This window comes from Scyliorhinus torazame, chromosome 5 (assembly GCF_047496885.1).
Source record: "Scyliorhinus torazame isolate Kashiwa2021f chromosome 5, sScyTor2.1, whole genome shotgun sequence".
NCBI classification, from domain to species: domain Eukaryota; kingdom Metazoa; phylum Chordata; class Chondrichthyes; order Carcharhiniformes; family Scyliorhinidae; genus Scyliorhinus; species Scyliorhinus torazame.
The window spans coordinates 118,909,557-118,981,645 of NC_092711.1; the positions used below are offsets into that span (position 1 = coordinate 118,909,557).

A 72,089-nucleotide genomic window follows, 5' to 3' on the forward strand; every position below is an offset into this window, starting at 1 on the left:
TTATTTATTGTTGGTGAGTGTAAATTTGGGAGAAAATGTGAAAAAGGAGAATAAAAATATTTATTAAAAAAACACCAGCCATTGATAATTAACTGTTATACTTCGGTTCGAGGCATTTGTGTGAAGAAAACTGAGAGGTTTCAATCCTTCAACCTTGTGTCTGAAATTAGTTTAACCGTTAACTTGTAGTTTCTGGAAAGAAGCAGTCACTTTCTGTCACTGTTTAGAGTTTAAGTTCTCCAATCAGTTTTCATAGTTCTTTAGTTATTTTAACTCATATTACTTACCAACATATATTCATTGAATATATCATGCTGTATTTTGCTCTCTCAGCAGTTAAACCCTGCTCACATTTAAGCACTGATTTTATGCACACTTGGTATAAATTTTATATCTGAAATGACTTTGAAGAGAGATGGGAAAGACCAAAGTGCCATTTGTCCCTCTCAGTGTGACCCTGAAGGACTGTGTCCAGGCTGAAGTTCTGTTCCTGCCGTGTGATCCTCCCCCAGATTGTCCTTTCTGAGCTCCAGACAGGTGAAGTTAAACACTCAGGTAGGAAGGACTAAATACACAACAGGTTTAAACAAAGCCGATTTATTTGACAATAATCCAGAATATTAAACTTCATTCCAGTTACTGGAATTATTAACATCAGCAAAAACAAACTCCAACTGTCAGAATGAACATGGTCAGTCCTGGATGTGATTAACAGCAGCAATAACAGCTGAACCCAACCCCTGTAATCACCGTGAATTCACTGGTGTCTCAGTGGGTGAGATGACCAAGTGAATCTCTTGCCACACACACAGCGGGTGAAAAGCCTCTTACTCGTGTGAATGTGTTTGTCTGTCAGCAGATCCGATTTGCTTTTAAATCTCTGCCCACACTCAGAACTTTGAAAAGTGTGGACAAGTGAATGTGTGTTGAGGTGGGATGACTGAGCGAATCTCTTCCCACACATGGAACAGATGTACAGTCTCTGCCCAGTGTGAGTGCGCTGGCGGACACTGAGTCCACATGTTCACTTGAATCAGTCCCACTGTGAGAGATTCTGAACAGTCTCTTGTCAGTGTATTTTATAATACTTTCCACAATCCAGTACAAAGTCTTACAACACCAGGTTAAAGTCCAACAGGTTTGTTTCGATGTCACTAGCTTTCGGAGCACTGCTCCTTCCTCAGGTGAATGAAGAGGTCTGTTCCAGAAACACAAATCTAGACAAATTCAAAGATGCCAAACAATGCTTGGAATGCGACCATTAGCAGGTGATTAAATCTTTACAGATCCAGAGATGGGGTAACCCCAGGTTAAAGAGGTGTGAATTGTACCAAGCCAGGACAGTTGGTAGGATTTCGCAGGCCAGATGGTGGGGGATGAATGTAATGCGACATGAATCCCAGGTCCCGGTTGAGGCCGCACTCATGTATGCGGAACTTGGCTATAAGTTTCTGCTCGGCGATTCTGCGTTGTCGCGGGTCCTGAAGGCCGCCTTGGAGAACGCTTACCCGGAGATCAGAGGCTGAATGCCCTTGACTGCTAAAGTGTTCCCCAACTGGAAGGGAACATTCCTGCCTGGTGATTGTTGCGCGATGTCCGTTCATTCGTTGTCGCAGCGTCTGCATGGTCTCGCCAATGTACCACGCTTCGGGACATCCTTTCCTGCAGCGTATGAGGTAGACAACGTTGGCCGAGTCGCACGAGTATGTACCACGTACCTGGTGGGTGGTGTTCTCACGTGTAATAGTGGTATCCATGTCGATGATCTGGCACGTCTTGCAGAGATTGCCATGACAGGGTTGTGTGGTGTCGTGGTCACTGTTCTGAAGACTGGGTAGTTTGCTGCAAACAATGGTTCGTTTGAGGTTGCGCGGTTGTTTGAAGGCAAGTAGTGGGGGTGTGGGGATGACCTTGGCAAGATGTTCATCGTCATCAATGACGTGTTGAAGGCTGTGAAGAAGATGACGTAGTTTCTCCGCTCCGGGGAAGTACTGGACGACGAAGGGTATTCTGTCGGTTGTGTCCCATGTTTGTCTTCTGAGGAGGTCGGTCCGGTTTTTCGCTGTGGCGCGTTGGAACTGTCGATCGATGAGTCGAGTGCCATATCCCGTTAACCTGGTGTTGTAAGACTTCGTACTGTGCTCACCCCAGTCCAACGCCGGCATCTCCACATCATGGGTTCCACAATCCAGACATTTAGAATATCTTCCGTCAGTGTGAACTCACTGGTGTGTTAACAGGTTGAATGAAGCAGTGAATCCCTCCCCACACATGGAGCAGGTGAATGACCTCTCCCTGATGTGAACTCACTGGTGTTGCTGCAGGATGGACAATCGACTGAACCTCTTCCTGCACTGAGAGCAGGTGAATGGAGTGGAACCGGAGTGACTGCACTGGTGAACCATCAGTGAATGTGGGTTTTTACAGCTCCTGTCACAGTCTCAGCATTTAAACCCTCTTTCTGCAGTATGAACTCACTGTGTGTGGGGAGGCTGGCGGGAGGAGTTGGACACGGAGAGATATTTGTCCGGGTGGATTGGCAGAAGTGAGGAAACTAGCAGAGGCAGCTGATTGGATTGTCTCGCACTTATTGGAGGGGAGGATGGAGGAGACAGGGAAGAGGGAGAACATATCAAAAGGAACTAATTTGTCTTCGAGATATTAAAAAGATTCAACACAATGCGTGTGAAATAGAAAGTTTACTTATTTCACTTTGATTCACAATATTAACTACTATAACTGGGCTGGGGTTTATTCACAGCAGAAACAGGCCCCAATGAACATGGTTCAGTCCTGGATGTGTTTAACAGAAAAATCCAATCACTGTCGTTACTCGTGAAGTCGCTGGTGACTCAGCAGGGCGGATGAGTGAGTGAATCTCTTCTTACACACAAAGCAGGTGAATGGCCTCTCTCCCGTGTGAACCCGCAGATGTATCCGCAGATTGGATAAGGTAGTGACTCTCTTCCCACACTTGGAGCAGGTGAATGGGCCCGACGCAGTGTGAGTGCGCTGGTGTATCAGCAGGGCGAATGACTGAATGAATCCTTTCCCACACATGGTACAGGTGAATGGTTTCTCCCCAGTGTGAACTCTCTGGTGTATAACCAGGTGGGTTGACCGAGTGAATCCCTTCCCACACTTTGAGCAGGTGAATGGCCTCTCCCCAGTGTGGGTGCGCTGATGCACAGTGAGTTGAGAGGACCATCTGAACCCAGTCCCACAGTGAGAGCACCTGTACGGTGTCTCGTCAGTGTGAACACGTCGATGTCGCATAAGTTCCCCGGAACTTTTAAAGCACTTCTCACAGTCTGAGCATTTAAAAGGTCTCTCCCCAGTGTGAGCGCGTTGGTGTACAGTGAGTTGAGATGACCATTTGAACCCAGTCCCACAGTGAGAGCACCTAAACGGTCTCTCGTCAGTGTGAACGCGTTGGTGAGACATCAGTTCGCTGGAACCTTTAAAGCACTTCCCGCAGTCTCCACACTTAAAAGGTTTCTCTTCAGTGTGAACTTGCTGGTGTTTTACCAGAATCTTTGACTTCATGAATTCCTTCCCACACACAGTGCAGGTGAACGGCCTCTCTCCAGTGTGACTGCGTCGATGGGTTTCCAACTCAGACGGGTATCTGAATCCTTTCCCACAATCCCCACATTTCCACGGTTTCTGCCTGGTCTGACTGCATTTATGTTTTGACAGCCCAGGTGATCGACTGAATCCTCGTCCACACACACAACACCTGTACGGTTTCTCCCCACTGTAAACGATGCTTTTTCCTTCCATGTTCGAAATTCGATGATATAAAGTCACAATAAATTGGGTGACTGTCAGATCCTGATGCGATGTTCGATTTGAGTTTCCCAACAAATCTCCTTCTCATACCCTGTGAAATTGATTTAAAACAGAAAATAGGGAGTGAGAGAGAACCCACAAAAACAGGTTGTGAAATTGAGCTGAATGAATCTGGTCATTTGTGGGGCCGGCACTGGGAAAAAGTGACCATGAAAACTGCTGGATTGTCAGAAAAACCCAGCTAGTTCACTGATGTCCTTCAGGGAAGAGAACCTACCACCTGGTCTGGATCTACAGAAGACTCGGTCCTTTATGTCTTCAACTCAAACAGAACTTAGAATCTCCAAACTCTGAAGTTCTACCACCAGCAAGAAAGAGCTGAGTGCTCAGCCATTCAGAGGCATTTAAGACTCAACCTCATTGCTGTGGGTGCTTCCACACGGAGGCCAGACTGGGTAAGGATGACAGATTTCCTTCAAGGACATTTACCAGCTGGGTTTTTACAACAATCAACAATAGTTTCATGGTCGTCATTAGACTTTTAAAATTCCATATTTTTATTCAATTCAAATTCCACCATCTGCCCTGGTGGGATTCAAACCCATTTCCCCAGAGCATTACCCTGGGTCTCTGGATTACAAGTGCAGTGACAATACCACAACTCCAATGTGTCCCCCTTTGTGATGTATGTTAACACCATCACCTTCAAGTTCCCCTCAAAATCACACAGCAGCCTGACTAGTCTGACCCAGCACAAGAGGAACTGGAATTTCCTCCATTTAAATACTGGGAAAATAAAGTCATTGTCTTCAGTCCCCACTACAAACTCCACTCCCTGAACACCAACTCCAACCCTCTCCCTGGCAACTGAGTGAGGTTGACGCAAACTCTTCACAACTTCAGAATAGTATTTGACCCCAAGATGAGTGGACAAGCACAAATCCCCATCATCATCAAGACCATCATTTCCACATCAGGAACTTCACCCAACTGCACCCTAAACCCAGTTCATCTATTGCTGAAACTCCCATCCATTCCTGTTACCTCTAAACTTATTATCCTACACACTCCCGGCCAGCCTCCCAGATTCAATCTCCCTGTAATCCTGGGGTCACTCAAAACTCTGCTGCCTGTGTGCTTACTCACACCAAGTCCTGTTCACCCATCACCCCTATGCTCACTGACCGACCACTGTAATCTCCTCCAGCCTCACAACCCTCTGGGCTACCTGCACTTCCTCTAATTCCTGGACATTCTGATATTAACTGTGCCACGCTGCACCTTCATTTTCCCAAGGCCATAAATTGTGGAATTTCCTCCCTAAACCTTTCCGCCTCTCAATCCTACTTTCCTCCTTTAGGATATTCCTTCAAACCTACCTCTTTGATCAAACTTTTGGCCATCAGCCCTAATAACTCCTTACGTGGCTCGGTGTCAATGTCGTTTGATAACATTTCTGTGAAATATCGAGGAATGTTTCATTACCTTAAAGGCTCAATATAAATAGAGTAGCGCATAATGATTTGGACATATATCACCACTGTTCCTTCATCATCACTGGGTGAATAACCTGTAACTCCTAATCTAACATAATTGGTGGAGCACCTTCACCACACAGACTGCAGCGGTTCAAGAAGCTCAAACGTTATAATCTCACCAACTGGGGTTTGGCAATATTTGCTGTTGGTCTTGTTAGTGACACCATTGAGGAGACACCCGGGAAGTGGGGGTGATGTCACTGTGCAATTGTGGGTGTGTGATGACATCACAGACAGGAAGACAGAACATCTGGGTCGGTGCAAACCAGTGATCACCACACAGTATGGAGGATGTGAGGGTCTTTGAGAGGGTGCAAAGGAGATTTACCAGAATGGTTCCAGGGATGAGGGATTATAGTTGCAATGTTCGGTTGGATTTGGATTTTGTTTATTGTCACATGTACCGAGATACAGTGAAAAGTATTTTTCTGCGAGCAGCTCCACAGATCATTAAGTCCATGAAAATAAAATAAAATAAATACATAATAGGGCAACACAAGGTACACAATGTAACTACATAAACTCTGCCATCGGGTGAAGCATACAGGGGTGTAGTGTCAATCAGGTCAGTCCATAAGAGTCCATGGAGCAAATGGCAGAGGGGAGATTTGATAGAGGTGTACCAGTTTATGATAGGTTTGGATAGTTTATATGTTTAGATAAGGTAGATAAAGAAACATCCCCATTATCCGATCATACAATGATTTCAGGGCAGATTTACGACCTGGGGGTAAGATGTAAGGGTGGTGGTGGGGATGTGATGAATAAATTATACCCAGTGAGTGGTAATGACCTGGAACTCAATGCTAAAATTCAAAGGTCAATAATATCCAGATCCTGATGAATCCATCCCTATCAGTCCAGGAGAGAAATTCACAACATTCTCTCCACTTGCTGAAGGACAGGGTTCGGCGCGCATGCGTCCTGCTGCTCCTTTAACATTAACCCGGGCCTGGCCCCTGCCGGAAATGCTGCGGCCCGGGGAAGCGCGCCGCAGGGTTGAGAGTGTCTTATTCGCGGTTTGAGGTCTTACACTGAGTGTTTATCAAGTCTTTCCGCCCACCCACAGCGCCCATTGCTCTCTCGGGCACACTGTTACCTTACCCGCTGTGGAGACCAGAAACAAGCTGCTCCCCATCACCATCACTGCGCATGTTCCTTACACTGGGCTGTTCCGCGCCTGCGCAATGGTCTCTTGTGCGTATCGAGACAGTCTCTGCCGCGATGTATGCTGGGCAGAATGCCCGCCATTGAAGATAATGGCTCAGAGATTTATTTGTTGTTGTTGGATGTCGACTGGGACTGAAGGACCATACAGAAACGCACAAGCACGACCCATTCTCAAAGTCCAGAGAAGGGAAATTGGAGTTGGTCTGAAATTGTGAGACACAGTAGAACTAAATAGACAAAACCCAAAGTCTTTTATTCGTATATAGGGAGCAAGAGGGTAACTAGAGAAAGGATTGGCCCACTCAAAGACAAAAATGGGAATTTATGCGTGGAGTCAGAAGAAATGGGTGAGATTCTTAATGAGTACTTTGCACGGTATTCACCAAGGAGAGGGACATGACGGATGTTGAGGCTAAGGATGGATGTTTAAATACTCTAGGTCAAATAAGACAATATTTATGTCTATATATATGTTTCTGGAACATACCTCTTCATTCACCTAAGGAGCAGCGCTCCGAAAGCTAGTGACATCGAAACAAACCTGTTGGACTTTAACCTGGTGTTGTAAGACTTCGTACTATACAGTCAATGGAAGAGTCCTGGGGAAAATTGATGTACAGAGAGATCTGGGAGTTCAGGTCCATTGTACCTTGAAGGTGGCAACGCAGGTCGATAGAGTGGTCAAGTAGGCATACAGCATGCTTGCCTTCATCGGACGGGGAATTGAGTACAAGAGTCGGCAGGTCATGTTACAGTTGTATAGGACTTTGGCTAGGCCACATTTGGAATACTGTGTGTTCTAGTCACCACATTACCGGAAGGATGTGGATGCTTTAGAGAGGGTGCAGAGGAGGTTCACCAGTATGTTGCCTGGTATGTAGGGTGCTAGCTATGAAGAAAGGTTGAGTAGATTAGGATTGTTTTCATTGGAAAGACAGAGGTTGAGGGGGGACCTGATTGAGGTCTACAAAATTATGAGAGGTATGGACAGGGTGGATATCAACAAGCTTTTTCCGAGTGTGGGGGTGTAAATTACAAGGGGTCACGATTTCAAGGTGAGAGGGGGAAGGTTTAAGGGAGATGTGCATGGAAAGTTTTTTTACACAGACGGTGGTGGGTGCCTGGAACGCTTTGCCAGCGGAGGTGGTAGAGGCGGGCACAATAGCATCATTTAAGATGCATCTAGACAGATATATGAATGGGCGGGGAACAGAGGGAAGTAGATCCTTGGAAAATAGGTGAGTTTTAGATAAAGGATCTGGATCGGCGCAGGCTGGGAGGGCCGAAGGGCCTGTTCCTATGCTGTAATTTTCTTTGTTCTAAAACCATCCCTATAGGCACAAATGAATAATAATAATCTTTATTATTGCCACAAGTAGGCTTAGATTAACACTGCAATGAAGTTACTGTGAAAATGCCCGGGGTTTATTTGGGTACACTAAAGTAGAATTCAGAATGTCCAAATTACCTAACACCATGTCTTTCGGGACTTGTGGGAGGAAACCGTAGCACTCGGAGGAAACCCACACAGACACGGGGAGAACGTGCAGACTCCGCCAGACAGTGACCTAAGTGGGATTCGAATCTGGGACCCTGGCGCTGTTAAGCAACAGTGCTAACCACTGTGCTACCGCGCTTCCAGCGGTATCTCAGCAAGTACGATCAACAAGTGAATCTCTTCCCAACACAGAGGACATTTAAACAGTCTCTCTCCAGTAAGATTGTGCTGATCATGCATGAAACCTTTGAATCTTTAAGCTAGGGGCATGTTCCGCTGGAAAATAACAAGATGTCCTGGCTCACTTAAAGTATTTAAATGGTCTCTCTCTAATGTGACTGTGCTGTCAGTAAATGGTATGACCAAGAGCAGCTCTTCCCACATTCAGCTGCTAAGTGGTCAATCTGCAGTGTCATGACACCCTGGGCCAGTGCGTGGTCAATTCCAGCCCCACTTGACATAGAGTCCCAAAACATTGAAATTAACTTTTATCTTAAAATACCCCAGGTCTTCAGCTGGCCAATAACTACAGTCACCTGGCCTTGTAAATTTAAACACTATTAACCTTATATTATTAACAGTAACTATAATTAAATAGGCAACACATGCAACTGGTTAATTCTACTATCTAATCACTGGGACTATGGCGCTGAAGACCCGGGTTTGAATCCCGGCCTTGGGTCACTGTTCAGGTGGAGTTTGTACATTCTCCCCGTGTCTGCGTGGGTTTCACCCCCACAACCCAAAGATGTGCAGGCTAGGTGTATTGGCCACGCTAAATTGCCCCTTAATTGGAAAAAAAATAATTGGGTGCTCTTAAATTTATTTTTAGAGAAAAAAAATTCTACAATCTAATATCGAACTCTCAACCACCTCCCCTTAACTCACCCCACTCTCTACACATAGACAAACAAACATAGAGGTGAAAGAGGGTGTGAACGTAATGGTGACAATAAAAGGTTAAGAGTCCTTGTTTCAGATGGACGTCTTGCAGTTTGTTTCCTCACTCGCGGCTTTCAGATGGATGTTGCCTTTACATTCAGCTTGCAATGGTTTTCACAGTAGACTCACAGAACTAGCAGGCAGCCAGCATTTGAGAGAGAAAGTTTCTTCTTCCAGGATCGAGAAGCTTCATGCCTTCAGACAGTAGGCAGCAGAGCAGAGTGAGAAAGTTGCTTCCACCTTGAGGGTCCAGTGGCTTCTCCTGGGTTTTCTCTGAAAAACCACACCTGATAAGAACAAATCGCTGGCGGTTGCCGGGTGGAATACTGTCCCTGGCCAATCCATTGACCACCAGTCAACCAATTAGAACAAACCCCATATATCTCTTGGGTGCCATAAAGTCTGGATTTGTCTGTCCAAAATAGAAAACTTGATAACACAGTGTACGATTTTGACACTTTGTGTTGCTTACTTCCTCTGCTCGAGTTAAATGTATGTCTCAATAGACCAAAACAATGAAGACAAAATAAAAGAATAAGAATTAAGGTAATCAACGGGAATACCCGTTGAAATGACTGTATCATGGGTTCCCAGCTCAGAGAGGAAGTCAGTTCATTCCCACAATCAATGACTTGCATTTTCTAGCACCTTAACAATAATGACAACATCCCATAAACCTTAACAGGAGTATTAACTGTCCCAATATTTAAATAGCTTTTTGCTGACATCTTTTTGCTTGTCTTTCCAATTTAGTCCCAAAACACTGCTGTAATTCCCATACAGTGAAAACAGGAATACACTGCTTATCTCAACATGAATCCATGGCACTGCAAAATAACATCCCATAACACACTGACATGTGTGAAACCACTGATCCTCTGGCTCACTCTGATTCATGGTTTAGTTGACCTGCCAGAATGCAACATAAACGTGAATTGTTTGTGTATTTAATGTTTATTACATCACACACGTATTTTAGTAAAATGTCTTTCAACTGATTGATCCCAGACAGATTTATTCCACCAATATTAATAATGAATGTTTCATGTCTCCCAGTTTCGTTTTACTGCTCCTGTATTCAGCCAATCTCAGTTTTTTCTCTGTGCATTTCTTGCTGGTAATTTCCCTCTTATTTTCTTCTCTGCACTGTTTAAACTGTTTCCCATCTGTGTTGTGTCTCTCCACCCAGATTATTCAGATATTGTTCCCAAGTTGATAAACATTTAAGCATTATGGTTTGTACATTTGATCTGCTATGTGTCTGCCATTCTCCCGAGTCTCTCTCTTTGTCCTCCTAAAGTTTGTTGTGATCAGTCTCACTGTTTCCTATATTTCCATTTCCCCAGTCTCTCTCTGTTCTCCTGGAATTTGTTACAATCCTCCCCATTATTCCTATATTTCTATTTTCCCCAGTTTTTCCCTGTCCTCCTGAGGTTTGTTGTTCTCTTCACTGTTTCGTATATTTCAATTTTCACCAGTCTCTCTCTGCCTCCCTTAAGTTTGCCTGATAGGACAGGACATGTCCCATATGTGTTTGCTTGGGTGTTGTTGCATCCATGAATGCCTGGTATGTGTGTTTGTAGAATATATTGGTGTGTATGTGTCTGTCTGTATATTTTCTATGAAATCGATACATAGTTAATATAGAAAAGGTACAGGTGAAATGGCTGCACGAAGCCCCATGTTAGAGGTATAAAAGGGCTTCCTTGACCTTGTTACTAATGACAGTGAATACACTATGAAAATAACAATTTCAAAACTATTTGAAAAAAAATTTAGAGTACCCAATTATTATTTTTTCAAATGAAGGGGCAATTTAGTGTGGTCAATCCACCTAACATGCACATCTTTGGGTTGTGGGGGTGAAACCCACGCAGACACGGGAAGAATATGCAAACACGGACAGTGACCCAGGGCCAGGATTCAAACACGGGTCCTCAGTGCTGTAGGCAGCAGTGCTAAGCACTGCACCACCGTGCCGCCCACAATTTTTAAAACTAAATGTGATTACACATGCGTACTTACAGCTTCCTACATTACAACAGTGAATATGTTTCAAAAGTACTCCATTGGCTTTAAAACACTTTAGGAGGTCCAATGGTCATGAGAGGTTTTATAGAAATGTACATTTGTTCTCACGGTCGCTAAACCCGGACATATTACACTCGGTGTCCTCACCAAAATAATTGATAAAGATGGAGACTTAATTTTGTGTAATAATCACGTCGACACCATTTTGAATACTCTGTGAAAATCCAGACACACCACATGCACAATTATTTGTTGTAAAACACAGCGAGTTGTTGTGATTTGGAATGCACTGTCTATAAATGGTGCTGGAATCTCATTGCACTGTAACTTCCAAAAGGGAAGTTGATGCATTCTGTAAAAGAAAACAAAAGTCAAACTATGGGATTAAATGGGTCGCTGTACAAAGAGCTGGCATGGGACAAATGGGCCAAATAGACTCCTCTGTGCTCTAGGAGCCTTGTGTACATGTAAAGGGAGTGGTAACAACCTGGAACCTACTGCCTATGAGGGTAGGAGACGCAGAAATGATGGAAGGATTTCAATAGGAAATTGGATGGGCACGGAGAGAAATAAGCCAACAGGGATTTGGGGACAGAATGGGGCAATGGACAGACTGGCTTCCTCCACAGGGAGCCGACACGATCCCAAAGGGCTGAATGGCCCCATTCCCCACCCTCCAGATGCTGTGATCTCAGGAGAGAAATTCAGCTGCTCTAGTCACTCCAACTAACTGGCGTCCCTCATCTCTGGTGCCATTCTCGTAAATGTTCTCTGCACTCTCTCCAAGAACTTCACATCTTTCCTAAAGTGTGGGGCCCATATATAGGTTTCCATTCTAAAGGGTAGAATTGATAAGTCCAGGGTTAGACTACACTGGGAGCACTTTCAACATTGGTGATCTCTATTAAGAAAAAGGAAATAGAGGCACTGGATAAGGTGCAACAAAGATTCATAATATACAGAACTGACAGCATTTAACACTCAGGAAAGGCTGGGGCTGCTTTTTTCTGGAAAAGAGAAGACTGATGGGTGACCGGATGGAATCTTTAAGATTATGAAGGGATTCAATAATCCAATAGGAATTTCAATAGAAACCTCTTTACCCGCGAGTGGTGAGAATGTGGAACTCACTCCCACAGCAAGTGGTTGAGGTGAACAGCATGAATACACTGAACGTAAAGCTAGATGCATACATGAGAGAGAAAGAATAGGAGATGCTGATGGGGGGGGGGGGGGGGGGAAGAGAGAGAGAGAGAGAGAGAGAGAGAGAGAGAGAGAGAGAGAGAGAGAGAGATGTAGAGGGGTAGGTGGAGGATCATGTGGAACACAAATACTGACACAGACCTTGGCTAACCTCAGCCGGTATGGGAATTTAACCTGTGCTGTTGGCGTCACTCAGCACAAAGCAGCCATCCAGCCAACTGAGCTAACCGATCCCCATGTAAAGCTGTAATAATTCCTTAAATATTAGTGATTGCCTGTCTTCCACCACACTATTTAATGTCATTTCCCAGTGCACCTCAACTTGTCCCTCATACCCTGATAGTTTTCATCTGTGAGAAGCACCGAGATAAATTAAACAAAAGAACCATATGACCACCATAGCCCATCTTCATGGCAATGTGGCATGATTTTTGGGGTTTCCAAACAGAAATGGTAATGAAACATCTTCTAACCTCACTATTTGATCCTTGTGAAATATGAAACCAGATATTCGCAAGAAGGCACAGAGAGAATCATACCACTGGAGACGAAGTCATGAGACCGGCCAGTCTAGCAGAAAGAAAGCCTCTGACCATCCCCATTGACCAACAGAATGAACAAAATGCAGTCCTGGATGTCATTGAGAACAGAAACAAGAACAGCAGAGTCCAATCCCTGTAATCAGTTGTGAACCTATTGGTGTCTCAGAAAGTGCGATAAATTACTAAATCTCTTCGCACATTACGGGCAGGTGAACGGCCTCTCCCCCGTATGAACTCCCTGGTGTGACTGCAGACGGCATAACCAAGTGAATTTTGCAAATAGACGTAAATGGGTGTGAGATAATGGGGATTATGGAGACATGGCTGCAGGATGACCAGGGATGGGAATTGAATATATTCAGTATTTAGGAAGGACAGACAAAAAGGAAAAGGCAGTAGAGAGGCACTGCTGGTTAAAGTGGAAATTAATGCAATAGTGAGAAGGATATTAGCTCTGACAATGTGGAATGTATGGGTAGAACTGAGAAACACCAAGGGACAAAATAATTATTGGGCATCGTATATAGACCCCCAAACTGCAGTGATGTTGGGAATGGCATAAAACAGGAAACTAGGCTGATTATAAAAGTTTCTATAGGTACGTGAAGAGAAAAAGATTGGTGAAGACAAATGTAGGTTCCTTACAGTCAGAAACAGGAGAATGTATAATAGGGAACAAAGAACTGGCTGAGCAAATAAATACATACTTTGGTTCTGTCTTCACAAATGAGGGCACAAATCAGACACCAGAAATGTTGGGGAACGCAGGATTTAGTGAGAGGGAGGAACTGAAGATCAATATTAGTAGTGAAATGGAGTTGGGGAAATTGATGGGATTGAAGGCTGATAAATCCCCAGGGCCTGATAATCTGCATCCCAAAATACTTAAAGTGGCTCTAGAAATAGTGGATGTATTGGTGGTCATCTTCCAGGATTCTATAGACTCTGGAACAATTCCTGCAGATTGGAGGGTGGATTATGTAATTCCACTGTTTACAAAGGGATACAGAGAGAAAACAGGGAATTATAGACCAGTAAGCCTGACATCGGCAGTGGGGAAAAGTCTAGAATCCATTGTCAAAGATTTTGTAGCAAAGCACTTATAATAATCTTTCTTGCCACAAGTAGGCTTACATTAACACTGCAATGAAGTTCCTGTGAAAAGCCCCGAGTCGTTACACTCCGACGCCTGTACGGGTACAGAGGGAAAATTCAGAATGTCCAAATTATCTAACTGTACGTCTTTTGAGACTTGTGGGAGGAAACCGGAGTGCCCGGAGGAAACCCACAGACACGGGGAGAATATGCAGACTCCGCACAGACAGTGACCCAAACCAAGAATCGAACCTTGGACCCTGACACTGTAAAGCAACAGTGCTACCGTGCAGCCCCAGAAAACTTAGAAAACAATGGCAGGATCGGACAGAGTCAGCATGGATTTATGAAGGGGAAATCATGCTTGACAAATCTACTGGAAATCTTCGAGGGTGTAACTGGTAGAGTTGATGAGGGGGAGCCAGTGGATGTGGTATATTTGGACTTTCAGATGGCTTCTGACCAAAGTCCCGCAAAGAGATTAGTGCGTAAAATTAAATCACATGAGATCAGGGGTAGTGTATTGCGATGGATAGAATATTGGTTGGCAGACAGGAAACAAAGTGTAGGTATTAATGATCTTTTTCAAATTGGCAGGCAGTGACTAGTGGGGTACCACAGGGATCGGTGCTCGGGCCCCAGATATACAAATGATTTTTTTTTTTTTAAATTTAAAGTACCAAATTCCTTTTTTTCTAATTAAGGGGCAATTTAGTGTGGCCAATTCACCTACCCTGCACATCTTTGGGTTATGGGGTTGAGACCCACGGAGACACAAGAACTTGTCTCCACACAGACAGTGACCTGGGGCAGAATTGAACCCTGGTCCTCAGCGCAGTGAGGCAGCAGTGCTAACCACTGTGCCACCCCATATATTAACTATTTAGATGAGGGAAGAAAACAAGAAGGCAGACTATTATCTGAATGGCCATAAATTAGGAGAGGGGAATGTGCAACGAGACCTGGGTATCCTCGTATACCAGTCACTGAAGGTAAGCAAGCAGCTACAGCAGGCAGTAAAGAAGGCAAATGGTATGCTCGCCTTCATTGCGAGCAGATTAGAGTACATGAGCAGGAATATCTTGCTGCAATTATACAGGGCCTTGGCGAGGCTGTACCTGGAATAGTGTGTGCAGTTTTGGTCTCCTTATCTGAGGAAGGATGTTCTTGCTCTAGAGGGAGTGCAGCGAAGGTTTACCAGACTGATTCCTGGGATGGTGGGACTGACGTATGAGAGATTGAATCAGTTAGAATTGTATTCGCTGGAGTTCAGAAGAATGGGGGATCACATAGAAACCTATAATATTCTAACAGGACTTGACAGGGTAGATGCAGGAAAGATTTTCCCGATGGTTGGAGTGTACAGAACCAGAGACCGCAGTCTGAGGATACGAGGTAGACCATTTCGGACAGAGATGAGGAGACATTTCTTCAACCAGAGAGTGGTGAGCCTGTGGAATTTGTTACCACAAGAAATAGTTGAGGCCAATACATTGTATGTTTTCAAGAAGCAGTTAGATATGGCACTGAGGGCGAAGGGAATCAAAGGATATGGAGGGGAAAGCGGGATTAAGCTATTGAGTTGGATGATAAGCCATGATCATAATGAATGGCAGAGCAGGCGCAAAGGGCCAAATGATCTCTTCCTGCTCCTATTTTCAATGTATTCCCTTCCCACACTAAGAGCAGGTGAATGGCCCCTCCCCAGTGTGAACTCGCTGGTGTGACAGCAGGGTGGATAACCAAGGGAATTCCTTCCCACATTGAGAGCAGATGAATGGTCACTCCCCAGTGTGAACTCGCTGGTGTGTCCGCAGGCTGGATGACTGAGTGAATCCCTTCCCACACTGAGAGCAGGTGAACGGTCTCTCCCCAGTGTGAACTCGCTGGTGTGTCTGAAGGTTGGTTAACTGAGTGAATCCTTTCCCACACTGAGAGCAGGTGAATGGCCTCTCCCCAGTGTGAATTTGTTGGTGTGTCTGAAGACCGAATAACTGAGTGAATCCCTTCCCACACTGAGAGCAGGTGAATGGTCTCTCCCCAGTGTGAACTCGCTGATGTCTCAGCAAGGTGGATGAATGACTGAATCCCTTCCCACACTGAGAGCAGGTGAACGGTCTCTCCCCAGTGTGAACTCGCTGATGTCTCAGCAAGGTGGATGAATCACTGAATCCCTTCCCACACTGAGAGCAGGTGAACGGCCTCTCCCCAGTGTGAACTCGCTGGTGTCTCAGCAGGGTGGATAACTGAATGAATCCCTTCCCACACTGAGAGCAGATGAACGGTCGCTCCCCAGTGTGAACCCGCTGGTGTGTCCGCAGGGTGGATAACTGAATGAATCCCTTCCCACACTGAGAGCAGGTGAACGGCTTCTCCCCAGTGTGGACTCGCTGGTGTGACTGCAGGCAAGATAACTGAATGAATCCCTTCCCACACTGAGAGCAGGTGAATGGCCTCTCCCCAGTGTGAACTCGCTGATGTTTCCGCAGGGTGGATAAATCAATGAATCCGTTCCCACACTGAGAGCAGGTGAATGGCCTCTCCCCAGTGTGACTGCGGCGATGAATCTCCAGCACAGATGGGGCTCCGAATCCTTTCCCACAGTCCCCACATTTCCACGGTCTCTCCATGTTTTGGGTCTCGTGTCTCTCCAGGTTGGACAATCAGCAGATTCCTTGTCAACACACAGAACGTGTGCACTGTCTCTCCTCACTGTGAATGGTGTGATGTTTTTTCAGGCTGTGTCACTGGTTTAAGCTCTTTTCACAGTCAGTTAGGGGCTGGTTTAGCTCAGGGTTAAATCGCTGGTTTTGAAAGCAGACTGAGGCAGGTCAGCAGCACGGTTCAATTCCCTTACCAGCCTCCCCAAACAGGCGCTGGAATGTGACGACTAGGGGCTTGTCACAGTAACTTCATTTGAAGCCTACTTGTGACAATAAGCGATTTTCATTTCACTGGAAACTCGCACTCGGGTGTGTGTTGTGTGGGTCTCGGTCCTTTTCCAGTCACACTCACGTTTAAAATCTTTTGAAGCCGACAGATCGGACAAACATTTCTCCTTCTCGCCAATGATATTCAGAGCCCGATGATATTCAGATCAGAAGGAATCGAGTGAGTTTGTCACATCGAGACGTGATGTTTGAGATTTCTGTCTGTAATTCCTCCTCTTCCAATATCCTTTAAAAACAATTTACAAAAGTCATTGTTAGTACAGGAACAAAATTCCAAACAGGCAATTCTATTCCAATGGGACATTATTTACTCTCGTTCTCGAAAAGCTGTAAATCTCCATCCCACACAATCTCCCTCCATTCTCACTCTGCTGTATCTAATATTCACCCTCCCAATTCTCCTGAAGGTGCTGATTCATGTTGATTGACAGATCCAAGCTCAGCTCACTGCTTCCTGACCAGGACACAGAGATTAGAATAGGAGCAACAGTAGGCCATTCGGCCCACCGACTCTGCTCAACCATTCAATGAGATCCTTGGCCGATCTACCTCAGCACCATTTTCCCCACACAGTCTCCATATCCCTCAATGTCTTCAATTTCCAGAAACCTATCAATATTTGTCTTGAACATGCCTGATGATTGAGGCTCCATATTCCTCTGGGGTAGAGAATTCCAAAGCTTCACCACATCCTCGAGTGAAGAAATCCCTCCTCATCTCAGGTTTCTCTCTATTTTCCTACCTGTTCCCCATAACCCTTAACTCCATTGTCAATAGAATATCTGTCCAACTTGTGCTTCAATATATTCAATGACCCCCAGATACAACTGGTCCCTGTGGAAGAGAAATCCAAAGACTAACAACCCTCTGAGGGAAGAGATGACTGGAAATCTATAACGTAGCTACAGTCTTATATTACAATACAAGAAATAATAATACATTTATTTATTACAAAATAATATATCTAATCTGGACCATGCAACAACACTCGACATATCTCTGTCCATTGTTAATTTAATTGCCCTGAAATGTCAGCCATCTCCTGGGGAACCCACCCCTTTAATTGCGAACATTAGGAAAGAGACAATGCTTTTTTGAAATAAACTGGAGTAATCAATTATTTTTTTTTGCAATTAAGGTGCAATTTAGCGTGGCCAATCCACCGACCCTGCACATCTTTGGGTTGTGGAGCTGAGACCCATGCAGGCACAGGGAGAATGTGCAAACTCCACACGGACAGTGACCCAGGGCCGGGATCGAACTCGGGTCCTTGGCGCCGTGAGGCAGCAGCGCTAAGCACCATGCTTTTAGTCAGTCAAATAAATGCGTCAATCTGTTAAGGCAACGTTTTTCAAACTTTTTTTTCCGGGGACCCATTTTGTAATCAACCGGCCAACCTTCGGGACTCAACCCGCCGACCTTTGCGACCCACGCCGGCCGACCGTCGCGACCCACCATTTTCCCTGACCTTGTCTGCTGCTGACAAAAGGGAGGAATCGCAATCGCATCCAAAGCCCGTGATGTCAATGTTCAGGGGGTGTGACCTACTCTCTGCCTCCCTTCAGACATGAAGAATACATAGAATTTTTTTTTTTAAAATCTTCTGCGTCTCTGATTGCACAAATTTGCAGGCAACGGTTGGCTTTTTTTTTTACAAGTTCGGGGGGGGGGGGGTTTATTTGATAAAATTTAACAGGAAAAAAACTGCAGAAATTGAAAATGTTTTCATCGTCCAGAAATTGGAGGTTCACCAGATTTCACCTAAACATTACAATTAAAAATGTTAAAAAATAAAAGACACTTAAAAAATCAATTAATTGATAAAGCTTCCAGATTGACATTCCTGGTTGAAGTTACAGCTGCGGTGAAACCATCGTTGGATCACTCGCCATTCTTGAGTAAGAGACTTCCACTTCATAAGCATCAAAGTTCAGAAAGCAACCAATCACATCATTCTCCCCAAACTTTTTCAGCCAGCTTTTAACAATGCCGGCTGCGAACAGCCTTCAAAAAGGCTGCGACTAGATTTTAGAAAATGCGGCCGCACTGCGCCTGCGTGCCCCGCTCATCGGTGCGCATGCGCAAAACTCTGAGCAGGCGCAAAACTCTGAGCTTGCGCACCGGTGAGCGGGCATGCATGCGCAGTGCGGCCGCATGGTTTTATATGTTTGTGGGCATTTTGAAGGGCGCTTGCAGCCGGCATTAGTAACAGTCGGCTGCTACAGCTGCTCCACATGCATTTGCGTGTTTGGGAGCGCCGCGACGGACGGCTCCGCGACCCTCCCAACACCTGCCCACAACCCACCTGCGGGTCACGCCCCCGACTTTGACAATGCCGGTGTTAAGGAGATGGGTGGGAGGAGTTGGAAACACTTTGTGGAGCCGTGAACATTCACGTATTTTTTTTCTCCCAATTAAGGGGCAATTTAGCATGGTTCCAGCTTGGGCTCAAATCATCAATGAGGACACTGATCTCTGGGAAGGAAGGAAACCCTGGCAGGTGGGCGGGGAGGATTCACAAACACCCGCTGGAGGCCCCAAACCCCCAATAAGACCCATTGGTTTTATTGTCAGTCTGCAGACAGGAGCTGGAGAACTGAACCCAGGCAGAGGAGAGGGAGGGAGAAAACTGGGAGTGGAGGAAAGAAATGGGTTTGGATTTCAGCCCAGGGAGGAGGGAGAGTGTGTGGGACGGGGAAAAATGTTCCAGAGAAACTAGAATTGTTTGTTCAGAATTTCTATCCTGGACTGACAGTGGTAACTTTATTTTTTTTTTTTTTAAATTACAAAAAAAAAAAATTTAGAATACCCAATTGTTTATTTTACCCCAATTAAAGAGTAATTTTTGCGTGGCCAATTCACCTACCCTGCACATCTTTTTGGATTGTGGGGTGAGACCCACGCAGACACAGGGAGAATGTACAAACTCCATACGGACAGTGACCTAGGACCGGGATCTAACCCGGGTTCTTGGCTAACCACTGAGCCACTGTACCTGCCCCTAGTGATGACTTTAATAAACTCCTTTTACAGGATATTACAAGGGGAGGATTTACAGATGGAAACTCAAATCAAACTTCACATCAAGATTTAACAGAGTCACTCCATTCATCAGGACCTGAATATCATTGGCCTGTGAATGTGAAAGAAGAAATGTTTGTCTGTTCTGATTGTAAGAAAAGGTTTTCAAGATCAGTGAGACTGAAAAAAAAAAAACGATACACACACGACTCGTGTGAGAGTTCCAGTGAACTGACTGTGAAAGAGTTTTAACCAGTTACACAGTCTGAAAAAACATTACACCATTCGGAGCGGGGGAAAACCGTACACATGCTCTCTGTGGGGACAAGACATAAACTGATCGTCGACGTGGAGAGGGACAAGGATACCAGCAGCATCCTGAAACCATGGAATTGTGGGGACTGTGGGAAGGGATTCAGATCTCCCTCTGAGCTGGAGATTCATCACCGTAGTCACACCGGCGACAGACCATTCAGCTGTTCTGAGTGTGGGAAGGGATTCACTCAAGTTATCCTAGTGAGGATTTTCCAGGATGTGGGAGTCGAGCTGGTGAGGAAGCGAGCCCCCTTTAATAACATTCAGGCTGCGCTCTGTAAGAAAGGAGTTTGATTCGGGGTGGTATACACCGCAAAGCTGCATCTCACATAGGAGTCCAAAGACTTCCATTTCGGGACACTGGAGGAGTGCCTTCATTGTAAAACATGGACTGGGGTCCAGTTATCTGTATTGGACAAGATCTATGTTTCCTGTGGGGTGGAATGGGTGTTGTGATTTCCTCTATCTCGTTTTTGATATTTTCTGATAAAATCTGTTTTTCTGTTCGGGGATGAAGGGAGATTTTCTTTATGAAGCACAATGTAGATATATAGGGGGTGGGGAGGGATATGGGTTAGCTACCTGATGACTAAAGAACTGTTTTTGTTTTACTCTGTGTATGGGTGTGCATATGGCAGCCATCTTGGGTGGACTCTTGGCCAGTACATTTTGAAGGTTTACTGGCTAGTCCCTCATGGCTGATTCCATGATTCCATGATTGGGGGGGGGATGGGGGGGGGGGGACCCCTGATTCAGCTGGTCACCTGGAACATAAGGGGATTGGTTGAACAGTGAAGAGGTGGCGGGTTTTCGCTCACCTAAAGAATCTAAATGCTGGTGTGGTGTTCTTGCAGGAGACTCACTTGTGGGTTAGAGATCAGACCAGACTGTGGAGGGGTGAGCCAAGTGTTTCACTCGGGCTTTGACGAAGGGCTCAAGGTGCTGCAATTCTTTTGTTTTATAAATTTAGAGTACCCAATTCATTTTTTCAAATTAAGAGGCAATTTAGCATGGCCAATTCACATACCCTGCACATCTTTGGGTTGTGAGGGTGAAACCCACACAAACACGGGTAGAATGTGCAAACTCCACACAGGCAGTGACCCAGGGCCGGGATCGAACCTGGGACTTCGGTGCTGTGAAGCAGCAGTGCTAACCACTGCACCACCGTGCTTCCCCTGAGGTGCTGCAATGCTAATCGGTAAACAGATCCCTCTTTCGGTTACTAAGATCATTGCGGACACTAATGGGAGATACATGGTGGTCAGTGGGTCGTTGCCGCTAACTGGGACGATGTGTCATTTATAAAAAAATTGTTGGGATCCATCCCAGACCTGGATATACATCAATTGATTATTGGAGCAAACTTCAATTGCGTACTGGAACCTATGGACTGGTCCAAGCCCATTCAACCGCTACAAAAACAGGAAAAGGGAATGAAACCAGACGGACCACCCGGCAGCGACCCAGGCACCAGAAATGACAACAGCAAACCTGGCAAAAGATAAAGAAAAGCTGTTCAATAGCAGATTATAAAAGGATTATGGGACACAATTTTTGATCTACAAGGGAGATTTTACACAGTGAGTGGTAATGATCTGAACTCAATGCTTACACACGAAGGTCGATAATCTCCAGGTCCTGATAACCCAAATGGTGCTGTCAGAATTTGATGTGAGGATTGGTTGTGAGTTTCCGGTCTACGAATCCCTTTCTAAGCCCCTGTGAAAGAAGTTTACAAAGGCATCACTGTCAGTCCAGAAATAAAATTCAGGAAAGATAAACATTTCTCCTGGTTTGAGTTTGCTGTAAATCCTCCCCTACTAATCCCCTGTAAAAGGTTTTTCTAAAATTAATCACAGTCAGTCCAGGATAGAAATGCATCAACATTCTCTACTCCTGCTCCAGGATGACCGCTCATGCCCCCCGCTGCACGCTAACCCTCGTTGTCATCAGCAGTCTCTCGATTTGAGGGTGTTGTCTACTCAGGGTTGAGTTTCTGCCCTGGGTCTTCATGTGACTGAACCGAGCCGCAGAGCTTTGGACACATGGGACAGGATGTCCAATGAATCGTAGAATTTACAGTGCAGAAGGAGGCCATTCGGCCCATCGAGTCTGCACCCACCCTTGGAAAGAGCACCCCATTTAAAGCCGCACTTCCAACCTATCCCCTCAACCCAGTACTACACCCAAACCCTTTCGACACTAAGGGCAATTTATTATGGTCACTCCACCTAACCTGCACATCTTTGGACTGTGGGAGGAAAGCGGAGCACCCGGAGGAAACCCACAGGGACAGTGAAATCTGGAGAGCAGGATTGGCTTCCTTTTCTTTCCATCTCTGCCACCGCTTTGCATCAATAAGACATTGGGACTCAAAGACTAATGCAGTTTGATGGACAAGTTGTCTCCATTCTGAACAATGGGGAACAAGCTCCTCCCACTCATAGAAACATCGCCCCGACAAAGATGACAAACGCGCATGCGCCGTGATGCACATCCAATAAAGATGGCGGCCGTTAACCCGAGCCGAATATTTGGAGCTGCAGGCCCGCTCGGTACAAACTGGGTCCCGTAAACTTTTCCGCGGTTTGAAGCTCACAACAGCTTCACACAATGTTTCCGCCCACCGCCGCGGTCTCTCGCTCCCTCCATATTGTTAAACGTCTTACCAATTTCGAATCTAAAGAAGACGCCCTTCTGCTTCGCCATTACCCACACTGCGCATGCTTAAATCACAGCGGCCCCGCCCCTCATTCATTCCGATTGGTTGGAGGACCAGCCGCTCCCGATCGGTCCTCCAGATCCGCTCTCCTTTTCCTATTGGTCCGGAGCCGCCCTCAATCACCCGGGCATTGTGATGGTTACAGATGGTGAGAGCGGCCACAGGCTCAGTCTGACTCGCTGATTGTCCAATAATAACAGTGAGAGTCTCAGTGGGACAATCAGACAATAATAGTGGGGATGGGGCCCAGAGGATAAACAGCAAAGGATTCATTCACTTTGAGAGTAACAAACACAGTGTCTGTTCCCATAATAAGAGTCAGGCTGCAGTGTGTGAGTGAACATATCATTGGATCCAATGTAGAATCATAGAATCCCTCAGTGCAGAAGAAAGTTATTCGGCCCATCGAGTCTGCAACAACCCTCTGACAGAGCATCCCACGTTGTCGAATTCCCCACACTATCCCCACAACCCCTCCCAGTGACAATTTAGCAGAGTTAATCCATCTAACCTGCACATCTTTGGACTGTGGGAGTAAACCAGAGCACCCGGAGGAAATCTACGTAGACACAGGAAGAATGTACAAACTCCACACAAACAGTGACCCGAGGTCGGAATTAATCATAGAATCTAGTGCAGAAGGAGACCATTCGGCCCATCAAGTCTGCACCGGCATTACCTGATCTGGCCAACTCACTGAAATGTGGTTAATTTGAATTGGATTTGTTTATTGTCACGTGTACCGAGGTACAGTGAAAAGTATTTTTCTGCGAGCAGCTCAACAGATCATTAAGTACATGAGAAGAAAAGGGAATAAAAGAAAATACATAATAGGGCAACACAAGGAATACAATGTAACTACATAAGCACTGGCATCTGATGAAGCATATAGGGTGTAGTGTTAATGAGGTCAGTCCATAAGAGGGTCATTTAGGAGTCTGGTGACAGTGGGGAAGAAGCTGTTTTTGAGTCTGTTCGTGCGTGTTCTCAGACTTCTGTATCTCCTGCCCGATGGAAGAAGTTGGAAGAGTGAGTAAGCCGGATGGGAGGGATTTTTGATTATACTGCCCGCTTTCCCCAGGCAGCGGGAGGTGTAGATGGAGTCAATGGATGGGTTTGCATTTCAGCCCAGGGAGGAGGGAGAGTGTGTGGGACTGGGATTGACAGCTTTGGGGGAACAAGAGAGGAAAAAATGTTCCAGAGAAACTAGAATTGTCTGTTCAGAATTTCTATCCTGGACTGAGTGATGACTTTTGTAAACTCCTTTTACAGGATATTCGAAGTGGAGGATTGGCCGACAGAAAATTCAAACCAAACATCACATCGAAATCTGACAGTCACTCAATTCATTAAGAGCTCAATATCTTCAGTTTTTGAATTTGGAAGGAGAAATGTTTGTTCTGTTTCAGCAGTGTGACTACAAAAGCACCGAGATCCATCCCCAATGAGAGTTTTCCAGTCCACTGACTGTGGAGAGAATTTTAACCAGTAGCACAGCCTCAAAAAAAGTATCACGTCATTCACTGCAGGGAGAAATTAAATGCTTGTTTGGGTGTGGACAAAGCTTCAACCGGGAGAGACATAAAGACCCCTCACCATGGAGAAACTGTGGAAATGTGTGGACTGTGGGAAGGGATTCAGTTACCCATCACAACTGGAAGTTCATCGGCGCAGTCACACTGGGGAGAGACCGTTCCTCTGCTCCATTTGTGGGAAGGGATTCACCCATTCACACAACCTTCTGACACACCAGCGAGTTCACACTGAGGAGAGGCCATTCACCTGCCCTGTTTGTGGGAAGGGATTCACTCGGTCATCCCACATTGTGACTCACCAACTTGTTCACACTGATAAGAGACCGTTTACATGTCCTGACTGTGAGAAGAGTTTTAAATGTAACAAGGATCTGCTGACACATCAACGTATTCACACTGGGGAAAGACCGTTCTCCTGCTCCCTGTGTGGGAAAGGATTCATTCAGTCATCCCACCTGCAGACACATCAACTTGTTCACTCCGATAATAAACTTTTTAACTGTCCTGACTGTGAGAAGTGCTTTAAAAACAAAAAGGATTTTCTAACACACCACGGTAGCACAAGTGATTAGCACTGTGGCTTCACAGCGCCAGGGTCCCAGGTTCGATTCCCTGCTGGGTTACTGTCTGTGTGGAGTCTGCATGTCTGCGTGGGTTTCCTCCGGGTGCTCCGGTTTCCTCCCACAGTCCAAAGACGTGCAGGTTAGGTGGATTGGCCGTGATAAATTGCCCTTAGTGACCAAAAAAGGTTAGAAGGGGTTATTGGGTTACGGGGATAGGGAGGAAGTGAGGGCTTAAGTGGGTCGGTGCAGACTCGATGGGCCGAATGGCCTCCTTCTGCACTGTATGTTCTATGCATATTATGTTCTAATATACTCACACTGGGGAGAGACCATTCACCTGCTCTGACTGTGGGAAAGGATTCATTAATTCATCCAACCTTCTGATACACCAGCAACTTCATACAGGGGATAGACCGTTCACCTGCTCTGAATGTGGGAAGGGATTCACACGTTCATACAACCTTCTGACACATCAGCAGGTTCACAGTGAGGAGAGGCTGTTCATTTGCTCAGTGTGTGGGAAGGAATTTACTTGTTCATCCAACCTATTGAATCACCAGCGAGTTCACACTGGGGAGAGGCCATTCACCTGCTTTGTGTGTGGGAAGGGATTCAGTCAGTCATCCAACCTGCTGACACACCAGAGAGTTCACAGTGGGGAGAGGCCATTCACTTGCTCCAGATGTGGGAAGGAATTTTCTCATTCATCTTATCTTCTGAAACACCATCGAGTTCACACTGGGGAGCGGCCATTCAACTGTAATGTCTGTGGAAAGGGGTTTACTCACTCATCCCACCTGCTAACACACCAGCGAGTTCACAAGCGACTACAAGGTTTAGATTATACCCTTATGCTGTTAATGACGTACAGGACTGAATAATGTTCACTCTGACAGTCTTAATCTGCTGATGAGGTTTATTATTCTGAATAAATGTGTTTGAAACGTTGTTACAGATTTTTGTCTTTCCCACCTGAGTGTTGAACATCACCTGTCTGGAGCTCAGAAAGGACAATCTGGGGGAGGATCACACGGCAGGAACAGAACTTCAGCCTGGACACAGTCCTTCAGGGTCACACTGAGAGGGACAAATGACACTTGGGTCTTTCTCATCTCTCTTCACTGTCCCCTTCCAGTCGGGGAACACTTCAGCAGTCAAGGGCATTCAGCCTCTGATCTCCGGGTAAGCGTTCTCCAAGGCGGCCTTCAGGACCCGCGACAACGCAGAATCGCCGAGCAGAAACTTATAGCCAAGTTCCACACACATGAGTGCGGCCTCAACCGGGACCTGGGATTCATGTCGCATTACATTCATCCCCCACCATCTGGCCTGCGAAATCCTACCAACTGTCCTGGCTTGATACAATTCACACCTCTTTAACCTGGGGTTACCCCATCTCTGGATCTGTAAAGATTTAATCACCTGCTAATGCTCGCATTCCTAGCATTGTTTGGCATCTTTGAATTTGTCTATATATGTGTTTCTGGAACAGACCTCTTCATTCACCTGAAGAAGGAGCAGCGCTCCGAAAGCTAGTGACAGCGAAACAAACCTGTTGGACTTTAACCTGGTGTTGTAAGACTTCGTACTGTGCTCACCCCAGTCCAACGCCGGCATCTCCACATCATGGCCATCTTTATTGGAATGAGTGTGCGCCATGTCGCATGCGTGGTCGCCATCTTTGTCGGGGGCAACGTTTCGATGAGTGGGAGGAGCTTGTTACCGATTGTTCAGAATGCAGACAACATGTCCATCAATCTATATCACATCACCCTTTGAGTCCCAATGTCTGAATGATGGGGCGGTGGATTGATGGAAAGAAAGGGAAATACATCCTCCTCTCCTGATCCCAATACCTGATGGTCTCAAGATCTGTGGTTCTGTCCACCCATGGCAAAAACTCAAGACCCTGAGTAGACGTCATCCTCAAATGATGGACTGCTGATGACGACGAGGGGCAAAGTATAAGCGTGGAGAGGGCAGTACAGTGGTTAGCACTGGGACTACGGCGCTGAGGACCCGGGTTTGAATCTTGGCCCCGTGTCACTGTCCGTGTGGAGTTTGCAAATTATCCGGGTGTTTCACCCTCATGTGCAAGATACGTGGATTGATCATAGAATTTTACAGTGCAGAAGGGGGCCATTCGGCCCATCGAGTCTGCACCGGCTCTTGGAAAGAGCACCCTACCCAAGATCAACACCTCCACCTTATCCCCATAACCCAGTAACCCCACCCAACACTAAGGGCGATTTTGGACACTAAGGGCAATTTATCATGGGCAATCCACTTAACCTGCACATCTTTGGACTGTGGGAGGAAACCGGAGCACCCGGAGGAAACCCACGCACACACGGGGAAGATGTGCAGACTCCGCACAGACAGTGACCCATGTCGGAATCAAACCTGGGACCCTGGAGCTGTGAAGCAATTGTGCTATCCACAATGCTACTGTGCTGAGCACGTTAAATTGTCCCTTAATTGGAAAAAGTGAATTGGGTACTCTAAAGTTAGTTTCAAAAAATTATTGGACTATCAGCCTGAGCCTGTCGCGGCTCTCACCATCTGGAACTGTCACAATGCCCGGGTGATTGACAGCGTCTCCGGACCAATAGGAAGACGAGTGGTGGGACTGGAGGACCGACCAAGCGCAGCTGGTCCTCCAACCAATCAGAGTGAATGAAGGGCGGGGCCAGGCTGTGATTAAAGCTGCGCAGTATCAGTAATTACCCCTTAATTGGAAATAAATAAATACACAAATAAATAATTGGGTACTCAATTTTTTTTTTTTTTTAAGTGCAGCGGGGAGCATGAACTGGACTAGGGAGCAGGAGAAGGAAATGTTGGGAATTTCTATCCTAGACTGACAATCATAGAATCCCAACAGTGCATAAGGAGGCCATTCAGCCCATCAAGTCTGCACAGATCCTCTGAAAGAACACCCTACCTAAGCCCCCGCCCTGTTCCCGTAACCCCACCTAACAAACATATCTTTGGGCATAAGGGGCAATTTAACACGGCCAATCTACCTTTGGACTGTGGGCGGAAACTGGAGCACCCCGAAGAAATCTACGCAAACAGGGGCAGACAGTGACCCACACAGACTGTGACCCAAAAGGCCGGAATTGAATCCAGGTTCCTGGTGCTGTGAGGCAGCAGTGTTAATCGCTGTGCCACCGTGCCACCCCACACAATAATGGATTTGGGAAACTTCTTTTACAGGAAGTCAGAAAGGGAGAATTTACGCACGACAAACCCAAACCACAAATTTATTTTCTGAATTCCATTTTTGGATTGACATTGATACCTTTTGTAAATTTCATTTTCAGGGTATTAGAAGAGGATTTACAGACCGGAACCTTGAGCAAACTCTTACATCACAATGTGACAGCTTCACTCGATTCATCAGGAAGTGAACATTATCGTCCTTTGAACGCAAGTGTTTGCGTTTCAGGTCATTACCATTCGCTGTGTTTACACACTCTCACTCACACACACACACATACATACACTCCCTCTCTCTGCGTCTCTCTCCCAAATGCTCTCCGTCCCACACACACTGTCTCTCACTCTCTCCCGCACCCTCTCTCTCACTTGCACCCTCTCTCTCTCGCACCCTCACATACTCCCCTTCTCGCACAACTCCCCTTCCCACAAACACTCCCCTTCTCTCACACACTCCCCCTCTCCTCCCAAAGAGGTGAACCAGTTGTTTTTGATGACAACCCAGCAGTTTTCATGGTCACTTTTTCCCAGTGCCGGCCCCACAAATGTCCAGATTCATTCAGCTCAATTTCGCAACCTGTCTTTATGTTTTTGTGCGTTCTCTCTCACTCCCTATTTTCTGTTTTGAATCAATTTTGCAATGTATTAGAAGTGAAGGAACTTCAGTCAGGAAATTCAAACTAAACATCACATCATGATCTACACTCACCAAAACGTTTGTAACATAAATATCATGAGAGTTTGAAGATGGAAGGAAGATGCACCGTTTACAGTGGGGGGGAAAATCGTACTCGTGTTCTGTGTGTGGACAAGGCTTCAGTCGATCATCTGGCCTTTCGAAACATAAATGCAGTCACACCGGGGAAAAACCATGGGAATGTGGGGATTGTGGGAAAGGATTCGATTATCCGTCCAAGTTGAAAATCCATCAGCGCATTCACACTGGGGAGACCGTTCACCTGCTTCGAGTGCGGGGATTCATACACTCGTACCACTTGCAGACACACCAACACATTCATGCTGGGGAGAGGCCATTCACCTGTTCGCAGTGTGGGAAAGGATTTGCTCATTCCTCCAATCTGCTGAGACACCAGCGAATTCACACTGGGGAGAGAACATTTAAATGTCCAGACTGCGAGAAGTGTTATAAGAGTTCTGGGGAACTGATGTCCCATCAACGTGTCCACACCGAGAGGCCGTTCAGGTGCTTTCACTGTGGGACTGGGTTCAGACGATCATCTGACCTCACTGTACAGCAGCGAGTTCACACTGGAGAGAAGCCGTTCACCTGCTCTGAGTGTGGGAGAGGATTCACTCAGTTATCAGACCTGCTGATGCACCAGCAAGTTCACAAGTAAATTCAGTGATTGGAGCTCGCTGTTAATCACATCCTGGACTGGAACATGTTCATTGGGGTCAGTTGCTGCTGATGTTCATAAACTCTAATCCAGTCACAAGGAATTAAATTCTGAATAAAATTCAAGTCAAATCAGTTTGTATTAAACAAAGCGTGTGGTGTCTTTTTAATATCGCTAACACAAGTTAGTTCCTTTTGAAGGTCTCCTCCATCCTCACCTCCAACAACAACTGTGAGAAGCTTCTTTGTCACTAAGATTGAGACAATCTGATCAGCTGCCTCTGCTGCTTTCCTCCACTAACCTACAGGACCAAACGGTCTCAAGACCATTTTTTGTCCAAGTTCTGAACTTACATCTTTCTCCATGTTCTCTCCTGCCTCCTGTCGAACTCACCGTGTCCATGAGACACCCCTTCTGCTCCACTGATAATTCCAATAACCTGCTGACAACCCAACTTCTCCATGTGAGCCGATATTGTGAACAGCTCTCTCTCTCTGCTGGTACTGTCTCTCTCAGTGTTACATCCACTGTCATCACGCTTCCCAAAAAAACTTGGCCCTCCCATCTTTGCAAACTACTGCTCCATCTCCAAACTCCCTTTCCTCTCCACAGTCTTTGTACTTGGTGTCCGCAAGGATCTCCCTCGGCCCCTCCTATTTCCCATCTACCAGCTGCCACTGGATAACATCATCCAAAAGCAGCGTGTTAGTTTTCACATGCACACTGACAACACCCAGCTCTACCTCACGACCATCCCTCTCCATTCCTCCACTGTCACTAAATTATCAAACTGCTTATCCCACATCCGCTACTGGATGAGCAGAAATTTCTTCCAATTAAAAATTGGGAAGACCAAAGCCATTGTCGTCAGTCACCATTAGAAATTCCGTTCCCTAACTCCCGAGTCCATTCCTCTCCCTGGGAAGTGTCTGAGGCTGTACCACACTCTGCACAATCTCGGTGTCAGATTTGACCTCAAGAGGGGTGGTATGGTGTCACAGTGGTTAGCACTGGTGCCTCATGGCGCCGAGGTCTCGGGTTTGATCCCAGCCCCGAGTCACTGTCTGTGTGGAGTTTGCACATTCTCCCTGTAACTGTGTGGGTCTCACCCCCACATACAAATGTGTGCAGGGGAGCTGGACTGGCCACACTAAATTGCCATAAATGAATTTTATAAAATCTTCTATTTCTACATTCTGTCCCTGTCACATTCTGGTGATCATTGTCTGTCTTGCTGCCCTGCATTACTGCCTTGTCCCTTCTCATCAACTTTCTAAATTTCCCCTCACCACAACCCTGTCTCCTCACCCACTAATATGTTTAAAGCTCTCTCTCCAGCCCTGGTTGTGTGATTCACCCGGGCACTAGTTCCAGTGTGGTTCAAGTGAAGGTCACTCCAATAGTCTAAACACTCTCTTTCCTCACTATTGGTGCCAGTATAATAATAATCTTTATTCTCACAAGTAGGTTTACATTAACACTGCAATGAAGTTACTGTGAAAATCCCCACGTCGTCACACTCAGGCGCCTGTTCGGGTACACAGGGAGAATTTAGAATGTCTAAATTCTCCAAAAGCACTTCTTTTGGGACTCGCGTGAGCAAAATGGAGTACCCGGAGGAAACCCACGCAGACACAGGGAGAATGGCGCTGTGAAGCAACAGTCCTAACCACTGTGCTACCGTGAGTACCCTATGAATTAAACCCCATTTATCCAGGCCAATCATTGAACAAAGCGAACATCTCATTCACTCTATGCCAATTTACTCATGGCGCAGGTATTCATTTGGAACACATTTGTGCGAGCTCTTTTAACAGAATCTGGATTCTTAGATCTTTCTCCAGTTTCTCTCCGATCTTCTCTCTCCCTCGAGCTTATATTGTCCACGAGACCCAACTTTTGTTCCCTCGACTCCATTCTCACAAAACAGTTGACCATCCAACTTCTCTATGTTAGTTGATATGTTTCCAGTTCTCCCTCATTTGGTTCTGTCCTTCTCACTTTAATGCAACAACATCACCCATCCTAAACAGAACACTTGACCACACCATCTTTACAAATATCCAAGACATCTCCAATCTCCCATTCCTCTCCAAATTCCTTGGACTTGGTGTCCCCCAAGGATCTATCTTCAGCCTCTCCTACTTCTCATCTACATGTCTTCTCAACCTTGTCCCTTGCCTGAGGTGTGCTGGTCCTCAGGTTAAATCACCACCAGTCAGCTCTCCCCCTCAAAGGGGAATGAAGCCTCTGGTCATCTGGGACTCTGGCAATTTAAACTTTTATCTTTCCTCAGGTTTGCTGCCCAGAACGGAACACAGTTCATGCAGTAAATGAGGAAAAGACAGCAGGAATTTCTCGAAGCTGATTTAAAAAGATTTACATTTTTGGTTCCCAGCAGTTACTTCAGTAATTTCCTCATTCTCCCTAAACTACCCTGCCTGTTAATTCTATTATTTCTGATAATTCCATTACTGTAGCAATAAACATCACCCATTAGAATTCAATCTGTTCCATTATTCAATTTGGTTTACGTTTATGTTGAGGTTAACAAAAGACAAACTCTGTCCTCCCCCCGATCCGATTAGTTTTCATTGAGTCGATTCTGTGGAATGGAATGTCTTATCAGCGTTTCCACGGTGACCTGTCTGCAGTGAAGCGTCTGCTTGAGTTTCTAACTCAGACTAAACTTCTCTCTCCCATAACACACATTATATCAGACATTGGATGTCAATGTATTTCAGCCATGTTATGTTAATGTCTCCAAAACCCTAAAAGGAGTTTCAGATACACAAACTTTTAAATGTGGGAGGACAAGTTGATAAAGTGTTTCAAAAACACATGGGATCCAAGGTTTTATAATTCTGGGTGTGGAATACAAAATGACAGAGGTCATGTAAACCTGTACAAATCATTGGTTAGGCTGCAGTTGGAATATCAGATCAGGTTTGGGGGATCTTATACCAGGAAGGATGTCAAGGCCATGGAGAGGGTGTAGAAGAGATTCACTGAGATGATCCCAGGGAAGAGAGGCTTCAGTTACCAGGAGAGATTAGAGAAACTGGGGCTCTTTTCATTCGAACAGAGACTGACTGGAGATCAGAGGGAGAGGGTTCGATTCCGGCCTTGGGTGACTGTGTAAAGTTTGCACATTCTCCCCGTGTCTGCGTGGGTTCCTTCCGGGTGTTACGTTTTCCTCCCACAGTCCAAAGACGCGCAGGTTAGGTGGGGTTACGGGGATAGGGTGGAGGAGTGATCCTGAGTGGGGTGCCATATTGGAGGGTCGGTGCAGACTCGATGGGCCGAATAGCCTCCTTCTGCACTGAAGGGATTCTATGGACCAAAAAAAGGCTCATAGGAAATATCAAGCAGACTGTACAACAATGTTCAGGACTCTCACTGTCCCTCTGGGCCGGCCGGGGGGGGGGGGGGGGGCAGTGGAGGAATTGGTGATGGTTTCTCTGATCTCTGAATGAAATGTTATTTTTAAAGTGAAGGGTGGCTGTACTGGAAAATCTGAGTACCAAGTGCCAGCTTGAACCATTCTCCAATCAGTTCCAGCACAGCTCCCTCTACATTGCCCCATGAAACACTCCCAAGGCAGATACAAAATGGTGTTAGATACAGAGTAAACCTACCTCGATGCTGTCCCCATCAAACATTCCCACAATAGGTATAGCACAAGGTTAGATACAACATAAATCCTCCTTGGCACTGTCCCCATCAAATACTCCCAAAACAGGTACAGCATGGGGTTGGATACAGAACAAAACCCCTTCTACGCTGACCCCATCAAACACTCCCGGACAGATACAGATGGTGAAGGAGACATTCGGCATACTTGGTTTCATTGGTCAGGACATTGAATACAGGAGTTGTGATGTCTTGCTGAAGTTGTACAAGACATTAGTACGGTCACACTTGGGAGTTCTGGTCAACCTATTATAGAAAGGATATTATTAAACCAGAAAGAGTGCAGAAGAGATTTACTTGGTTGCTACTAGGACTTGATGGTCTGGGTTAAAAGGAGATGCTGAATAGACTGGGACTTTTTTCCTGGAGCATAGGAGGCTGAGGGGGGATCTTATAGAGGTCTGTAAAATAATGAACAGCATAGATAGGGTTGATAGTCAACATCTTTTCGCAAAGGTAGAGGAGTCTAAAACTAGAGGGTTTAGGTTTAAGGTAAGAAGTGAGAGATACAAATGGGTCTAGAGGGGCAATATTTTCACACACAGCGTGGTGAGTGTCCAGAACAAGCTGCCAGAGGCAATAGTAGAGGCAGGTACAATTTTGTCTCTTAAAAAGCATTCAGTTATATGGGAAAGCTGGGTATAGAGGGATATGGGCCAAATGCGGACAATTGGGACTGGTTTAAAAACTGGGCGGCATGGACAAGTTGGGCCTGTTTTCATGCTGTGAACCTCTATGACTCTACACAACTGCAGCAAAACATCCCTACATTTATATTCCATTTCCTTTGCAATAAACAATAATATTCCATTAACCTTCCTAATCACTTGCTGTACCTACAGACCAACTTGGGATCGGCACCCCAATCCCTCTGTACCTCAGAGTTCTGCAATCTCCCTCCATTTAAATAATATTGTTTTATTTAATACTTCCTGACAAAGTGGACAATTCACATTTTCCAAAGTTATGCTCCATCTGTCAGGTTTTTGCCATGCACTTAACCTATTTGTAGTCCTTTGCAGACTTATTAAATCCACTTCACAAATTACTTCCCTCCCGGTCTTTCAGGCATCAGAAATTTAGCCGCCAGACATTCAATCCCGTCATCCAACACATTCATACAGATTGTAAATGGTTGAGAGCCCAGCACTGATCCTGGTGACATTCCACTTGTCACATCTAACCCACCCAGAAATGACCCATTTATACCTACTGGCTGCTTCCTGCTCGCTAACCAATCCTCTATCCATGCTGATATGTTGACCCCACACCATGAGCTCTTATTTTGTGTAATAACCAACAAATTCAAATATTTTCCTGTTAAAAGTTAATTGATGAAACAGAACATGATTTTTAAAATTGTGACTGGAGAGAGGGATAATCACAGGTTGAAGAGGTGTGAATAGTGTCAAGCCAGGACAGTCTTCATCGCAGCCTTCAATGAATGGATGAATGAAATGAAAATCACTTATTGTCACAAGTAGGCTTCAAATGAAGTTACTGTGAAAAGCCCCTAGTCGCCACATTCCGGCGCCTGTTCGGGGAGGCTGTTACGGGAATTGAACCGTGCTGCTGGCCTGCTTTCAAAGCCAGCGATTTAGCTCTGTGCTAAACAGCCCCTGCTGTTTACATATTTGACATGATTGATGAAGATGAACATCTTGCCAAGGTCATCCCCACACCCCCATTACTTGCCTTCAAACAACCGCGCAACCTCAAACAAACCATTGTTTGCAGAAAACTACTCAGCCTTCAGAACAGCGACCACGACACCACAGAACCCTGCCATGGCAACCTCTGCAAGACGTGCCACATCATCGACATGTGGACCACCATTACACGTGAGAACACCATCCACCAGGTACGTGGTACATACTCGTGCGACTCAGCCAATGTTGTCTACCTCATACGCTGCAGGAAAGAATGTCCCGAAGCGTGGTACATTGGCGAGACCATGCAGACGCTGCGACAACGAATGAACAGACATCGCACGACAATCACCAGGCAGGAATGGTCCCTTCCAGTCGGGGAACACTTCAGTAGTCAAGGGCATTCAGCCTCTGATCTTCGGGTAAACGTTTTCCAAGGCGGCCTTCAGGATGGGCGACAGCGCAGAATCGCTGAACAGAAACCTATAGTCAAGTTCTGCATGCATGAGTACAGCCTCAACCAGCACCTTGGATTCAAGTTGCATTACATTCACCCCCCACCATTGGGCCTGGGCTGGCAAAATCCTACAAACTGTCCTGGCTTGAGACAATTCACACCTCTTTAACCTGTGTTTATTCCTCTCTCCAGTTGCACTGTCTGAACCTGTAAAAACTTAATTACCTGCAAAGACTCGCATTCAAAGTATCATCCTGCATCTTTGACTTTGTCTATATATGGGTTTGTGGAACCGATCTCTTCATTCATCTGAGGAAGGAGCAGCGCTCCAAAAGCCAGTGATTCCAAACAAACCTGTTGGACTTTACCTGGTGTTGTAAGACTTCTTACTGTGACCACCCCAGTCCAACGCCGGCATCTCCACAGCATTGGCATGAGCACTAGAGAGACAGAAAGGTGCCCGTGGCTCAAAAAGGAAATCAAAACTTATGGATTAGGATCTTGTAGAAGCCAGGTATTTCGAATACAACTAGTATAGGTAAAAGACAGCCGTTTAAGCATTAATATTAAGCCCCAGTTTTAAGTACTGATTTAAAAATGAGAATTTCAGCACCCATAATTCAGGTCTTCAATAGATACATGAAACAGCATAAAATTCCATCATAGATTAAAACAGCACAGTTGCAAGACAATTTGACACTGCTTGTACTATTGTCAAGGACAAGGGCTGAGTTCCATGGCAATGAGGTGGCAGGAGTCCAGTGCAGTTTGTAAGAGCATTGAATCAAATATATATTTGATTCAGCTTTCTCGATATGAAGTCTCCATTCTTACATTAGCCAAGCTAGCTTAAAACCAGTTTATTGCTGGTAAAGATTAGCAGAATATCACATTCCACAACATGCAGACATGAAACAATTAAAAGCTAATGTTGCACATTGAAGATGGACGGCTTGCCATCAAATCAAATGTGTTTGAGTTTAACCCAAACCAATTAGGATTATATTGGGGTGTGATTAGATGACTTAAGACAGATATGAAAGTGTATAACTGAAAAGTTTCCGCCCGCCATTTTAGTCTTTTTCGGGGTGTTAGTGTGTGTCAGTGATGTAGTCTGTCAGAGTGTTAGTCTGTCTGTCTGTTAGTCAGTCTGTCCTTAATTGCTGTTTTTAATTCTCTTAGTCTTTCTGTTCAGTAAGTCTGTCCTTAATAACTCTTCAGGAAAGGAGAGGTCACCCTGTTGGGAGTTTTTTATAGGCCTCCTAATAGTTCTAGGGATGTCGAGGAAAGGATGGCGAAGATGATTCTGGATATGAGCGAAAGTAACAGGGTAGTTATTATGGGAGACTTTAACTTTCCAAATATTGACTGGAAAAAATATAGTTCGAGTACAATAGATGGGTCGTTTTTTGTACAGTGTGTGCAGGAGGGTTTCCTGAAACAATATGTTGACAGGCCAACAAGAGGCGAGGCCACGTTGGATTTGGTTTTGGGTAATGAACCAGGCCAGGTGTTGGATTTGGAGGTAGGAGAGCACTTTGGGGACAGTGACCACAATTCGGTGACGTTTACGTTAATGATGGAAAGGGATAAGTATACACCGCAGGGCAAGAGTTATAGCTGGGGGAAGGGCAATTATGATGCCATTAGACGTGACTTGGGGGGATAAGGTGGAGAAGTAGGCTGCAAGTGTTGGGCACACTGGATAAGTGGGGCTTGTTCAAGGATCAGCTACTGCGTGTTCTTGATAAGTATGTACCGGTCAGACAGGGAGGAAGGCGTCGAGCGAGGGAACCGTGGTTTACCAAGGAAGTGGAATCTCTTGTTAAGAGGAAGAAGGAGGCCTATGTGAAGATGAAGTGTGAAGTTTCGGTTGGGGCGATGGATAGTTACAAGGTAGCGAGGAAGGATCTAAAGAGAGAGCTAAGACGAGCAAGGAGGGGACATGAGAAGTATTTGGCAGGAAGGATCAAGGAAAACCCAAAAGCTTTCTATAGGTATGTCAGGAATAAGCGAATGACTAGGGAAAGAGTAGGACCAGTCAAGGACAGGGATGGGAAATTGTGTGTGGAGTCTGAAGAGATAGGCGAGATACTAAATGAATATTTTTCGTCAGTATTCACTCAGGAAAAAGATAATGTTGTGGAAGAGAATGCTGAGCCCCAGGCTAATAGAATAGATGGCATTGAGGTACGTAGGGAAGAGGTGTTGGCAATTCTGGACAGGCTGAAAATAGATAAGTCCCCGGGACCTGATGGGATTTATCCTAGGATTCTATGGGAGGCCAGGGAAGAGATTGCTGGACCTTTGGCTTTGATTGTTATGTCATCATTGGCTACAGGAATAGTGCCAGAGGACTGGAGGACAGCAAATGTGGTCCCTTTGTTCAAAAAGGGGAGCAGAGACAACCCCGGCAACTATAGGCCGGTGAGCCTCACGTCTGTAGTGGGTAAAGTCTTGGAGGGGATTATAAGAGACAAGATTTATAATCATCTAGATAGGAATAATATGATCAGGGATAGTCAGCATGGCTTTGTGAAGGGTAGGTCATGCCTCACAAACCTTATTGAGTTCTTTGAGAAGGTGACTGAACAGGTCGACGAGGGTAGAGCAGTTGATGTGGTGTATCCGGCTTGGGTCACTGTCTGTGCGGAGTCTGCACATCCTCCCCGTGTTTGCGTGGGTTTCCTCCGGGTGCTCCGGTTTCCTCCCACAGTCCAAAGATGTGCGGGTTAGGTGGATTGGCCATGATAAATTGCCCTTAGTGTCCAAAATTGCCCTTAGTGTTGGGTGGGGTTATTGGGTTATGGGGATGGGGCGGAGGTGTGGACCTTGGGTAGGGTGCTCTTTCCAAGAGCCAGTGCAGACTCGATGGGCTGAATGGCCTCCTTCTGCACTGTAAATTCTATGATTCTATGATTCTATGATATGGATTTCAGCAAAGCGTTTGATAAGGTTCCCCACGGTAGGCTATTACAAAAAATACGGAGGCTGGGGATTGAGGGTGATTTAGAGATGTGGATCAGAAATTGGCTAGCTGAAAGAAGACAGAGGGTGGTGGTTGATGGGAAATGTTCAGAATGGAGTACAGTCACAAGTGGAGTACCACAAGGATCTGTTCTGGGGCCGTTGCTGTTTGTCATTTTTATCAATGACCTAGAGGAAGGCGCAGAAGGGTGGGTGAGTAAATTTGCAGACGATACTAAAGTCGGTGGTGTTGTCGATAGTGTGGAAGGATGTAGCAGGTTACAGAGGGATATAGATAAACTGCAGAGCTGGGCTGAGAGGTGGCAAATGGAGTTTAATGTAGAGAAGTGTGAGGTGATTCACTTTGGAAGGAATAACAGGAATGCGGAATATTTGGCTAATGGTAAAGTTCTTGAAAGTGTGGATGAGCAGAGGGATCTAGGTGTCCATGTACATAGATCCCAGAAAGTTGCCACCCAGGTTGATAGGGTTGTGAAGAAGGCCTATGGAGTGTTGGCCTTTATTGGTAGAGGGATTGAGTTCCGGAGTCGGGAGGTCATGTTGCAGCTGTACAGAACTCTGGTACGGCCGCATTTGGAGTATTGCGTACAGTTCTGGTCACCGCATTATAGGAAGGACGTGGAGGCTTTGGAGCGGGTGCAGAGGAGATTTACCAGGATGTTGCCTGGTATGGAGGGAAAATCTTATGAGGAAAGGCTGATGGACTTGAGGTTGTTTTCGTTGGAGAGAAGAAGGTTAAGAGGAGACTTAATAGAGGCATACAAAATGATCAGGGGGTTGGATAGGGTGGACAGTGAGAGCCTTCTCCCGCGGATGGATATGGCTGGCACGAGGGGACATAACTTTAAACTGAGGGGTAATAGATATAGGACAGAGGTCAGAGGTAGGTTCTTTACGCAAAGAGTAGTGAGGCCGTGGAATGCCCTACCTGCTACAGTAGTGAACTCGCCAACATTGAGGGCATTTAAAAGTTTATTGGATAAACATATGGATGATAATGGCATAGTGTAGGTTAGATGGCTTTTGTTTCGGTGCAACATCGTGGGCCGAAGGGCCTGTACTGCGCTGTATTGTTCTATGTTCTATGTCCTTAATAGTTGTCTTTATTTTGGGGGGTTCTGTCTTTGATTCTGTCAGTCTGTTTAGTACTTTGAGTTTGAGTTTAGCTGAAGATTAGCTCTCTCTCTCTTCATGTTTCATTGCCAGACTTTGACCTTTTAAGTTACTTTCGAGCTGTCTGCCTAAGCAAAAAGATAATGTCTGTAACTCTCTGAAAGCTTCAAATTGTCTACGAATTGCCTTTTAAATGACTTTCAAATTGTAATCAATAGAAGACAAAATAAAATAATTCTTTTGGCACCTGAGAAGTTTTAACTCCAAATTTCTGCTGAGTCCCAGTATTCGCAAAGTGCTACTGGTAACCGAATAGTAGAAATAATATAAATTCCTTCAACTTTACACAGTCGAATACTAGGAATCCATCAACTTGGCATAGCCCAGAAATATTACAAATCTTACAACTTGTCGTAGTGCGCCAGGACTTTGATTCATCAACTAAGCTTCCCCCAACTTGGCGTAGTTCGGCAAGTTAAGATCCATCAATTAAAGATTCCAACAGATCTCTGTAGAGGTCAGCAACTTCTTGGAAAAAAATCTAATTCCTAATCAACAAATTAAAGGATCACACGATGGGACATCAAGTTTTATGACTTTTAATGCAACAAAAAAAAAAAAAACAACTAGAAGCTACTTAGACAAAGGGTCATCTGGACTTGAAACATTAGCTCTTTTCTCTCCCTACAGATTCTGACAGACCTGCTGAGATTTTCCAGCATTTTCTCTTTGGTTTTCAAAGCTACTTTAACTCGGAAACCTACACATTAAACTATAATATAGAATTCTGCCTATTTACACAACCGAAAATCACACTCCACGATTATAGTTACTCGGTCCTGGAAGTCGAAACTTAATTGTCTCAGAACCTGTTCAAAGTGATGATTCATTCCTGAGGATTTACTTCCGTTCTTCGACCAAGACACTGAGAAACAAAGGGAGAATAGAATAGAATGTGAACGAGCAAAATACATAAAAATAGACCGCAAATTGGGCAGCACGGTAGCATTGTGGATAGCACAATTGCTTCACAGCTCCAGGGTCCCAGGTTCGATTCCCCGCTGGGTCACTGTCTGTGCGGAGTCTGCACATCCTCCCCGTGTGTGCGTGGGTTTCCTCCAGGTGCTCCGGTTTCCTCCCACAGTCCAAAGATGTGCAGGTTAGGTGGATTGGCCATGATAAATTGCCCTTAGTGTCCAAAATTGCCCTTAGTGTTGGGTGGGGTTACTGGGGTATGGGGATAGGGTGGAGGTGTAGACCTTGGGTAGGGTGCTCTTTCCAAGAGCCAGTGCAGACTCGATGGGCCGAATGGCCTCCTTCTGCACTGTAAATTCTATGATAATCTATGAAATGTTTCTATGGCTAGGTAAAAAGGAAACATTTAGCTCAGACAAACTTTTGTCCGTTCCAGATAGAGTCAGGAGAATTTAGAGTCAGGAATAGAGATCTCTACAGCCACCTCGTTCAACACTCTGGCATGTAGATCATCAGCTTTTGGGGATTTATTGACTTTCAACCGCATTAATTTTTCCAGTGCTACCTTTTCACCAATACTAATCTGTACCAGTCCCTTGGTTCTCTGGTGTTTTGGGGATAATTTCTGTATCTTCTTCTGTGAAGTCAGACACACATTGTTCAGTTTCTCTGCCATTTCCTTATTCCCCATTATAAACTCTCCTGTCTCTGCCTGGAATGGACCCACATTGGTCTTTGCTAATCTTTTCCTTTTCATATTCTTGTAGAAGCTTTTCCAGTCGGTTTTTATGTTTCTCGCCAGTTTGCTCTCATCAGTTTCTTGGTCCTTCTTTGCTGAATTCCAATGGATCTCATGGAATCTTTAACTCGGAGATTGAAAAAGCGCAGGAGCTGCGAGTCGGAGCGGAGATTTAAAAAGCGCAGGAGCTGCGAGTCGGAGCAGAGATTTAAAAAGCGCCGGAGCTGCGAATCGGAGTGGAGATTTAAAAAGCGCCGGGGCTGCGAGTCGGAGCGGAGATTTAAAAAGCGCGGGAGCTGCGAGTCGGAGCGGAGATTTAAAAAGCGCGGGAGCTGCGAGTCAGATCGGAGATTTAAAAAGATCGCGGCCTAGTTTCGGGAGCCGTTCGGAGGAGGAGGAGCAGTCTCTGTCAGGGAGAGAACCTGAGAACATCTCAGACACTCAGAAGGTAAGTGATTTTTACTCATTTTTACTTTTATCACCTTTTCAAATTGTGTGTGTGGGGGGAGGGGGGGGGAAACTGAAGTGACATCACAGAAAAGCTGTGACCAGAGTGGCTGGTTGGGAATCTACACTAAATATAAAAAATTAAGCATTGGTAACTAATTAAACATAATTACTTAATTATAATTTAGAGGGGTATCTAAGCCAGAGATCGGAGAGTACTATATTTAGCTTTCACATTTATAGTAGAAATCTAGTGCTAGGAAACAGATAGTTAACAGTAACTTTAAAAAAAAAAAATTAACTTTTAACTTTAATTTACTAATTAATTGATGTAATGTCAGTTAGATGGGTGCAGTGCTCCGACTGTGAGATGTGGCAGGTCCGGGAGGCTTCCAGCGTCCCGGATGGCTTCATCTGCAGAAAGTGCACCCAACAGGAGCTCCTCACAGACCGCATGGTTCGGTTGGAGCGGCAATTGGATGCACTTAGGAGCATGCAGGTGGCGGAAAGCATCATAGATAGCAGTTATATAAATGTGGTCACACCCAAGGTGCAGGCAGAAAAATGGGTGACCACCAGAAAGGGCAGGCACTCAGTGCAGGAATCCCCTGTGTTTGTCCCCCTCTCGAACAGGTATACCCCTTTGGATACTGTCGGGGGGGGGGGGATAGCCTAGCAGGGGAAAACAGCAGCAGCCAGAGCAATGGCACCACGGCTGGCTCTGATGTTCAGAAGGGTCAAAGCGCAGAAGAGCAATAGTAATAGGGGACTCTATAGTCAGGGGCACAGATAGGTGCTTCTGTGGACGTGAAAGAGACTCTAGGATGGTATGTTGCCTCCCTGGTGCCAGGGTCCAGGATGTCTCCGAACGGGTAGAGGGCATCCTGAAGGGGGAGGGCAAACAGGCAGAGGTCGTTGTACATATTGGTACTAAAGACATAGGCAGGAAGGGGCATGAGGTCCTGCAGCAGGAGTTCAGGGAGTTAGGCAGAAAGTTAAAAGACAGGACCTCGAGGGTTGTAATCTTGGGATTACTCCCTGTGTCACGTGCCAGTGAGGCTAGAAATAGGAAGATAGAGCAGCTAAACACGTGGCTAAACAGCTGGTGTAGGAGGGAGGGTTTCCATTATCATAGAATCATAGAAGTTTACAGCATGGAAACAGGCCCTTCGGCCCAACCAGTCCACGCCGCCCAGTTTTTTACCATTAAGCTAGTCCCAGTTGCCCGCACTTGGCCCATAACCCTCTATACCCATCTTACCCATGTAACCATCTAAATGCTTTTTGAAAGACACAATTGTACCCGCTTCTACTACTACCTCTGGCAGCCCATTCCAGACACTCACTACCCTCTGAGTGAAGAAATTGCCCCTCTGGGCCCTTCTGAATCTCTCCCCTCTCACCTTAAACCTATGCCCTCTAGTTTTAGACTCCCCTACCTTTGGGAAAAGATGTTGACTATCTACCTTATCTATGCCCCTCATTATTTTATAGACCTCTATAAGATCACCCCTAAGCCTCCTACGCTCCAGGGAAAAAAGTCCCAGTCTATCCAGCCTCTCCTTATAACTCAAACCATCAAGTCCCGGCAACATCCTAGTAAATCTTTTCTGCACTCTTTCTAGTTTAATAATATCCTTTCTATAATAGGGTGACCAGAACTGCACACAGTATTCCAAGTGTGGCCGTACCAATGTCTTGTACAACTTCAACAAGACGTCCCAACTCCTATATTCAATGTTCTGACCAATGAAACCAAGCATGCCGAATGCCTTCTTCACCACCCTGTCCACCTGCGACTCCACCTTCAAGGAGCTATGAACCTGTACTCCTAGATCTCTTTGTTCTATAACTCTCCCCAACGCCATACCATTAACTGAGTAGGTCCTGGCCTGATTCGATCTGCCAAAATGCATCACCTCACATTTATCTGGACCACTGGGAGCTCTTCCGGGACAGGTGTGATCTATATAAGGACGGGTTGCATCTAAACTGGAGAGGCATAAATATCCTGGCCGCAAGGTGTGCTAATGTCACACGGGAGGGTTTAAACTAGTATGGCAGGGGGGTGGGCATGGGAGCAATAGGTCAGAAGGTAAGAGCATTGAGGGAGAACTAGGGAATAGGGACAGTGTGCCTCTGAGGCAGAGCAGACAGGGAGAAGTTGCTGAACACAGCGCGTCTGGTGGCCTGAAGTGCATATGTTTTAATGCAAGAAGTATTACGGGTAAGGCAGATGAACTTAGAGCTTGGATTAGTACTTGGAACTATGATGTTGTTGCCATTACAGAGACCTGGTTGAGGGAAGGGCAGGATTGGCAGCTAAACGTTCCAGGATTTAGATATTTCAGGTGGGATAGAGGGGGATGTAAAAGGGGTGGCGGAGTTGCGCTACTGGCTAGGGAGGATATCACAGCTGTACTATGGGAGGACACCTCAGAGGGCAGTGAGGCTATATGGGTAGAGATCAGGAATAAGAAGGGTGCAGTCACAATGTTGGGGGTTTACTACAGGCCTCCCAACAGCCAGCGGGAGATAGAGGAGCAGATAGGTAGACAGATTTTGGAAAAGAGTAAAAACAACAGGGTTGTGGTGATGGGAGACTTCAACTTCCCCCAATATTGACTGGGACTCACTTAGTGCCAGGGGCTTAGACGGGGCAGAGTTTGTAAGGAGCATCCAGGAGGGCTTCTTAAAACAATATGTAGACAGTCCAACTAGGGAAGGGGCGGTACTGGACCTGGTATTGGGGAATGAGCCTGGCCAGGTGGTAGAAGGTTCAGTAGGGGAGCATTTCGGGAACAGTGACCACAATTCAGTAAGTTTTAAAGTGCTGGTGGACAAGGATAAGAGTGGTCCTAGGGTGAATGTGCTAAATTGGGGGAAGGCTAATTATAACAACATTAGGCGGGAACTGAAGAACCTAGATTGGGGGCGGATGTTTGAGGGCAAATCAACATCTGACGTGGGAGGCTTTCAAGTGTCAATTGAAAGGAATTCAGGACCGGCATGTTCCTGTGAGGAAGAAGGATAAATACGGCAATTTTCGAGAACCTTGGATAACGAGATATTGTAGCCTCGTCAAAAAGAAAAAGGAGGCATTTGTCAGGGCGAAAAGGCTGGGAACAGACGAAGCCTGTGTGGAATATAAGGAAAGTAGGAGGAACTTAAGCAAGGAGTCAGGAGGGCTAGAAGGGGTCACGGAAAGTCATTGGCAAATAGGGTTAAGGAAAATCCCAAGGTTTTTTACACGTACATAAAAAGCAAGAGGGTAGCCAGGGAAAGGGTTGGCCCACTGAAGGATAGGCAAGGGAATCTATGTGTGGAGCTAGAGGAAATGGGCGAGGTACTAAATGAATACTTTGCATCAGTATTCACCAAAGAGAAGGAATTGGTAGATTTGAGTCTGGAGAAGGGTGTGGAGATAGCCTGGGTCACATTGAGATCCAAAAAGACGAGGTGTTGGGCGTCTTAAAAAATATTAAGGTAGATAAGTCCCCAGGGCCTGATGGGATCTACCCCAGAATACTGAAGGAGGCTGGAGAGGAAATTGCTGAGGCCTTGACAGAAATCTTTGGATCCTCAGTCTTCAGGTGATGTCCCGGAGGACTGGAGAATAGCCTATGTTGTTCCTCTGTTTAAGAAGGGTAGCAAGGATAATCCAGGGAACTACAGGCCGGTGAGCCTTACTTCAGTGGTAGGGAAATTACTGGAGAGAATTCTTCGAGACAGGATCTACTCCCATTTGGAAGCAAATGGACGCATTAGTGAGAGGCAGCATGGTTTTGTGAAGGGGAGGTCATGTCTCACTAACTTGATAAGAGTTTTTCGAGGAGGTCACTAAGATGATTGATGCAGGTAGGGCAGTGGATGTTGTCTATATGGACTTCAGTAAGGCCTTTGACAAGGACCCTCATGGTAGACTAGTACAAAAGGTGAAGTCACACAGGATCAGGGGTGAGCTGGCAAGGTGGATACAGAACTGGCTAGGTCATAGAAGGCAGAGAGTAGCAATGGAAGGATGCTTTTCTAATTGGAGGGCTGTGACCAGTGGTGTTCCGCAGGGATCAGTGCTGGGACCTTTACTGTTTGTAGCATATATAAATGATTTGGAGGAAAATGTAACTGGTCTGATTGGTAAGACACAAAGGTTAGTGGAATTGCGGATAGCGATGAGGACTGTCAGAGGATACAGCAGGATTTAGATTGTTTGGTGACTTGGGCGGAGAGATGGCAGATGAAGTTTAATCCGGACAAATGTGAGGTAATGCATTTTGGAAGGTCTAATGCAGGTAGGGAATATACAGTGAATGGTAGAACCCTCAAGAATATTGAAAGTCAGAGAGATCTAGGTGTACAGGTCCACAGGTCACTGAAAGGGGCAACACAGGTGGAGAAGGTAGTCAAGAAGGCATACGGCATGCTTGCCTTCATTGGCCGGGGCATTGAGTATAAGAATTGGCAAGTCATGTTGCAGCTGTATAGAACCTTAGTTAGGCCACCCTTGGAGTATCGTGTTCAATTCTGGTCGCCACACTACCAGAAGGATGTGGAGGCTTTAGAGGGGGTGCAGAAGAGATTTACCAGAATGTTGCCTGGTATGGAGGGCATTAGCTATGAGGAGCGGTTGAATAAACTCGGTTTGTTCTCACTGGAACGACGGAGGTTGAGGGGCGACCTGATAAGAGATCTACAAAATTATGAGGGGCATAGACAGAGTGGATAGTCAGAGGCTTTTCCCCAGGGTAGAGGGGTCAATTACTAGGGGGCATAGGTTTAAGGTGAGAGGGGCAAGGTTTAGAGTAGACGTACGAGGCAAGTTTTTTTACACAGAGGGTAGTGGGTGCCTGGAACTCGCTACCGGAGGAGATGGTGGAAGCAGGGACGATAGTGACATTTAAGGGGCATCTTGACAAATACATGAATAGGATGGGAATAGAGGGATACGGACCCAGGTAGTGTAGAAGATTGTAGTTTAGTCGGCAGCATGGTCGGAATGGGCTTGGAGGGCGGAAGGGCCTGTTCCTGTGCTGTACATTTCTTTTTTGTTGTTGTTGTTGACACTAAAGTCGGTGGAGTTGTGGACAGTGCGGAAGGATGTTACAAGTTACAGAGGGACATAGATAAGCTGCAGCGCTGGGCTGAGAGGTGGCAAATGGCGTTTAATGTAGAAAAGTGTGAGGTGATTCATTTTGGAAGGAATAACAGGAAGACAGAGCACTGGGCTAATGGTAAGATTCTTGGCAGCGTGGATGAGCAGAGAGAGCTTGGTGTCCATGTACATAGATCCCTGAAAGTTGCCATCCAGGTTGAGAGGGTTGTTAAGAAGGCGTACGGTGTGCTAGCTTTTATTGGCCTAGGGATTGAGTTTCGGAGCCATGAGGTCATGTTGCAGCTGTACAAAACACTGGTATGGCCGCATTTGGAGTATTGCGTGCAATTCTGGTCGCCGCATTATAGGAAGGATTTGGAAGCATTGGAAAGGGTGCAGAGGAGATTTATCAGAATGTAGCCTGGTATGGAGGGAAGATCTTATGAGGAAAGGCTGAGGGACTTGAGGCTGTTTTCGTTAGAGAGAAGAAGGTTAAGAAATGACTTAATTGAGGCATACAAGATCATCAGAGGATTGGATAGGGTGGACAATGAGAGCTTTTTCACTCGGATGGTGATGTCTAGCACGAGGGGACATAGCTTTAAGTTGAGGGGAGATAGATATAAGACAGATGTCAGAGGTAGGTTCTTTACTCAGAGAGTAGTAAGGGCGTGGAATGCCCTGCCTGCAACAGTAGTGTAGAAGATTGTAGTTTAGTCGGGCAGCATGGTCGGCACGGGCTTGGAGGGCCGAAGGGCCTGTTCCTGTGCTGTACATTTCTTTGTCCTTTAGTAGCTGACTCGCCAACACAAAGGGCATTCAAATGGTCATTGAATAGACATATGGATGATAAGGGAATCGTGTAGGTGGGCTTTCGAGTGGTTTCACAGGTCGGCGCAACATCGAGGGCCGAAGGGCCTGTAGTGCGCTGTAATGTTCTATGTTCTATATTCTTCTTGTTCTCCACGGTTACATCACTTTTCCTGTTGGATTTTTGTTCCTTAAAGGAATCTATATTTGTTGTATATGTGAAATAAAAGTCGCAAAAATCCCAGAGGACCATAGGCTGCTCTCCCCTTTGACAGAGAGAGAGCTGACTGGAGGTAATTTAATCCGAGGGTCAGCACACCTCAGGCGAGGGACCTGGTTGAGAAGGTGGGGCCTTCATAAATAAAGTCAGCCAGTACGGGAGCTGAATCCTCACTGTTGGCCTTGCTCTGCATCACGAACCAGCCGTCCAGCCAACTGAGCTAACCAACCCCTGATAAATATGTAATAATTCCTTAAATATTAGGTATTCCCTGTACCAATCAGATTCCCAGTCCACCTTAGACAACTTGCCCCTCGTACCCTGATAGTTTCCTTCTATGCGGGACATCCAGATAACTTAAACAAAGGAACCATGTAACCACCAGGGCCCATGTCCATGGAAACGTGGCATGCTTTGGGGGGTTTGAAACAGAAATGGAAACTAAATATCTTCAAACTTCCAAACACCCTTTCACTCTGTGATCCTTGTTCAATTTGAAGCCAGGTATTAGCAACAAGGCATCAGCCCACTGGAGGCAAAGTGGTGAGACCGGTCAGTCCAGCAGAAAGAAACCCTCCGACCATCCCCACTGACCACCTGTCAGAATGAACAAAATGCAGTCCTGGGTGTAGAGCAGAAACAATAACAGCAGAATCCAACCCCTGTATTCGATTGTGAAATTGTTGGTGTCACAGCAGGTCCGATGAAACAGACAATCCCGTCTCACATTGAGAGGTGGACGGTCTCTCCCCAGTGTGAATTCGCTGGTGTGTCCGCAGGATAGATAACCGAGTGAATCCCTTCCCGCACTGAGAGCAGGTGAACGGCCTCTCTCCAGTGTGAACTCGCTGGTGTCTCCGCAGGTGGGATAATTGAGTCAATTCTTTCCCACACTGAGAACATGTGAACGGCCTCTCCCCAGTGTGAACTCGCTGGTGTCTCCGCAGGGTGGATACTTGAGTAAATCCTTTCCCACACTGAGAGCATGTGAACGGCCTCTCCCCAGTGTGAACTCGCTGGTGTGCCTGCAGGTTGGATAACTGAGTAAATCCCTTCCCACACTGAGAGCAGGTGAATGGCCTCTCCTCAGTGTGAACTCGCTGGTGTATCCGCAGGTGAGATAATTGAGTAAATCCTTTCCCACACTGAGAGCAGGTGAATGGCCTCTCCTCAGCGTGACCTTGCTGGTGGCTCAATAGGTGGGACGAATCACGGAATCCCTTCCCACATTGGGAGCAGGTAAATGGCCTCTCCCCGGTGTGAATTCGCTGGTGTCTCAATAGGTGGGACAAATTACAAAATCCTTTCCCACACTGAGGGCAGGTGAATGGCCTCTCCCCAGTGTGAACTCGCTGATGTGTCTGCAGATTGGATAACTGAGTAAATCCTTTCCCACACACAGAGCAGGTGAACGGCCTCTCCCCAGTGTGACTGTGTCGATGAACCTCCAGCTGAGATGGGAATCTGAATTCCATCCCACAATCCCCACATTTCCACGGTTTCTCCATGTTTTGGGTCTCCTCGTGTCTCTCCAGATTGGACAATCAGTTGAAGCCTCATCCACAGACACAACACGGGTATGGTCTCTCCCTGCTCTGAATGTTGCGATGTTTTGTCAGGCTGTGTAACTGGTTAAAGCTCTTTCCTCAGTCAGTTCACTGGAACACCCCCACTCGGGTGTGTGTTGTGTGGGTCTCGGTGTTTTTCCAGTCACACTGATGTTTCCACAGTCATTTCACTGGAACACTCTCTCTCTCGAGTGTGTGTTGTGTGGGTCTCGGTGCTTCTCCAATCACACTGATGTTTGAAATCTTTAGCTGACAGTTTGGCAAACATTTTTCATTCCACAATCATAGTCTGATGATATTCAGGTTCCAAGGAAGGGAGTGACTATCAGATAGAGACATGACGTTTGAGATTTCTGTCTGTAATTCCTCCTCGTTTAATATCCTGTAAAAACATTTTACAAAAGTCATCACGGTCAGTACAGGATAGAAACGCAGAACAGACAATTCTAGTTTCTAGGTCATATTTTTTCCTCTCTCTTATTCCCCGAAAGCTGCAAATCTTCATCCCACACCCTCCCTCCATTCTTTTTTTAAAATTTAAAGTACCCAATTCATTTTTTTCCAATTAAGGGACAATTCAGCGTGGCCAATCCAACTAACCTGCACATCTTTGGGTTGTGGGGGCAAAAACCACACAAACACAGGGAGAATGTGCAAACTCCACACGGACAGTGACCCAGAGACGGGATCGAACCTGGGACCTTGGCGCTGTGAGGCAGCTGTGCTAACCACTGTGCCGCCGTGCTGCCTCTCGCCCTCAATTCCTATTCTGCTGTATCTAATAATAATAATAATGTTTATTAGAGTCAGAAGTAGGCTTACATTAACACTGCAACAAAGTTACTGTGAAAATCCCCTAGTCGCCACACAACGGCGCTATTCACCCTCCCTATTCTCCTGAAGGTGCTGATTCAGGCTGACTGACAGATCCATGCTCACAGCTTCCTGTCCAGGAGGTCACAACAAATATGAGCTGCAGTCGGCCATTCGGCCCATTGAGCCTGAAACCAAAAAGAAAATGCTGGAAAATCTCAGGTCTGGCAGCATCTGTGGGGAGAGAAAAGGGCTAACTTTGAGTCCAGATGACTCTTTGTCAAAGCTAACAGAGAAAGTGGGAAATATTTACACATGAAAGATGACTCCATTCTCATTCCACAGTATAAATATTTCAATGTTAAAATTATAAATGTCTCAATAAAATATTTTCTAAAAATAAAGTGAAGAAATGTATTAATAAAACAGGTGGATTCAGCGGAAATGGAGCCGCATTTTCAACATGGCGGCCTGACCCTCAGGAGGTCTCTCGACCCCGCGCTCTCCGGGGCTCTGAGAGGCGGCGAAAATGGTGACTGCCGACATTATCCGTATTACTGACCAGAGGCCGAGTGTGCTAACTCAATATCTGTGAGCTCATGAGGCCCAGCTGCAAAACGCCATGAAGAGGCTCGATGATCTGGAGGAGAGAATCCTGAACGTTCTGCAAGATGCCTCCTCGACGGAGGCAAGAATTCAATCCTTTGAAAACCAGCCGAGTGACTGGCGGAGGTCCTGGAGGACTTGGAGAACCGAGGGTCTGAGAAAGAACATCTGAGTCATTGGCCTGTCCGATGGTCATCAAAGAATTTACAGTGCAGAAGGAGGCCACTCAGCACATTGAGTCTGCACCTCGGAAACAACACCCCAGCCAAGCCCATACCTCCACCCCATCCCCGGAACCCAGTAACCCCACCTAACCTTTTATTTGGACACTAAGGGCAATTTAGCATGGCCAATCCACCGAACCTGCACGTCTTTGTACTGTGGGAGGAAACCGGAGCACCCGGAGTAAACCCACTCAGACATGGGGAGAAAGTGCAAACTCCACACAGTCAGTGACCCAAGCCGAGAATCGAACCTGGGACACTGGAGCTGTGAGGCATCTATGCTAACCACTGTGCTACCGTACCACCCATAAATTATGTTATTTTCTGTCCATTTAGTGTAGAGGGTAAGGCTTCCATTAGGTTCTTCGAGGACTGACTGCCACGTTTTCTCAGCTGGATTTGAAGCCTGGGTGTTTCAAATTAGAAAGGGTGCATCGTATCCTCTCTCTGAGGCTGAGGGATAGTTTTCATCCCAGGCCTGTAATCATTCGCTTCCACAACTTGAAAGATCGGCAGAAGGTCCTGGAGACGGGTACGGTGAGGTGGCGTCTGGCCCCAGTAGGGAGTGAGGATTTGGGACTTTTCGGCAGCAACACAAACAAAGCGTCGAGACTTTGATGAAGTTCAAAGGCAGGTCAAGCCTCTGGGTAGTGAATTCCGTCATGCTTTATCCTGCTCCCGAAAAATGGTATCCAACAACTCCGTCAAGTCTTTCAATAATCCAACTATATCCTTGGCCTTCATTAAATCCATGAAGAGACAGGATCTGGAGGGATGGTTTGCAGCTCGGACTAACTCAGGTTCTTTCCCTATCATGGTGTTGTTGTCTGAATTTCAGAATCACAGAAATACACATAGGGACAGGAGTAGGCCATTCAGCCCCTCGAGTCTGTCCTGCCATTTAGTGAGATCATGGCTGATCCATGACCTAACTCCATATCCATTAATATCTTTGCTTAACAAAACTCAGCCTCAGATTTAAACTTAACAATAGATCCAGTTTCACCTGCTGTTTGTGGGAGAGAGTTCCAAACCTCTTTGTGGTTAAAACTTTGGGTCAGAGCCGCTGCAATCTCTCCCTCGCCTCCCACAGCATCCTGGGACACAATTCATCCAGACCCAGTAATCTAATAATCTTATGGGCGGCACGGTAGCATAGTGGTTAGCACTGTTGCTTCACAGCACCAGGGACCTGGGTTTGATTCCCAGCTTCAGAGTCTGCACATTCTCCCAGTGTCTGCATGGGTTTCCTCCGGGTGCTCCGGTTTCCTCCCACAAGTCCCGAAAGATGAACTTGTTAGGTGAATTGGACATTCTGAATTCTCCCTCTGTGTACCCGAACAGGCACCGGAGTGTGGCGACTTGGGGATTTTCACAGTAACTTCATTGCAGTGTTAATGTCAGCCTACTTGTGACAATAATAAAGATTATTATGAATGGGTCAAAGGGCCTCTATCCGTGCTGTAAAACTCTATGATTCTAAAGATAGAGGGAGGGAGGGAGATTGAGAAGGAGTTTATCGAGAAACTGCCAAAGCCACAACATTCACCAGCACTGAGGACACACCTTAGTTCCCTTTCCAATCTGAAAGCAGCCTGAGCTGGATTTACATTCCCCTTAATTGATCATTGCTGGGTGATAATCCTGTACTTCCTCACCTCACACCACTGTGACAGCACCTTCACTACACAGACTGCAGCAACTGACCAAACATCACCTTCCCAGTTATTCCTGAAGGCACCGCCTTCCCAACCTGGCCCCTTGCCTGAGGTGCGGTGATCCTCAGGTCACATCACCGCCGGTCAGCTCTCTCCCGGGACCAGGCCCTGGTTCACAGCCGCCATCTTGGGGAAGCAGAGCGCATGCGCTGGCTTCTTGGTGACGCAACCGCTAGTGGGCGGGGCCTGAAGGTTTCTGTTCTCAGCCGGGTCCTAGTGCCCTTAGAAAATACCCGGCTAACAGGTTTTTAATAAGTTTCACCCACGCCCAAGCTGATGTTTGTGGCCTGGAGGTGTCTCTGGATCAGGGATACATTCAGTGAGAGGCTGCAGCCTCTGTATAGCTACCTGAAGGGGGTTATACAGCATTTGATTACAATTCGTGGTCCTTTCCAGTCCATTATCAGGATGTTTGTGTGATATTTTCTTTATTTAAAATACATTTCAGCACCAGGCTTACTGTTAATTTTTAAAGGAATAAAGGTCATTTATTATCACACTATTTCCCTGGATGTTTGAACATCTCAGTCTCTCGTCTCTTTCACGCTCACTGACACACATACACAGAAATTAGGTACAGATCAAGTTGAAGCTGAAATGGTGAAAATGGAATGTCGACTGCAATCTTTATATCGCTGCAGGTATGTTGTTTTCTTGTTGAGCTGGTCCTTTAGTTGGAGTGAAGCGTTTTCAGAAACAAATAATTCTCATGAGGCTCTGAAGCTTCTTGTAGATGAATAGCCAGGAGGTTGGTTCTCAGGTGGCCTTGGAAGCAAGAATAAGTTCAATCCTGTGACTGCACTGGGAGACATTCAGCTCTGCTGGTCCAGCTGGTTCCTGGTGCTTCAGATGCTTCTCACACACACATTTGCTTTGTTCAGGGTTTATTATACTGCATCCCTGACAATTAACTGCAGGGTTTCAACTCTCAGACCCAGAACACCCCGATACAATAGCAGTTTACGATGCTCGCTCACTCACTCTGTCCCAATTCGAGCTCATTCTCCTGTGTTCAATACGGCACTTGGAGACCAACAGTCCAGAGATTTTATATTCCTCAAATGCTGGTTCATCCTGACACAATGAGACATTTAAACTTCACAGGTGGCTGCAAAGTTTCCTTATTCAGGTCTGTGTTAAACTAAATATTGGTCACAGAATCGGATATTGCCCACAGTTTAATGTCCATAATAACAAGTTGCAGTCATCTTGACAGAGTTTGTGGATCTTACAGTCTATAATATCTAGTATCCTTGTGCCGAACATGACATCTTGAATCTACTCTTGGGTCTGGTTAAAACAGTGCATTGTAGCTGGGTGGGATGGGCGGCATGGTAGCAAAGTGGATAGCACTGTTGCTTCACAGCCCCCGGGTGCCAGGTTCTATTCCCAGCTTGGGTCACTGTCTGTGCGTAGTCTGCACATTCTCCCTGTGGGTTTTCTCCGGGCGCTCCGGTTTCCTCCCACAAGTCCCGAAAGACGTGCTGTTAGGTGAATTGGACATTCTGAATTCTCCCTCTGTGTACCCAAACAGGTGCCGGAATGTGCCGACTTGGGGCTTTTCACAGTAACTGGCGGTGTTAATGGGTGGGTGGGGTTACTCTGGCTGCCGACTTCTATTCCGTGGTCTTGTCTATTCCCAGTGGCCCTGCAGAGGGAGCATGCGGTACCCGCCGGAATGCTTGACACCTTCCACAACCAGTGGATACCTCAGTGGACAGAGTGTTTCACAGACACTGGGAACAATATTCTGGTTCAGTTAGGAAGGTCCCACCTTTGTTGGGATTTCTATCTGATTTTGGTCTTTTATTTTGACTGGACCACATGCTTGGGGAAAGCAAGAGAGGAAAGAAGGTTCTATAGAAACTAGAATGATCTGTTGTGAATTTCTATCCCATTCTTACAGTGATCATTTTTGTAAACTTCTTTTTCGGGCATTAGGACGGGAGGATTGGCAGCTGGGCAACTCGAACCAAATATAACATCAAGATCTGACGGTCACTCAATTCATTAGGATCTAAATATCACAAACTGTCAATGTGCTTGTCTGTTCTGACTGTGGGAAGAGATTTCAAACATCAGTGTGACTGGAAAAGCCCCGAGACACACACACACCCGAGTGAGAGTGATCCAGTGAACTGACTGTGGAAAGAGCTTTAACCCAGTTACACAACCTAAAAAATCATCTTGTTTCCTCTTGTGGGAGAGTCTGGCCCAGAGGGCATAATCTAAGAGTAAGGGATCTCAAATTTAGGAAAGAGATGAGGAGACATTCTTCCATCAGAGGGTAGGGAATCAAACTGTTGTCTAATTGTCCCGGCAGTTACCAGGCTCCTGTGAAATCCTCCAGCTGCTATTTTAATGCAGACTTCAACAATCTATTTTAAGTAGGTTTCTATTCAATTAATTCATTGTGACTGTCACATAACCACACTTTCACTCTGGAAACTTAAACCAGCTGCTTTACATTCAATTAAGAACATCCCAGTTTTACACCAATCTCTGATCTGACAGCGCGTTTCCAGCATTCACCATTGTTCTGCCTGACTCTGAATACAGCTGTAAAGGAGCTTCTGTTCGGTGTCTAGGAGCTCTGAACCATGGAAGAGAAAAGCTGGGACACATTTCTCTCACACCTCAGGATTAACCCACACCGAGACTTTGCTGAAAGTGAAGAGAGATGAGAAAGACCCAAGTGTCTTTTGTCCCTCTCAGTGTGACCCTGAAGGACTGTGACCAGGCTGAAGTTCTGTTCCTGCCGTGTGATCCTCCTCCAGATTGTCCTTTCTGATCTCCAGCCAGGTGCTGTTAAACACTCAGGTAGGAAAGACAAAAATCTGCAACGATTCAAACCAAGCTTATTTATTTCACATTTATTCAGAATATTAAATCTCATCAGCAGATTAAGACTGGCAAGAGTGAACCTGATTCAGTCCTGGACATAATTAACAGCATCAATAAGGGTAGAATCCAAACCTTGTAGTCGCTTGTGAACTCGCTGGTGTGTTAGCAGGTGGGATGAGTGAGTAAATCTCTTTCCACAGGCATTGCAGGTGAACGGCCTCTCCCCAGTGTGAACTCGATGATGTTTCAGAAGATAAGATAAATTAGAAAATTCCTTCCCACATATGGAGCATGTAAACGACCTCTCCCCAGTTTGAACTCTCTGGCATGTCAGCAGGTAGGATGACTGACTGAATCCCTTCACACACACAGAGCAGGTGAACAGCCTGTCCCCAGTTTAAACTCGCTGGTGATTCAATAGGTTGGATGAACGAGTGAATTCCTTCCCACACACTGAGCAAGTGAACAGCCTCTCCTCACTGTGAACCTGCTGATGTGTCAGAAGGTTGGATGAATTAATGAATCCTTTCCCACAGTCAGAGCAGGTGAATGGCCTCTCCCCAGTGTGAATTCTCTGGTAGTTCAGTAGGGCAGTTGGACAGCTGAATCCTTTCCCACACACAGAGCAGGAGAATGGTCTCTCACCAGTGTGAACATATTGGTGTGTTAGTAAATTCATTTTGATTTTAAAGCTCTTCTCACAGTCAGGACAGTTAAAAAGTTTGTTATCAGAGTGAACAAGTTGATGTGTCTGCAGGTGGGATGACTGAATGAATCCTTTCCCACACAGGGAGCAGGAGAACGGTCTCTCCCCAGTGTGAATACGTTGATGTGTCAGCAGATCCTTTTTACATTTAAAACTCTTCTCACATGCATGTAAACGGTCTTTTATCAGTGTGAACAAGTTGGTGAGTCACAATGTGGGATGACCGAGTGAATCCCTTCCCACACACAGGGCAGGTGAATGGCCTCTCCCCAGTGTGAACTTGCTGGTGTGTCAGAAGGTTGTATTTAGGATCTAAAGAGAGAGCTAAGACGAGCAAGGAGGGGACATGAGAAGTATTTGGCAGGAAGGATCAAGGAAAACCCAAAAGCTTTCTATAGGTATGTCAGGAATAAGCGAATGACTAGGGAAAGAGTAGGACCAGTCAAGGACAGGGATGGGAAATTGTGTGTGGAGTCTGAAGAGATAGGCGAGATACTAAATGAATATTTTTCGTCAGTATTCACTCAGGAAAAAGATAATGTTGTGGAGGAGAATGCTGAGCCCCAGGCTAATAGAATAGATGGCATTGAGGTACGTAGGGAAGAGGTGTTGGCAATTCTGGACAGGCTGAAAATAGATAAGTCCCCGGGACCTGATGGGATTTATCCTAGGATTCTATGGGAGGCCAGGGAAGAGATTGCTGGACCTTTGGCTTTGATTTTTATGTCATCATTTGCTACAGGAATAGTGCCAGAGGACTGGAGGACAGCAAATGTGGTCCCTTTGTTCAAAAAGGGGAGCAGAGACAACCCCGGCAACTATAGGCCGGTGAGCCTCACGTCTGTAGTGGGTAAAGTCTTGGAGGGGATTATAAGAGACAAGATTTATCATCATCTAGATAGGAATAATATGATCAGGGATAGTCAGCATGGCTTTGTGAAGGGTAGGTCATGCCTCACAAACCTTATTGAGTTCTTTGAGAAGGTGACTGAACAGGTAGACGAGGGTAGAGCAGTTGATGTGGTGTATATGGATTTCAGCAAAGCGTTTGATAAGGTTCCCCACGGTAGGCTATTGCAAAAAATACGGAGGCTGAGGATTGAGGGTGATTTAGAGATGTGGATCAGAAATTGGCTAGCTGAAAGAAGACAGAGGGTGGTGGTTGATGGGAAATGTTCAGAATGGAGTACAGTCACAAGTGGAGTACCACAAGGATCTGTTCTGGGGCCGTTGCTGTTTGTCATTTTTATCAAAGACCTAGAGGAAGGCGCAGAAGGGTGGGTGAGTAAATTTGCAGACGATACTAAAGTCGGTGGTGTTGTCGATAGTGTGGAAGGATGTAGCAGATTACAGAGGGATATAGATAAGCTGCAGAGCTGGGCTGAGAGGTGGCAAATGGAGTATAATGTAGAGAAGTGTGAGGTGATTCACTTTGGAAGGAATAACAGGAATGCGGAATATTTGGCTAATGGTAAAGTTCTTGAAAGTGTGGATGAGCAGAGGGATCTAGGTGTCCATGTACATAGATCCCAGAAAGTTGCCACCCAGGTTGATAGGGTTGTGAAGAAGGCCTATGGAGTGTTGGCCTTTATTGGTAGAGGGATTGAGTTCCGGAGTCGGGAGGTCATGTTGCAGCTGTACAGAACTCTGGTACGACCGCATTTGGAGTATTGCGTACAGTTCTGGTCACCGCATTATAGGAAGGACGTGGAGGCTTTGAAGCGGGTGCAGAGGAGATTTACCAGGATGTTGCCTGGTATGGAGGGAAAATCTTATGAGGAAAGGCTGATGGACTTGAGGTTGTTTTCGTTGGAGAGAAGAAGGTTAAGAGGAGACTTAATAGAGGCATACAAAATGATCAGGGGGTTGGATAGGGTGGACAGTGAGAGCCTTCTCCCGCGGATGGATATGGCTGGCACGAGGGGACATAACTTTAAACTGAGGGGTAATAGATATAGGACAGAGGTCAGAGGTAGGTTCTTTACGCAAAGAGTAGTGAGGCCGTGGAATGCCCTACCTGCTACAGTGGTGAACTCGCCAACATTGAGGGCATTTAAAAGTTTATTGGATAAACATATGGATGATAATGGCATAGTGTAGGTTGGATGGCTTTTGTTTCGGTGCAACATCGTGGGCCGAAGGGCCTGTACTGCGCTGTATTGTTCTATGTTCTATGTTCTAATGGGTGAATCCGTTCCCACAAATGGAGCAGGTGAACGGTCTATCCCCAGTGTGACTGCGACGATGAACCTTCAATTGTGATGGGTAACTGAATCCCTTTCGACAGTCTGCACATTTCCACAGTTTCTCCATGGTGAGGGTGTCCTTATGTCTCCCGGTTGGAGCTTTGTCCACACACAAACAGCCGTTTAATTTCTCCCTGCAGTGAATGACGTGATACTTTTTTTGAGCCCGTGTAACTGGTTAAAGCTCTCTCCACAGTCAGTTCACTGTAACACTCTCACTCCGGGAAGGGAGGTATATCTCGGTGTTTTTGCAGTCGCACTGCTGAAACTGAACAGACAAATATTTCTCCTTCCAGGTTCAAAGCCTGATGATATTCACCTCCTGATGAATTGAGTGACTGTCAGATCTCGATGTGATGTTTGGTTTGAGTTTTCTGTCGGCCAATCCTCCCACTTCCAATATCCTGTAAAAGGAGTTTACAAAAGCCATCACTGTCAATCCAGGATAGAAATTCTGAACAGACAATTCTAGTTTCTCTGGAACATTATTTCCTCTCTTGTTCCCCACAAAGCTGTAAATCCCCGTCCCACACACTCTCCCTCCTCCCTGGGCTGAAATCCAAACCCATCTCACCATCTGCACCATCTCTTTCCTCCACTCCCAGTTTTCTCCCTCCCTCTCCTCTGCCTGGGTTCAGTTCTCCAGCTCCTGTCTGCAGACTGACACTAAAACCAATGGGTCTTATTGGGGGGTTGGGTTCTCCCCATTGTCCCCGCTCGCGGCGGCTCTCATTCAGCCTCTGGGAGCCGCACTCACTCTCACTGCGGCTGCGCTCAGCCAGGAGCAGCACTGCGCATGCTTCGCACAGGAAGAGAGAGAGAGAGAGAGAGAGAGAGGGAGGGGGGGCCGGGGGGTAGCCTTATCCGCCATTATTCCATCACGCTCCTCAGGCTGATAAATTGGTTCCGGCACTTTTGATACAGTTCGGTGTCTGTACGGAATGGGGCGGCCGCATCGGTGTTTTTCCCTCAGATTGGCCCCTGTCATCTGTTTCGGGGGCGATATGCCGCAGGGCGCCTGCGCGGCCGCCATCTTTCTCAGGTGCTGCAGGGCGCATGCGCGGCCGTCCAGGACCCGGAAGCCGGAAGAGAGAATCTTGTGAATTTCTCTCCTGGACTGAGAGTGAAATTCCTTTGGAAACTCCTTTAGAAATAGGAGGATTTACTAACGGGAACTTCAATCCAAACATCACATCATCATCTGACAGAGTTACTCGATTCAACAGGACCTGAATATCATTGGGAGGTAAAATGGTTTGTCTGTTCTGTCCGTGGATAAGGATTTCAGATATCAGAGTGACTGGGCAAATTTTTAATGACCATTCCAGGGTAAATTTGAGACTAATTACACCGATCACATTGGGGAAGTTAAATAATTTGCTGTTGTACTCTTATGTATGCAGGTAAATTTTAAAATGACCACATTAGCATACTTGGCAGCTAAACTGAGCAAACTGCTGACCTTGTTAGTAGTGAGAGTTACTATCCGGGATTTTATTAAAGTTTGTTGTTCCTGTTGCATTTCATTCAGCTCATCGTGGCTACAAAGTAGGTATTCAGCCTAAACTCCATTTCCAGATTGTGGTCTGTAGCTTTTCAAGTTACATCAATTCAGATGTCTATCTAATTACTTTTTAAATGTTATGAGGGTGTAGCGCACAACGACTTACGAGAGAGACGAGTAGAGATGAAGTCGATGAGGCTTTATTAAGCGTGACTTGTTCCCAGCAGTTCAGCAACAGAATGGAGCTGCGGGGAGAAGCACGGGTTCTTATACTCCGCCTTCAGGGCGGAGCCAGGGGTCAACAGCCAACCAGGACCCGGGATCTGTCAGGCAATAGCACCACGGCTTCACAGTCCCACCTGACCCCTAATACATACCACCACATTCACCCCTTGTTAAAAATGAACCCGGCGGGGTGGTGGTTTGCATGGTGGTAGGGGTTTACAAGGCTGGTCCTGGGAGGAAAATTTTGGGCATGTCATTACAATTTTAGCCCTACACCGGGCTATGTACAAGGTTTGTGAACTATTTACAATATTCGTAAGAGAAAAGAACATTTTTGTTACAGTCCCAACAACATTCTTGATGTCACACCGATGCCACGAGTCGAGCGGGCGGTCTGGTCTTCCTCGTCGATCGCCTCAGCCCCGGTGGTGGTGCAGGTGCTTGTTCCCGCGTTGTCGTCTCCGGGAGCGTTTCGTTGTTTGTTTCTGTTTCACTCCTGGTCGGACACTGGAGGAGGACCGATCCTCCCGGGAAGGGGGCGGTCGCTGGGTGCGCTGGTGGCAGGGAGGGGATGATCGGTGTCGGGGGTGTGTGTGTGTTGCCGGCGGGCGCCAGGTCTCGCATGGAAACCGTGTCCTGTCGACTGTCGGGGTACGCCACGTGGCGTACTGTGGGTTCGCGTGGAGGAGGTGAACCTTCTCGACCAACGGGTCCGACTTGTGCGCCTGCACATGTTTTCGGAGCAAGATGGGTCCTGGGGCCGCCAGCCAGGTCGGCAGCGACGTTCCGGAGGAGGACTTCCTGGGGAAGACAAGGAGGCGCTCATGAGGCGTTTGGTTAGTGGTGGTACACAGCAGCGACCGGATGGAGTGGAGAGCGTCCGGGAGGACCTCCTGCCACCGGGAAACTGGGAGATCCCTGGACCGTAGGGCCAGTAGGACGGTTTTCCAGACCGTGCCGTTCTCCCTCTCTACTTGCCCGTTGCCCCGGGGGTTGTAGCTGGTCGTCCTGCTCGAGGCTATACCCTTGCTGAGCAGGAACTGACGCAGCTCGTCACTCATGAAGGAGGACCCCCAAAGGGCTTTGATGACTGTGGCCGCTGTCATGTCGGGGCAGGGGATGGCGAAGGGGAAACGGGAGTACTCGTCCACCACGTTCAGGAAGTATGTGTTGCGGTCGGTGGAGGGGAGGGGCCCTTTGAAATCCAGACTGAGGCGTTCAAAGGGGCGGGAAGCCTTGATCAGGTGCGCTCTATCCGGCCTGAAAAAGTGCGGTTTGCACTCTGCGTAGATGTGGCAGTTCCTGGTGACTGTACGGACCTCCTCCACAGAGTAGGGGAGGTTGCGGGACTTTATAAAATGGTAGAACCGAGTGACCCCTGGGTGGCAGAGGTCCTCGTGGAGGGCTTGGAGACGGTCTATTTGTGCGTTGGCACATGTGGATAGGGCATCGGACGGCTCGTTCGGCTTTCCGGGACGGTACAAGATCTCGTAGTTGAAGGTGGAGAGCTCGATCCTCCACCTTAAGATCTTGTCATTTTAAATTTTGCCCCGCTGTGCGTTATCGAACATGAAAGCTACCGACCGTTGGTCAGTGAGGAGAGTGAATCTCCTGCCGGCCAGGTAATGCCTCCAGTGTCGCACGGCTTCCACTATGGCTTGGGCTTCCTTTTCCACTGAGGAGTGGCGGATTTCTGAGGCATGGAGGGTTCGGGAGAAAAAGGCCACGGGTCTGCCCGCTTGGTTAAGGGTGGCTGCCAGAGCTACGTCGGATGCGTCGCTCTCGACCTGGAAGGGGAGGGACTCATCGATAGCGCGCATCGTGGCCTTTGCGATATCCGCTTTGATGCGGCTGAAGGCCTGGCAAGCCTCTGTCGACAGGGGGAAGGTAGTGGTCTGTATTAGCGGGCGGGCCTTGTCTGCATACTGGGGGACCCACTGGGCGTAATATGAAAAGAACCCCAGGCAACGTTTCAGGGCTTTGGAGCAGTGGGGGAGGGGAAATTCCATAAGGGGGCGCATGCGTTCGGGGTCGGGGCCTATTATCCCATTGCGCACTACGTATCCCAGGATGGCCAGCCGGTTTGTGCTAAAAACGCACTTTTCCTCGTTGTATGTGAGGTTCAAGGCGTTTGCGGTCTGGAGGAATTTTTGGAGGTTGGCGTCGTGGTCCTGCTGATCGTGGCCGCAGATGGTTACGTTGTCGAGATACGGGAACGTGGCCTGCAACCCGTGTTGGTCAACCATTCGGTCCATCTCCCTCCATCACGGAATCAGCCAGTAAATCTTCAAAATGTACAGGCCAAGAGTCCAGCCAAGATGATCGCCACACAAGCACCCATACACTCACGGAGTAAAACTAAGACAGTTCTTTAGTCATCGGTTAGCTCACCCACCCCCCCCCCCCCCACCCCCCCCCCCCCCCCACCCCCAACCACCCATATATCTACATTGTGCTTCAGAAAGAAAATCTCACTTCATCCCCAAACAGATTTTATCAGAAAATATCAAAAACTATATAAGAGGAAATCACAACACCCACCCCACCCCACAGGAAACGTAGATCTTGTCCAATACAGATAACTGGACCCCAGTCCATGCTTTACAACGTTCGCTGCCTCCGGTGTCTCAAAATGGAAGTCTTTGGACTCCTATGTGAGACGCAGCTTTGCCGGGTATACCCCCCGAATCAAACTCCTTTCCTACACAGAGCAGCCTGAACCTTATTAAAAGCCGCTCGCTTCCTCACCAGCCCGGCTCCCACATCTTGGTGAATCCTCACTGAGGGACTCCCTTCCCACACTCAGAACAGCTGAATGGTCTGTCGCCGGTGTGACTACGGTGATGAATCTCCAGCTCAGAGGGAGATCTGAATCTCTTCCCACAGTCCCCACAATGCCATGGTTTCAGCATCCTGCTGGTATCCTTGCCCCTCTCCATGTTGATGATCAGTTTATGTCTTGTCCCCACAGAGAGCATGTGTACGGTCTCTCCCCGCTGTGAATGGAGTGATGTTTTTTCAGGCTGTGTAACTGGTTAAAGCTCTTTTCACAGTCAGTTCACTGGAACACTCACATGTGTCGTGTGTGTATCGGTTTTTTTTTTCAGTCTCACTGATCTTGAAAACCTTTTCTTACAATCAGAACAGACAAACATTTCTTCTTTCACATTCACAGGCCAACGATATTCAGGTCCTGATGAATGGATGACTATGTTAAATCTTGATGTGAAGTTTGATTTGAGTTTCCATCAGTAAATTCTCCCCTTGTAATATCCTGTAAAGGGAGTTTACAAAAGTCATCACTAGGGGCAGGTACAGTGGCTCAGTGGTTAACTGAGGGCCCGGGTGTCATCCCGGCCCCGGGTCACTGTCCGTATGGAGTTTGCACATTCTCCCCGTGTCTGCATGGGTCTGGCCCCCACAATCCAAAAAGATGTGCAGGGTAGGTGAATTGGCCACGCTAAAATTATTCTTTAATTGGGGGGAAAAAAAGAATTGGGTACTCTAAATTTATTTTTTTTGTAATTTAAAAAAAAGTCATCACTGTCAGTCCAGGATAGAAATTCTGAACAGACCATAAGACATAGGAGCGGAAGTAAGGCCATTCGGCCCATCGAGTCCACTCCAACATTCAATCATGGCTGATTTCAACTCCATTTACCCGCTCTCTCTCCATAGCCCTTAATTCCTCGAGAAATCAAGAATTTATCAACTTCTGTCTTAAAGACACTCAACGTCCTGGCCTCCACCGCCCTCTGTGGCAATGAATTCTACAGACCAACCACTCTCTGGCTGAAGAAATTTCTCCTCATCTCTGTTCTAAAGTGACTCCCTTTTATTCTAAGGCTGTGCCCCCGGGTCCTAGTCTCCCCTGCTAATGGAAACAACTTCCCTACATCCACCCTATCTAAGCCATTCATTATCTTGTAAGTTTCTATTAGATCTCCCCTCAACCTCCTAAACTCCAATGAATATAATCCCAGGATCCTCAGACGTTCATCGTATGTTAGGCCTACCATTCCTGGGATCATCCGTGTGAATCTCCGCTGGACCCGCTCCAGTGCCAGTATGTCCTTCCTGAGGTGTGGGGCCCAAAATTGCTCACAGTATTCTAAATGGGGCCTAACTAATGCTTTATAAAGCTTCAGAAGTACATCCCTGCTTTTATATTCCAAGCCTCTTGAGATGAATGACAACAATTCGAGTTTCACTGGAACATTTTTCCTCTCTTGTTCCCCCAAAGCTGTAAATCCCCGCCGCACACACTCTCCCTCCTCCCTGGGCTGAAATCCAAACCCATCTGGTTGAAGTCAATAATTTCCTGCTTCGGGACTGGAGTAGAAAGATTCAACAACGCTCGTTATGGCAAAATAACCAGGCTTTATTTACGAAAAGACTGCATGCTGTAATGGCTGAAACTTGAGGTCAGAGAGCAGTTAGTACCAATGCTGATTCCTTCCCAAGTCCGCGCCTTCAGAGAGAATCAGCTCAGTATTTATACATTATCATTATCAAGATTGCGTGACTACAGCTTAGTCAGGAATTCGATCGGAAGTAGAAATGGAAGCAATGTCATAAACCAAGCATGAGCTGTTGATCTTCTCGGACTCTTTGTCTCATCCCTCATACCATTATCTTGTCCTTTGATACAACATTAAAAGGTTGGAGGAGACTCATCCATTCCTTATCTTGTCTTATTCATACCCTGGGTTATGACAAGTTAGCCTTATCAGAAATTACAGAAGTCAGGCATTTTGGAATAGCTTGACCTTCTCTGATCTTATTCATGCTTTAGGTTATGCGGAGTCAGCCTTATTGGTCTTACAAAGGGGTCTGATACATTGAAATGGCTAGGTCAGCTTTTCTTACATTGTACCAAATAATTGACCAGTTTTCCCATCATGCCATTACTTAATTAGTACAACATCACAATCTCACCATCTGCACCATTTCTTTCCTCCACTCCCAGTTTTCTCCCTCCCTCTCCTCTGCCTGGGTTCAGTTCTCCAGCTCCTGTCTGCAGACTGACAATAAAATCAATGGGTCTTATTGGGGGTTTGGGGCCTCCAGCGGGTGTTTGTGAATCCTCCCCGCCCACCTGCCAGGGTTTCCTTCCTTGCCAGAGGTCAGAGTCCTCATTGATCATTTGAGCCCAACCTGGAACCACGCTAAATTGCCCCTTAATTGGGAGAAACATTTTTTTACGTGAAGGTTCACGGCTCCACGAAATGTTTCCAACTCTTATTCCAAGAGAATGATGTGATTGATTACTTTCTGAACTTTGATGCTTATGAAGTGGAGGGTCAGCCGGCGTGAGTCGCGAAGGTCGGCCGGCGTGGGTCGCGAAGGTCGGCCGGCGTGGGTCGCGAAGGTCGGCCGGCGTGGGTCGCGAAGGTCGGCCGGCGTGGGTCGCGAAGGTCGGCCGGCGTGGGTCGCGAAGGTCGGCCGGCGTGGGTCGCGAAGGTCGGCCGGCGTGGGTCGCGAAGGTCGGCCGGCGTGGGTCGCGAAGGTCGGCCGGCGTGGGTCACGAAGGTCGGCCGACGTGGGTCGCGAAGGTCGGCCGGTTGATAAAAATGGGTCCCTGGCGAAAAGTTTGAAAAACGTTGCCTTACAGATTGACGCATTTATTTGACTGACTAAAAGCATAGTGCTTAGCACTGCTGCCTCACGGCGCCAAGGACCCGTGTTCGATCCCGGCCTCGGGTCACTGTCTGTGTGGAGTCTTCACATTCTCCCAATGTCTGCATGGGTCTCAGCTCCACAACCCAAAGATGGATTGGCCACACTAAATTTCACCTTAATTGCAATAAAAAATAATTGGTTACTCTAAATTTATTTCAAAAAAGGATTGTCTGTTTCCTAATGTTCACAATTGAAGGGGTGGGTTCCCCAGGAGATGGCTGACATTTCAGGACAATTAAATTAATAATGGACAGAGATATGTCTAGTTTTGTTGCATGCTCCAGATTTGATATATTATTTACATTTTGTAATAAAGTAAATGTATTATTATTTCTCGACTTTAATACAAGACTGTAGCTACATTACAGATTTCCCAGTCATCTCTTTCCTCAGAGGGTTGTTAGTCTTTGGATTTCTCTTCCACAGGGACCAGTTGTATCTGGGGGTTATTGAATATATTGAAGCACAAGTTGGACAGATATTTTATTGACAATGGATTAAGGGTTATGGGGAACAGGTAGGAAAATTGAATGAAAACTGAGATGAGGGATTTCTTCACTTGAGGATGTGGTGAAGCTTTGGAATTCTCTACCCCAGAGGAATATGGAGCCTCGGTCATCAGGCATGTTCAAGACAAATATTGATAGGTTTCTACATATTGAAGATATCGAAGGATATGTGGATCGTGTGAGGAAAATTATGCTGAGGTCGATCGGCCAAGGATCTCATTGAATGGTTGAGATTGTTAGATGTTTTAGTTGCTGTGATATGAAGAGTCTAAAGTTCTGTTCCTTTTTCACCAACACACTTTTCTTTCATTCCAACAGACTTTGCACAAAGCTCTTAACTACACATCACCTGACAGAGGCCATCTGAAGCCCCTTTACATATCAGTGTCAATTAGTGGATACTTAACATAAATGAGACAACTAATTGCAATGTCTCTTAACCCATTACTTAACAGTCTCCCCTTCCTTGGAGAAAAAAAAATAATTGGGTGAAAACAAAATTTCAAGAAACTCAAACACACACATGATTTTCCCCCCCTTTTTTCATTTTTTTTTTGTTTGGACGAGAAAAAAAAACAGTCACAGAAACAAGCGCACTTCATTAACAATATCCAAAAGTTTCTGTGAACTCGACCCGCTTTTCGTAAAACAGTCTGACAGTTGATAGCTACTGTCGACCCATTTAATTTTTGTTATTTCCCCTCTGTCCAACATCTGCTTCAAACTTGCTATGTCTATCCGTAACCTCTTTTCATTGACACTTTTTGTAGAGTGCACATTTTCCCACAGGGATTTATTGTCAGTGTGACAGTCAATATGTATATTACCCAAATCCCCTCATCCCAAAATTTCTGTCAATATCTGACTGATATAAAAGGCCATATCCACCGCCTCTACAAGGCTTGACGTCTCAGCAGCCAACGTGCTTTTTACCACTCTCCTTATTTTCTTTGTTTCCCACACAGGCGGGCAACATTTACCATTGTTCCCCAAAAGGAAAATTATTAAACCTCCTGCGCTTGAAACCCCATCACATAAATTTGCATAGGACGCTATAAACTATGAGTTTCAAGTGCCTACAGTCACCTAAAACCGGGAACTTCAAAACACACTCCTGCTTTATTTGCTCTTGTTATGTCTTCCACTTTGTGATCATTCATTTTTGTACTCAACTCTAAGACATCAAAACTCACGTCCAGTCTAGTCTGTCTACCTAACAAGTTCAGTTGCCCAATTAAACTTTGCAGTTGCTCTTTTTCTATCTTTGAAACCATTGCGTTTTTTTGTGAAACTCGGCCATGACTAATTGCTATTGGGCTGATGTTTTCCAAATAAGATTGCTGACGAAAAGTTGCCCCTAACTTAGTCTGTCCAATTTCCAGTCCAATATATTTAAATGCACCGGAAGCCTGACTTCCAACCCTGAATTCTTTCCTCAAACCAGAGATTACAATAGCTTCAAAATCACTAGTCCCATCCCACAAAAAATTATCGACATGCATCATAAAGATGCCAGAAAGATTTCCTTTATAGTGCCAGTAAAACAAGCAGGATCTGCTTTCAACTGGCAATGGCCTAACTTTAACAAAACTGACCTTACCGAAAAATACCAGACTCTAGATGCATCATTTAATCCATATACACATTTGTTCAACTTCCAGAGTACCCCTTCTGTATTAGCTGCTTCTTTAGGAGGACGGAGAAAATGTCTCTCTGGAGCTGAAGTCCCTGCAAAAAAGCAGCTTGTATATCTATAGATTTGCATTCCTATGCCTTTGTGTCTAATAGAGCCAAGAAGATCTTTAAAATAATCTTTCCTGCTGTAGGTGAATCTACCCTTAAATCCGAACCGTCTAAGTTTTCTTCAAATCCCCTTGCCGCAAGCCTGGCCTTTGCCTTATAAGTTCCATCCAGAAGAACCTTTTCCGTGCAAATCCATCTGTGGGCTGGAGCTCTTTGTCCACTATCCGGTACGTCCGGTATACCCCAAATTCACTCCAACTATGCAATTATTGCTGTTTAGCATCTTTGATAACTTTTTCACCTAATTTATTTGAAGCCACGAAAATCTCACGTGCATGTGGGCTTTTACTCCTATTAGTATTCGTAGTCTTACTCATGTTCCGAGATCTTGATAAACTACGTCCCCTCTCCCGCTGGTATCCCGTTCTGTACTGCTACTGCTTGATCTTTCCCTTCTACTGTGGGATGTCCTTTCAATAGTTCTCGACCTTTTCCTGCGGACCTGTTCACTATCCGATGTACTGTCTGAACTGGCACTGCGTTTCTTTGCCCTCCATTTTTGAACTTTGTTTTCCCAATCCATTGTCATGACTCTTTCCCCTGAATGCTGTACATTCAACCAATGTTTATACTTTCCAGTGGCCTTCCCTGCTCTACTAATAACAGTTGCACCCTTCCATTGACTAGACCCTTCAGGCAAGTATGGCACTTTTGTACCAACTTTTGGCAGTTGCCCTTTCGGAAAAATGGCCTGTTCTAATTAATCAGAAGTGTTGTGTTCCTCCACAGAAACCCTGTCTATATCAGTTAACTGGTTCTCATAGTTCTGTAGCACATGCGTACCAGATGACTCTGGTTCCTCGTCATGTCTGTCTGCTCTGTCTAGATTTGAAAATTTGTAATCTGTACCCATTATCCTTGATGAATGTGCCCTAACAGTTTGATTACCATGTTGCAAAATAATTGTTTTGCCATCTATGCCTATGATCTTCCCTGAGCCTTTCCATTCATTAGAATTGACTCTCTTATAGTATACCATGCCTCCTTGCTGAAAAACGGCATCTGATGGCCGTACGTTATGTCTTAAAGCTCTGCAAATTCTTTCAGAGACCTCTGCTTCCAAAAAAGCTTTTCTACTGCTATGTAATGCATTTAAATATTCAGCAAAACCAGAGCTAATTGTAGTCCCCTCCCAAGCCTTGGCTGGTCATCCAAAATGGACAGAATTTTAGGATTTCTACCAAACACTAATTGATAAGGACTATAGCCCCCAACCATCTGCAATGAATTCATGTACCGCCCATGCTAAAGCTGAATTTAGCCTGCAATTTGGTCGATCTGCCAACATTTTCTGAAGCATGTCATCGATGACAGCATGATTTCTTTCACAGTCACCATTACTAAATGGGCTTTCTGCAGCTGTATTCATAACTCTGATATTCACGTTTTGACACATATCCCTAAACTCATCATTAGCAAATTCTCCCCCATTGTCCGTAAGGAATTTTGCCGGTGGACCCATTCCTGTCCCTATCCATTTTTCCACTATTTGATCCAGAATGACACTCTTTTCTTTACTTCGTACAATCGTTGAATGACTAAATCTGGTTGCTAAATCTACAAAATGCAAAATAAATATATTATTTGCTTTATCCCAGATCTTAAGGTCCATGACCACAATGTTGTTAAAATCCCTGGCCAAAGGTAGGGTTACTATCGGTCGTGCTGGTGTCCTTCTGTGCTTCCTACAAACTTCACAACAGTCACTAACCTGTTCTATCAGTTTACTATAGTCATCATCCCTTACCCCTGCATCCTTTAATAATTTTTTGAGCCTCCGAGGAGACGGATGTGCAAATTGTCTATGCAGTTTTAATACCACAAGCTTTTTATCAGCTAAAGTCCCATTTTCAACTGCCATTAACACATCCTTAACCACTCTACTTGAAATATTATTTGTCAGTAATGGAATACAATAGTGTCCCGACTGTGTAAATTGTAAGTCCACCGTCTTTCCAAAAACTGTTGCCTTATCCTGTTCTATATCCAGTTTATTGTGTGCTTTCTTCATCGGCGGTCTGCTCAGAAGCAAAGGTATCTCACTTGATACAACATCCGTGCTAATGAAATGATTCACTCCGGCAATATTGCAAGGGATCACCACTCTTTTTAGTGACTTCAGAGTATTATCATCCCCAAACCTGAAACTTGTGGAACTTTGAAATTCCTTAACCTTGTTATGATTTTCAGTATTCAAGGAGTCCAGGTAACATTTTAACCAGTCAATTCCACACATAATAGATGTGCAGTCACTGTCCAATACAGCACAGTTGAAGGATTCTGCAACCAACACCCTCATTACCGGCGTAAAACTGCTTATCTATAGGACAATGCCTTCTTTCTGGTCACTATCTTTTTCCTCTTCTGAGTCTTCTGTGTCATGTGTCGCTTCAAACACTATCATAACGAGTTGGACAGTTGAAAGCATAATGGTATTGAGAGTCACATTGAAAACATCGATTTATCATGCCCCGTGCATTTCTGGGGTTCATCTTCCTATTGTAGGTTCTAACTGGGTTTCTGTCTTCATAATTTCCTTGTCTCGGTCTCCTTCTATAGTCTTGAGCCCTGTTCGTAGCCATACGATTTCGCCATCCTGTTAGTAGTGTATTTTCCATATTCTGCCTTATTGCAGGCTGACCTATTTGGGTCATCAGAGCCATCGGAATCGAATGTTTCCCCAGAAACTTTTGTAAAGCTTTTGTCAACTGTTCGAATAAGGTATCCTTATCAGTAAACTGAGCTCCTGTCAAACCCAGGAGCCTATCCATGTTGCTCACTCTAGCATAGTCAAGTAATTTAACGGCCAACACAGACTGTGGAAATTCCAGGTTATGTTTCTGCAGCCTTTTATATAGTCTGCCAAATTCCATTATATAGTCTTCCATGGAGATATCCTCCATTTTCCGGAACTTATCAAAATCCGACCATGCTTCATACGCACTTAACAAGTCATCTTTCTTATAAATCTTATCCATATAATGTAATAAAGTCTCCAGACCTTCTTCTGAGTCTAACTCTTCCATTTCCAGCTCAGAAAGCATTTTGTTTCGGATTTTACTGCCATATGGTAGAGAAAGAGCCAATGCCATACCCTGATTTCTCTTTCCCAAAGCAGTTACTTTAGTCCACATAACTACTGCACTTCTCCATTGGTCGTACAATTCCCTTTCAGAAAATAAGGGAGGATAGTCATATCCAGCCATCTTTAGCCTCAGTTCAGCCATATATCCCTTTTTTTCTTTTCTCACTCACTCCTTGGTTTGATCTGGAAAAGTTGTATCTTTCAACCCTTCACATTTACACAGCAACCATCCTCTGTTACCAATTGTTAGACGTTTTAGTTGCTGTGATATGAAGAGTCGAAAGTTCTGTTCCTTTTTCACCAACACACATTTATTTCATTCCAACATACTTTGCACAAAACACTAACTACACATCACCTGACAGAGGCCACCTGAAGCCCCTTTACATATCAGTGTCAATTAATGGATACTTAACATAAATGAGACAACTAATTGCAATGTCTCTTAACCCATTACTTAACAGAGATGACTCGGTGGGCCGAATGGCCTACTCTTGCACCTATTATAATCTCTGTGTCCTGGTCAGGAATCAGTGAGCTGAGCTTGGTTCTGTCAATCAAGATGAATGAGCACCTTCAGGAGAATTGGGAGGGTGACTATTAGATACAGCAGAGTGAGAATTGAGGGAGATTGTGTGGGGTGGAGATTTACAACTTTGAGAACAAGAGAGTAAATAATGTTTGATTGAAATAGAATTTTCTGTTCTGAATTTTTATCCTGTAATAACTGGTGACTTTTGTAAATTATTTTTATAGGATATTGGAAGAGGAGGAATAATAGACAGAGAGCTCAAACATCATGTCTCGATGTGACAAACTCACTCGATTCCTTCTGATCTGAATATCATCGGCCTCTGAATATCATAGGCGAG

General features: G+C 45.9%; 1 protein-coding gene and 1 long non-coding RNA gene across 4 annotated transcripts; both read right to left on the bottom strand.

The window, feature by feature from the left end:
* Positions 1-581: 581 nt before the first annotated feature.
* Positions 582-22,823, bottom strand: LOC140419616 (uncharacterized). 3 transcript variants are annotated; one of them, XM_072503538.1, is made up of 4 exons: positions 22,771-22,823; positions 21,714-21,820; positions 6,435-16,988; positions 582-3,883 (listed from the first exon to the last, which is right to left on the bottom strand). In XM_072503538.1, exon 4 carries the CDS (start codon positions 3,781-3,783, stop codon positions 2,830-2,832), a length of 954 nt encoding a protein of 317 aa, XP_072359639.1. In that variant the 5' UTR covers positions 3,784-3,883; positions 6,435-16,988; positions 21,714-21,820; positions 22,771-22,823; the 3' UTR covers positions 582-2,829. The 3 variants fall into 2 exon arrangements, 2 of the variants coding, with proteins under 2 accessions (XP_072359639.1, XP_072359640.1); XM_072503539.1 differs by lacking the exon at positions 582-3,883 and having other exon boundaries at positions 5,702-16,988.
* Positions 22,824-55,459: 32,636 nt separating this feature from the next.
* LOC140419619 (uncharacterized) lies at positions 55,460-59,183 on the bottom strand. Its single transcript, XR_011945906.1, has 2 exons — positions 58,993-59,183; positions 55,460-58,813 (listed from the first exon to the last, which is right to left on the bottom strand). It is a non-coding gene; the product is annotated as an uncharacterized lncRNA (long non-coding RNA).
* Between the last annotated feature and the right edge of the window lie 12,906 nt (positions 59,184-72,089).

Excerpts from the sequence above, each read along its gene's own strand:
- LOC140419616 (XM_072503538.1), bottom strand. The coding sequence starts at position 3,783 with ATGGAAGGAAAAAGCATCGTTTACAGTGGGGAGAAACCGTACAGGTGT.